This window comes from Hylobates moloch, unplaced genomic scaffold, assembly GCF_009828535.3.
Source record: "Hylobates moloch isolate HMO894 unplaced genomic scaffold, HMol_V3 SCAFFOLD_3, whole genome shotgun sequence".
Classification (NCBI taxonomy): Eukaryota; Metazoa; Chordata; class Mammalia; order Primates; family Hylobatidae; genus Hylobates; species Hylobates moloch.
Genome location: NW_026652278.1, coordinates 111,869,448 through 111,941,536, shown reverse-complemented (window position 1 = coordinate 111,941,536; position 72,089 = coordinate 111,869,448). Strand labels below are relative to the sequence as shown.

The window sequence follows — 72,089 nt, the reverse complement described above, 5'->3', positions numbered from 1 at the left end:
CAGGAGAAATCGCTTGAACCCATGAGGCGGAGGTTGCAGTGAGCCAAGACCGTGCCACTGTACTCTAGCCTGGGTGACAGAGCAAGGCTCCATCTCAAAAAATAATAAATAAAAAAGAAACACACATTTTGGAGCTGAGTGGGAGCCAAACTATGAGCTTTATCGAGGTGAAGCTAGACTGGAAAAGCTTTTCCCTGTAGCTCCAAGTGGACTGTCCCATCCTCTTTCTAGACCTTGAGGCTTACCTCAGGAGGATGACGTTTAAATCAACAGCTGAAAGACTTGTGAGTGGTTTCTACACCATATTAAAGAGAAGGTTCTAAGATAGCATGATGGGCCTCTAGGCCTGGCCTGGACTCTGGCTCAGTGTTGCTTACCATATGTAGAGGGATGAAGAGAGGTTAAGCCTATCAAGTCCTGAAGTAGAGCCCAGGAGGAACTGAACTGTGTCTGGCTTTCAGGATCCTTTTCCCAGTGTCATCAATCAGGGAAGTCAAACCTCTGTGAGAATGCTTATGCAGAGATATAACAGCCTCATGTATTGGTTGGCTTTTGCTGCACCTATCTCATTCTGTTGGAGGGACGTTGGTTAGTCAGGACTCTGAAGGCCAGCTTTTTCACACTGACCAAAGCAAGTGAAGGCCAAGCCTAACTTTAATGGGACCAGGAAGTATACCCCTCCCATGGAGGTGGTGGGAAGGGCACCGAGAAGTTTGATGACAGTTATCTAATGGACTAGAGGTTGGCAAACTTTATGTAAATGGCCAAGTAGTAAATAGTTATGCTTTTGAAAGCATATGGTCTCTTGCACCTACTCAAGAGGCTGAAAGCAGCCATAGACAATACATAAATGAATGAGCATGAGTGTGTTCCAATAAGGAAAAAACATGGCTGTTTGCTTTGGCCCCAGGGTTGTAGCTTACCAGTCCTGTAATAGATCACAGTTTGCTCTTTTGGTCACAAATGCTTGAACCCCTCCCTAGTTCAGAGCATTTGATACCGTAATATTTAAAGCTCACTTGTAAAACATCATTTGTTGCCTCCATCCATGGTATCTCAAACAGAATCTTTCTCCCAAATATACCTAAATTCCATATTCTCTGAAGCACAACTAGCTATTTTCTTGAAATACTTCCTAACACACCCCACAGTTCACAATTTGATCTGAAAACTTGTTAAGGGAGGTTCTTTGGCATGTGATGCCATAAAAAGAGAGGTATGGGCTCTCCTTTAAAAAAGAGACCCTTTTTATGAGACTCACAATAGGATAAAGAGCCCATGCCTATTTTTAATCATTTTTTCACTATATAGGCATGCATGCTGAAAAATGTTTTTATTAGTATAATGCTAATTATACTAATAAAAGCTAACTAATGTTTCATATGTTCATTAACTTCCTATATATTTTAGCATATAGATTCAAAGATTATTAGCACAATAAGGTAGATAACTTCATAGACCATTTCTTCATCTTGTTTTCATTTAGTATGTAAAATTTATCTAAAATTTACATGAAGGATCAGAATAGCTATGTAATGCTACATTGTAACTCTTGTATTTTCCACCAGATGTCACTAATGCTGTAATATTCAAATTAAGATGACTTTCTTTTCGTTCTAAAGGCTATAAGCTTATTGGAAAAGCAATGTTACTCATAGCATTGGAATTTCTGGCTACAAATATATAAATACATGAGGGGAATAAACACTTAGCATTTATTATTTACTAGTCACTTCACATGAATTTTTATTTAATTCTCATGCTTTTGTGCACAAGTAAAACTGGGGGTCAGTGGACATGCAAATTGTGTCGTGGTTTTTGAAGTTTAGTGGTCTCTTCTATCCCTGGCCAAGGAAGTATGCAAATTGTATTGTGGTTTTTGAAGTTTAGATGATCTCTTCCTTCTATCCCTAGCCAAGGAAGTTCATCCTGACTCCCCAACAAACATATCAAAAGGAGTGTTTCGTCACCTTTTTCCTCTTACCCTTTACATCCTTTTAGCAATAAAGTGTTCAGAACAAAGTGGTTTTCCTTTACTGTGCTTTACAAAACTTGTTCATGTTTTATTGGGTGACTTTGTATTTACACTTTCCTCAGATAGTCTTGTCAGATGACTTTGACCAATGATTGGGAGGAACCAAATACAGAGGATTTTGTCTTAAGCCTAATCTATATTGTCTACAGAATAAATCAGGTATGAATTTGTGAACAGTAATGAAACATAATTTTCCAACTATTCAGAAGAATTGTCTGTTAAGTAACCTTAATTACTCAGTTTTTGGTGAATTGTTTGCGGCTTAACTTGTAAATAATTTCTTATTCTTTTTTTAAATGTATGAAATATTTCTAGTTATTTTGTTCAATGTGACTGATAAAAGTTTATATTGGAATAGCTGTGAAATGGAAACCGTCTACTCAGTTTTAAATTTTATTAGTTATATATTTTTAAAAATAGATCTTTTAGAGATCTTTCCTTTCTTCATAATTATGACTTTTAAAGCCAGCAGTATTCACTGAGGCTAAAAAAAAAAAAAAAATGAAGAAAGGAAAAATGTCCCGGGGAAAGCTACTTAATCTTCACTAGAGTTGACAATTCTGTTCCAATCTGGCAAAAACATTGTAGCCCTAGCAACAAGACTATTAGAAAAGGCCTAGAGTGAAAAATGTCAGAGTTGACCCTCTGATTACACAAGTCAGTTTATGTTACCATGTCACCTATTTTTGTCCTCCACCATGTGATCTATTTTTATACCAGAGAAACATAGTTACATTTATTTGTACAAAGCCCATTTCATCTACATTTATCTGCACCATTTTGCTATGCAAGCTTGTTTGCACAAAGGAACTTACATGAGATCAAAATCTTATTGTCTTGGAATTTTATCTGCGGAAAAAGGCATCCCAAATATAAGCTGGACCACCCATAGTCCATTTCCTTGCAAAGGAAAGGTTCCAAACACTTTAAAAAACTTTCTAGATATGGACATATCTAGTGGATGCCTAGACATGGATATTAATTTCTTTCTGAAATGGCAGTCTCACTGACCAAGTACAGATGCTAGTGGTTTTAAAGATTGAGTCTGTGATGTGCAAAATATTTCATATCTAACATGCAGTTATTGGATCACTGTGTTCACACTCATAATAGTACAGCTCTGTAAAAACAGGCTGTAAAGCCTATAGCCTCCAAGTCTAGGAAAGGAAATTCATGGGTACTGATCATCTACTGTGTGCCAGGCACCACTGAAGTGCTTTACATCTGTTCAGCTGACTCCTAAATGAAAGGAGGTTGGGGTTAGTGGGGAAATGGAAGACTTGGGCCACAAGCTGTGGTCTTAGAAACTGGTGATGGGACATGGGGAGAGCCATGAGATAAAGGAAATGAAGTCTGAGTTCCATATGAGGAGTCTTCTGGAGCAAGGAACAGCCCCCAAACCTCAATTTAGGGCAGTGAGGGAGAAGAGGGTGGGTAGAGAAGGACTGCATCCAAAATGGAAGTTCTACAACTCCACTGATGCCTCCATCACCCCAGAGGAGACCCATAAAGCAAAACCATGAAGAAACACTGGGGAGTCCGTATCCTTTATAGAGCATGTCTAGCTCAGTTTGTGGGCAGGGAGGGGATCACGCTTCAAATTCATTCATTACATGCATTATCTCAATCCTCACAACAACCCTGTGAGAATTGATATCCCCACTTTATAGATTTAAGAACTAAGATTCAGCAAAGTTAAGTAATTTGCCCAACTGCAAACACCCAGAATCCATGTGCTGGCCCAATTCCCAAACCAATAGGAACCAAATCCTTTTATTATATCTTGTTTCCTCTCAGAGTCTAGGGGACAGAGGAGGGCTCTCCTGCTCCAGACTTAGCTACAAAGAGACTAGAATACCGTGTGAATCTCACTCCAAATTGAGGAAGTAAGAACTTGTAGTCAAAATATTTGAATATTGCATTAACTTTTCATAATACTGCCATTAAAAGTTTAGCAAAGCTTTAAGGAGATTCTAGATCTGATGGATTGAAATAGTCAAAAGTTAGTATTCCAAAGAATTAGGACCCTGTAAAGACAGAACACAGTAAATTGAAAGAAGACCCCAGAAACCCTGAACTTCAGGGCAGGTACTTTTTCTGTTGCCCTTTTATTTCTTCCTGTCTCACTTGGACCTGACCATGAGTATGAGGAGAGTGACTGCAGCTGGAGAAAGAAATCGTGCCAAGAGCTGCAGCTGTAGAAAGTTTTGTTTTCATTTTTTTAACTTTTATGGTGTAAAATTAATATACTCGTAAGTTAATAAAATCAAACAGTACAGAATGGTACAAATGAAGAGTAAATTATCCACCTGTCTCCATTCCCCCACTCCCCAATTCTCATCTAGCTCCTTATTTTCAAACATGTTTTGTTCTATTAGTGGTTGTGACCATACCTTTAAGCATATGTTAATATTCCTATTTTTTTGTTTGTTTGTTTTTCAACTTTAGGTCACATCTATTGAAAGATGAGAAAGTTAGTTCATATTTCTTTATCCATCTACTCCTGAGTTTTTCTAGTCATATTATTTTTGTTCTTCTGGTGGTTATCTTTATAATTTTAAACAATATGTTCAAACTCTATATTTTGTTACATCCATTTTAGTATGTTCATTCCTTGCTATAGAAGATACGAGAATTTGTGTCTGACATTGCTGGCCACATTTGTCTGCTACCTTAACATTGACTTGTTTTTTTCCATTATCAATTTTATTACTAGTTAGATTCTCTTTTATAGTTATTATTGTCTTCCAGTTTCGTTGATATGTTGACTCTACAAATTGAAATAGCATTTTCATTATCTTGATTATTAAATTACCCCTTATTGATGGATCAAATAGCATGAGTCTACCTATTAAGGAGAGAAAATGTAATCTAGTTCATTAATATTGAACGACAAATGTTCCAAATGACAAGATCAAAAAGGAGTCCATGAACTCAATCTTCAAGCCTTCTTATTAAATTATTTAGCCTATGATATCTTTAATATTCAAGAAATTAAACATAAAACATAAACATTTTTTATTGTGCTTGATTCTAGCCACCCATTCATTTGCTTCTTGCCTATGAAGATGTTAATATTTGTTAAAAGATCAATTTTTCTTCTGTTCTCTTTATTACCTACTTTCTTCAGGAGTCACCTAGTATATCTCCTCCACTTAGACCTTCTCATTTTTGCTGTTTATTTCTCCTAAATTTTGTGAGTTTTAAAAATCTGTATGAATGATGGAAAAAAGGTGATCAATACTGGTAGCATGGTTTTCTACTGTGATACTAGGACTTTCCCTTTAATAAAAAGACAGATGCCGTGGCTTGTGTACACAGAAGCTAGGAGTGTGATTTAGGGTACGTTTAGATATTTTGTTCATCATGTATTTTTTACAGTTATTTTGACTTTTAAAAATATTCCATTAAAATATTATTTATCTAATTTAGTTAGTTTGGGGGCTCACCCTCAAAATTTTGTGTTCCAGGCTTCGTTCTTCTCACTGTAGTTAGTACCTGCCTTGAGACAGGGCCTGAAAGAGTAACCATCATTTCCAGTTACGGTCAGCAGAGGGCAGCAAAGGGCAATGGAGTACGTGCTTGCTCTCAGGGCCTGGGCATCCTTTGTGGAGGCAAAAATCAGGAACTGGAAAGTAGAGGTCCAGATGGCCAGAATTAGAAGGGAAACTACTCACAGTGACACTGACCCAGGATGGAGACCAGGCTAAGCGGGGAGTGAGAAGGTTTAGTCAAAAGGGAGCTACAATTCGCAGCCCGGTACCTGCCATAGAGATGTGAGCAAGGTGACCTCAGGAGGTGAATCATCACTTGAGTTCTTTCGCAGTCCTGACTGCGACTCCCAGCGTCTCTCAAGCCCACGGTGTGGCTCCTTAAAGTCTCAGGCATCTACTATCCACTGTGGAAGAGAATGCAAACTTCCTGTCTGAGAGTAGGTAACATGCTGCCAAGTGCTTAGGGGTTCCAGAACCAGCCATTTTGGAGAGGAGAGATTGAGTGGAGTAAGAGCACCAAATACAAACGCTGAAGGATGATGACGATATTCGCATGTACATGCCAGCTAAATAATTTGGGAGCCTGCCTAAATGCGATGTACTTTAAAATATAGTCCTGCCCGCCGAGCCAACACACATCTGGGAGGAAACATTGTTTCGTTGCGGAAACACTATGTGACTTTGGAATCAGACACATTGGACTCTCTGAATTGTTCCGTATGTGGCTCTTGGTTACTAAACTGACCGAGCCTCAGTTTCTGCATCTGTAAAAATGAAAATACTGATTTTTATCTCATAAGGCTACTTCGAGGAAATGCAAATGATGTACATGAACTACCTGGCAAAGAGCTTGGCCAACTGTAGTTGCTCGGTTGACTTTACTACCTTTTCTGTCTTCCTTCCCTTTGGTCATGGAAGAATATCTGTAATATTGCTTGCTATTTTGAAATGTAAAGTCTTCCCATAAGCATAATTGACATTAACTGAGAGATTACTATGTTGGGTACCATAGGAAGTTTTCTATGGTATTATTTAAAATTCATAACAACCCTATGAGGTAACTTATCATCTCTGTCTTGCAGATGAGGACATGGAGGCTTTAATAGTATAACTGGTTTTCCCAGTGTCACATAGGTAGTAAGTAATGATCAGGGATTCAAAACCAGGTAGTAGTTTGATTCCAGAGCTCATTCTCTTAACAGTATACAACCTCCTTTTCTATACAGACATTTCATCATCGATTAAAAATTTTAAGAGAAAAATAGAATTAAGAAAATAGTGTTGTTTGTCAGCCATTGTGCCTCACGCCTGTAATCCCTGCACTTTTGGAAGCCGAGGTAAGAGGATACTTGAGCTCAGGCATGTGAAACCAGCCTGGGCAACACAATGAGACCCTGTCTCAAAAGAAAGAAAAGGAAAGAAAAGAGAGAGGGAGAAAGAGAGAGAGAGAGGGAGAGAGAGGGAGAAAGAATGAGAGAGAAAGAGGAAATAGTGTAGTTTTGTCTTTGTGATGTGCTTAAATGTTGGTATTATTAGCATAGCATCACCTTGTACTATCTCTTCTATTTGATTTTTAGGGTGAAAATTCAGTTTAAATAAATGAGAGACTGCTATGGACTGAATTGTGTCCCCCTAAATTCATATATTGAAGTCCTCACCTCTCTCTCTCCCTGCCATGTAAAAATATAGTGAAAAAGTGGCTGTCTACAAGCCAGAAAGAGAGCCCCTACCAGAAACTGAAAATGCCAGCACCTTGATCTTGGACTTCTAACCTCCTGTGAGAAATAATTTTTTCTGTGAGAAATTCATTTTCACTGTAAGAAGTAAACTTTTGTTTATTTCTGTGAGAAATAAATTGTTGTTGTTTAAGTAACCCAGTCTATGGGATTTGGTTATGGTGGCTTGAGCTGACTGAGACACAGACTCTGTCACTGTTATTCTATTAAGAGCTCATCTATCAAACTAAAATAACAAGAATAACTTTTATTGGCTTTTTTCTCATTTTTTCTAGTTTTTTAAATTGTTTTTAACATAACATAAATTTGCCATCATATTATTTTAAGTGTACAATCAGTAATATTAAATACATTCATAATGTTGGGCAACCATCACCACCATCCATCTCCATAACCTTTTTCATCTTGTAAAATGGAAATGCTATTACCATTAAACAATAACCCCTCATTCTCCCCTCCCTCCAGCCCCTGGTAACCACCATGCTTCTTTTTGTAATCATAATTTTGCCTGATAGATCTAGCTGATTCATGTGTTGTTTAAGTTCACTATTTCCTACCTATTTTTTGTCTGGTTGTCCTATTCGTTATTGTCAGTGGGATATTAAAATCTCCAACTATTATTGTAGAACTGATTATTTATCCATTCAATTTTCAGTTTTTGCTTTATATATTTTAATTGACTGTTTTTAGATGCATGCATGTTTATACTTGTTATAACTTCTTGCTGGGTTGAGCCCTCTAAGTGTGCAATGTCCTCCTTTGTCTCCTCCTTTGTCTCTTGTTCTTCTTGTCTTTTTTGATTTAAAGCTTTAAAAAAAAAAAAAAATTGTATAGCCATCTCTTCTCTCTTCTGGCTACTATTTGCATGGAACATCTTTTTTTCATTTTTTCACATTCCATCTATTTGTGCCTTTGGATCTAAAGTGAATCTCAATGTCAGGTGCAGTAGTATATGCCTGTAGTGATAGCAACCCGGGAGGCTGTGGCAGGAGGACCATTTGAGCCCAGGAGTTCGAGTCCAGCCTGGGCAACATAGTGAGATCCCATATCTCATAAAAAATTTAAAAAAAATTTTTTTTAAAAAATAAAGTGAGCCTCCTGCACAGAACATATATTTGGATTATGGTTTTTAATCCATTCGGCCAATCCTTTAATTGGAGTGTTTAATGCATTTACATTTAAAGTAATTACTAATAACAAAGGATTACTTCTAACAGTTTGCTACTTGTTTTCTATATGGTTTGTAGTTTTTTGTCAATTTTCTGCATTACTGCCTTCTTTTGTGTTCACTTGATATTTTATATTAAAATGTTTACATTTCTTTCTCATTTCCGTTTTTATATATTTTATAGCAATTTTTCTTTGTGGCTACCATGGGGATTATATCTGACATACTAAAGTTATGCCAATCTAATTGAAATTTTTATCAGCTTCACCTCAATAACGTCCACATCTGTGCTCCCTTACAGGTTCCTCCCTACTCCTTTTGATTGACGTCTTAAAATCATATTTGTATACATTGCGTGTCCCAAAACATAAACTAATACAGGCATACCTTGTTTTGTTGTGCATTTTGTCACACACACAGATACTGCATTTTTCACAAATTAAAAGTTTGTGGCAACCCTGCATAGAGCAAATCTATCAGTGTTTTTTTTCTAACAACACACAGTCACTTTGTGTCTCTGCCACATTTTGGCAATTCTCACAATATTTCACACTTCTTCATTATGATGATATTCATTTTTGTGATCTGTGATCAGTGATCTCTGATGTTACTATTGTGATTATTTTGGTGTCCCGTGAACTTAAGATGATGAACTTAATCACCTCTAAGTGTTCAAGTGAAAACAAGTGTTGCATGTCTTTCACTTTAAATCAAAAGGTACAAATGATTAAGTTTAGTGAGGAAAGCATGTCAAAGGCCAAGAAGACTGAAGAGTCTTGCAATAGTTAGCCAAGTTGTGAATGCAGAGTAAAGATTCTCAAAAGACAGTAAAAGTGCTAATCTAGTGAACACATGAGTGATAAGAAAGCGAAACAGCCTTATTCCAAATATGGAGAAAGTTTTAGGGGTCTGGATAGAAGATCAAACCAGCCACAGCATTCCCTTAAGCCAAAGCCTATTCCAAAGCAAGGCCTAACTCTCTTCAATTCTCTTAAACCTGAGAGAGGTGAAGAAGCTGAAGAAAAGAAGTTGGAAGCTAGCAGAGGTTGGTTGATGAGGTTAAAGGGAAGAAGCATCTCCATAACATGAAAGGGCAACATGAAGCAGCAAATGCTGACGTAAATAAAAGCTGCATCAAGTGATCCTGAAGATCTAAATAAGATCACTGAAGATGGTGGCCACACTAAACAACAAATTCTTCAATGTAGATGAAACAGCCTTTATATTGGAAGAACATGCCATCTGGGACTTTCATAGCTAGAGAGTAGCAGTCAATGCCTGACTTCCAATCTTCACAGGACAAGCTGACTTTCTTGTTAGGGTTTGATGCACCTGGTGGCTTTAAGTTGAAGCCAATGCTCATTTACCATTCAGAACATCCTAGGGCCCTCAAGAATGATGCTAAATCTACTCTGCACACTAGAAATGGAACAACAAAGTCTGAATGTCAGCACATCTGTTTACAGCATGGAATTTTAAGCCCACTGCTGAGAACTAATGCTCGGAAAAAAAAAAAAAAAAAAGATTGCTTTCAAAATATTACTGCTTACTGATAATATACCTGGTCACCCAAGAGCTCTAATGGAAATGTACAAGGAGATTAGAGTTGTCTTTTTGCCTGCTAACACAGCATACATACTGTGGCACGTGGATATTATTTAAGAATACATTTTTTGAGGATATAGCTGTCATAGATAGTGATCCTTCTGATGGATCTGAGCAAAGCAAACTGAAAACCTTCTGGAAAGGACCCACCATCCTAGATGCCATTAAGAACATTTATGATTTCTGGGAGGAGGTCAAAATAGAAACATTAACAGGAGTTTGTAAGAAGTTGATTCCATCTCTCATGCATGAGTGTGAAGTGTGCAAGACTTCAGTGGAGGAAGCAAGCACATATGTGGTGGAAATAGCAAGAGAACTAGAATTATAAGTAGAACCTAAAGATGAAACTGAATTGCTGTAATTCTATGACAAAACTTGAATGGCTGGGTGCAGTGGCTCATGCCTGTAATCCCGGCATTTCGGTAGGCCAAGGCGGGCAGATCACCTGAGGTCGGGAATTGGAGACCAGCCTGGCCAACATGGTGAAACCCTGTCTCTACTAAAAATTAGCCAGGTGTAGTGGCAGGTACCTGTAATCCCAGCTACTCGGGAGGCTGAGGCAGGAGAATCGCTTGAACCCAGGAGACGGAGGTTTCAGTGAGCCAAGATCGTGCCATTGCACTCCAGCCTGGGTGACAAGAGCAAGACTTTCTCTCAAAAAAATAAATAAATAAATAAAAATAAAAAAACTTGAACAGATGAGAAGTTGCTTCTTATGGATGAGCAAATAAAGTGGTTTATTGAGATGAAATCTACTCCTGGTGAAGATGCTGTGACTTGTTGAAATGACAGCAAAGGATTTAGAATATTTTATAAACTTACCTGATAAAGCAGTGGCAGAGTTTGAGAGGATTGACTCTAATTTTGAGAGAAGTTATAATGTGGGTAAAATGCTCTAAAGCACCATGAAATGCTACAAAGAAATCTATTGTGAAAGGAAGAGTCAATCAATATGGCAAACCTTATTGTTGTCTTAGTTTAATAAATTACCCCAGCAATTCCAATCTTCAACAGCCACTACCCTGATCAGTCAGCAGCTAACAACACTGAGGCAAGACCCTCCATCAGCAAAAAGTTCAGGACTCATTGAAGGCTCAGATGATTGTTAGCATTTTTCACCAATAAAGTATTTTTGTATAAGGTAAGTAAAAAGTAATGGCAAAATCTGCAATTACTTTTGCACCAACCTAATACATTGCGTTTTAGATATAATGCTATTGCACATTTAATAGACTACAGTATAGTGGTATAAACCTAACTTATGCACTGGGAAACCAGGCATTTTGTGTGAATTGTTTTATTGTGATATTCACTTCATTGCCACAGTCTGAAATCAAACCTGCAATACCTCCAGGATATGTCCATAATTATTTTCAATGCATTAGTGTCTTAAATTATGGAGAAAACAAAACGTAGAGTTACTAATTATAATAATGCTACCTTTTATACTAATAAGTGTTTTTTAAAAAAATCTATTGTTTTTTTTTTTTTTTTTTTTTTTTTGGAGACGGAGTCTCACACTGTTACCCAGGCTGGAGTGCAGTGGTGTGATTTTGGCTCACTGCAACCTCTGCCTTCCAGGTTCAAGCAATTCTCCTGCCTCAGCTTCCCAAGTAGCTGGGATTACAGGCACCCATGACCACACCTGGTTAATATTCTTGTATTTTTACTAGAGATGGGGTTTCACCATGTTGGCCAGGCTGGTCTCAAATTCCTGACCTCAGGTGATCCACCTGCCTTGGCCTCCCAAAGGGCTGGGATTGTAGGTGTGAGCCACCACGAGGAATGTTGCAGTTTTCGTCTCATTTTTCAAACACAGTTTTGCAACATATAGGATTCTTGGTTGACAGCTTTTTTTTCTCTTAAAACTTTGAATATATTGGCCTATTGCCTTCAGAGTCCAAAGTTTCTGTGGAGAAATATGTTGATAATCTTACTGAGGATCACCTACCTGTGATGAGTTGCTTCATTCTCACTGAGTTCAAGATTCTCTCTTTTTTTCAAAGCATGGTATAGGCTAGTTAAAAAAAATCTTTTTCTTTGACTTTTCAAAAATTGATTAAATATGTGTCTCAGTGTTGGTCTCTTTGAGTTCATCTTACTTGGAGTTTGCTGAGCTTCTTGCATGTTTTTAGTCATGACTTTCATCAAACTGGGATGTTTTCAGCCATTATTTCTTCAAATATTCTGTCTCTTTCTCTCCTTTTCTTCTATTTCCCACAATGTGTACATTGGTTCACTTGATGGTATTCCATGTCTCTTAGGCTCTGTTCACTTTTATTTAATCTCGTTTCTTTCTATTCCTTAGACTTGATGTTTTTCATTGTCTTTTCTTTACATTTGCTGATTCTTTCTTCTTCCTGCTCAAATCTGCCTCTGAACCCACCTAATGAACCTTTCCGTTCAGTTAGTGTACTTTTCAGCTCCAGAATTGTTAGTTTCTTTTTAGGTTTTCTATCTCTTTATTAATATTTCCATATTGTTCATACACTGTTTTCTTGGCTTTCTCCACATCCTCCTTTAGTTCTTTGAGCATCTTTTAGACAATTGCTTTAAAATCTTTTTCTAATAGATTTGCCATTAGGCCTACTTCAGAGGACAGGTTCTATTGAGTAATTTTTTTTCCTGTGAATGACAGTGCTTTCTTGTTTTCTTGTACACTTTTTTGGGGAAAACTGGACATTTGAATATAACATGAGAATCCTGGAAATCAGATTCTCTCCCTTCTTCAGGTTTTGTTGTTTTCTGTTATTGTTTTTGTGTATTTTTAAAAATTGTTTTAGGTTGTTTCTACAACAAGCATCAGCCTGAAGTATAAATTTAAGGTCTTCTGAGGTCTTTTCTGAGCCTGTATTTTTCGTGGGCTTAAGTGTTCACTTTCTCATTTTCCCCATTTTGCAGTTGCTTTTGAATGTCCTAGTCTATATTGTCCGGTTCCCAAAGGCGGAAAAAACAGAAAAATGAATGGGTGTGGGGAAAGACCAGTGGTACTTTATATCCCTCGGAATTAACTTCAGCCCGAGGGGCAGGGGCTTATAACAATTGTGGGGAGGTGCAGATTTTTGGTGGGAGACAAATTTCTGGTGCTTCCTAGTCTTCCCAGAATTCTCTGAACAATTATATTTTGGAAGAAATTGAACTTTAGCTATTACACATAAAAGTAATTATTACATGACTAAGGAAAGCTTCATCTTTTTTTTTTTTTTTCTGAGACCAAGTCTAACTTACTCTGCCACCCAAGCTGGAGTGCAGTGGCACAATCTCAGCTCACTGCAACCTCTACCTCCCAGGTTCAGGAGATTTTCCTGCCTCAGCCTCCTGAGTAGCTGGGATTACAGCTGTGCAACACCACACCCGGCTAATTTTTGTATATGTTTTGTGGAGACGTCTTTTCACCATGTTGGCCAGGCTGGTCTCGAACTCTTGACCACAAGTGATCCACCTGCCTCGGCCTCCCAAAGTGCTGGGATTACAGGTGTGAGCCACTGCACCCAGCAAGCTCCCTTCATCTGTCTAAGGAAATGTTTTCTCTCCTTTGCTTCACTATGAGAAGATGTTATCAGAACACCACATTTTTTTCAATATATGCCTAAAAACATCATTCACAATACTGGTTACATGGAAGAATCACCTGAAAAACTTTTTAAAAATACAGGGTTTTTTTCGTATTTGATAAATCAGTACCTCTGGAGTGCAGTCGGGGGCGGGTGCATAAAAACTCCCACAAGTAATTCTAATGCATGTAAGATTTGGTTGTCAGTGACTAGTTCTAGAAGGAGAGAGGTCTCTAACTCTGTGTAACGGAGGAGCAGGGAGAGGAAGAGTCACCCTGCCATAATTCGGGAATTAGGAAAGGTACAGAGGTAAGTCAGCCTACATTTCTTACCTTGAATGTGTTCTGACAGATGTTTCATGGGAGGCCAGAAAGTGTTACCAATGAAATTTCAAGATTCTAAAAGTCAGGCTGGTCCCAAACTAGTACTGTCCCTTTAAAAGCTGTTAGATGTCTGTTGAGGCTACTATTTAGAAGCCATTTCTATGCCAGTTTGTTTTTAGGATAAAAGGCCTTAACAAGGTCTAAACAGACTAATGGGATTTGCATTTTTGGCCCCTACCTACCTACCACTCTAGAATTGTTTCACTTTCCTGTACCTTCAGTTGGTGTCTCCAATTCAGCAAACTGGTTTATGTCTCTGAAACTTGATATAATCAAATTATATCCCTTCTTCATTAAATTATGAAATTTCTCCTCTCAATGCATTTTCCCCTCCCACCTGTCTTCTCTCTCTCTCTGTCTCTCTTTTCCCTCTCCACCACCCCACCCCAGTTAATTCCAAATTATTTTTTTAAAGCTTATTTCAAATGAGCTCTTCAAAGAGGCCTTCCTTGCCTGCCTCTCCATAATCTAAGTAAGGTATCACTCCCTCTTTATATCTTGTGCCTTACTCTTTCATTTTTCTTTGAAGTATTTACCAAAGTTTCATGTTAAACAGTTATTGATGTGAGTATTCGGTAAATGTTTACCTTTCTCATTTAAATCTAGTTTTTGTGAAAGTTGGACCTGGCTCCTTTTTGTTCTCTGCCACCCAGATCTAACCAAGTGCCTTTCTCCTGCTACACATTCAAACACTATTTGTTAAATGAATGAAGTAAACAAAATAGAGACTTTCTTGTCCCCATCCATGGAAGAAAACAATTTATTCATTCAACAAAGTTTTTCAGATGTCCCCAAAGTGCCAAAGTCTGTGAGAATTAAATAATAAATCTGATATAGCCTCTTTCCTTCAAGTTTTCAGAGTCTAGAGGGGAATGAAAAATACGTATTCAAATAAGTATTTAAGGAACTGTAAGGGAAACCATAAACTTTATTAGTAAGATCAAATTTCAGTCCTACAAGGATGCCAAAGGAAGGAGACTCTCCACATGAGAAGACTGAGGTGGCCTCACTGCCCTGGGCTTGTGACCTCCTACATTAGCTGGATTTGAGTCCCCGCATTATTTCATGGTTGCTTGGCTTCCAGGCATTTCACCTACTTGTGCAGTCACCCCCTCCTCTGTGAAAAATTCAGTCTTCTAGTGGAAAGGGAATGCTGTTTTTACATAAAATGTTTTTAGCAGAATACTGTAAGTTCTGTAATACTGAAGAAGATATACAGATGACAAATCAACACATGAAAAGAAGTTCAGCATAATTAACCATCAGGGAAATTCAAGTTAAGTCCACAATGAGATGTCACTACACACCTGTTAGCACAGCTAGCATGAACAGTGACACCAAATACTGGTGTGGACATGGGGAAAGTGGATCACTCATACAGTGCTGGTGGAATTGTGAAGTGACACAGACACTCTGGAAAACCGACCGTTTCTTTAAAAATTAAACATGAGACTACTACCCAGAAATCACATTCCTGGGCATTTATTCCAGAGAAATGAAGGCTTACGTTGATTTGAAAACCTGTACACAAACGTTTATAGAGGATTTATTTGTTATAACCTCAACCTGGAAACAAACCAGAAGTCCTTCAACAGGTGAGTGGTTAAACAAACTGAAGTACAACCATACCATAGAATACTACTAAGTGAGACAAACAGATGAGCTATAAATATCTGCAACAATCTGCATGAATCTCCAATTATGCTGAATGAAAAAAATATCTACAAATGTACCATGTGATTGTTTACATAACGTTAATGAAAAGACATAATTATAGAAATGGAGAATAGATTAGTGGTTGCCAAGGATTAAACATGGTGGAGATGGGAAGGAAGTTGGTGTGGCTGTAAAAAGGAAATATAGAAGATCCTTATGGTAATGGAAATGTCTATTATCTTGATTGCATCAATGTTAATATCCTGGTTATGTTATTGTACTGTAGATTCGGAAGATATTATCATTAAAGGAAACTGGATGAAAGGTTAATAGAATCTTTCTGTATTATTTCTTGCAACCACATGTGAATCTATTATACAATGATCTAACAATAAAAAGCTTAGGTTTAAAAAGTTAAAAGATGAGCGCAATCTGGGAAAGAAGTATGTCAGTTTGTCAGTTATCGGATGAGCCTTAGAACCTTGACATCATAATGGTGAGTGATCCTGACTACTGAGGAATCCTCGGGCTTCAAAGATTTGCCTGTAGTGCTCTGCGAGGTGCTGCAGACATGACTGATTTTCTGTACCAAGAATGGAAGAATGAAGGATGTTCACATCAGTCAAAAAGGTGGTCATTTAAAGCTTCATTGCACAAGATATTCTTTTAATGTATAATTTTTGATCATCAAAAAAGTTTTCTGTCTTGTTTCCTCTAAAACATATGAACTTATTCTTAACTTCAGAACTGGCTTTGTGGAGTTAGTCATGTTCATGAGATTTAGTGCTGCTGAGCTCAAGAGAGTTGTCTTTGTATTCTCAGGGAAGATACTTTCTTGCCTCTATAGGAGACAATTTTCTGTAGGTTTACAAAAATGTCTGCCCTATTTTTAAAAGAGTTTTTATGCTCTATTCAATCTAGCTAATATTACCTAGTATGACCACAGAGTACTGTTGGAGCTTGATTACAGCTCAGCCAAATAATATTTAAGCACTTTGTTCAGTTTAACAAGTTTTTGATGTTTCCAGTATTATTTGGTGTTGTTTAGCAATTTTTTTTACCAAAGTTTCAATATTTATTTCAGTAAGATGGGAGTCAATTTTCCAGGATCCTCAGTTACCTAAATTTTCATGCTGATGAGGAGCCAAATTTTAATTACTTGTTTGCAAGCCTCTATATAATTTTGTTTTGCGTATGTTGGGATGTCTTGTGTCTGTGTGCTTGTTTTTATTTGTATTAGTAAATGCTTGGTATGCAAAAAATATCAGATCCATCTGAGTCTTTTTTTGCACAGTGCAGCATAGTGGCTTAGGTAGAGTAAATGTTAGGTGATTCAGTGGAAAGATTCTTCTAAAAAATATAAATTGGTTTAAAACATTAGGGAAATATGATTATATTTTTTAAAATACAGTGAAACCCTATCTCTAAGGATGACATACCTGTGACTTTTATTCAGAATTGACTAGTAATAAATATTTATGGAGAGCTTTACAGTTTAAGAATGCTATTCATAGCTTACTTCATTTTAAGTCTCATTATAACCCTATGAAGATACTATTTTTCCAGATTATATGTTCTATTTTATTACTATCATTGACATTTTGCCAGATTAGAGATCTGGTAATTTAAATTGTTTTAATGGTCTTTTGATATATATTACATACGCAAGGCATAGTGTATATTATATTATTAACTTTAGAAGTCTCTCCAAGGACACTTTAAACATAATCCTCTGTGGCTCTTGGCTCCACTCTTTGGGTCCTTTGTTTTCCCTCCGGACTTTGGGCACTGCTTTCTGTGTCATGTTTACATGTTCATGAAAAGTAGCACTTGTTTGCAGCTGAGTAGTTTTGTCTGTCTGTTTTCTGCCAATAGAATTTGTGAGTCTGACAGCCTTCTGTTATGCTGTACTCTTTCTGTCTTTTTCAATCCAACCCGATGGTGTTTCTGCTAATATAAAATTCTCAAGAACTTTATGGGTCTCCATGGTTACCATTCCTACTCATCACTTCATTAGCTAGAAGTTAGGTGTACCAAGTTCTCTGACATAATCCCTTTGTGTTTTTGTCTGCTGCCTAGATGGCTGCAAGACAATGCCCCTAAGCTTTTTGAGTCCTTCTGGTTATATTGAGGGGATCTATGACCCACATCCTTAATCTCTTCAAAGAGCTTTTTCTGTGCCTGAGTACTATCATCATTTGATCTTTATGAAGGTTTAGTGACAGATTGTACAATCACACTCTGTATTTTCATGCCGCATTTTCTGAAGCATCTTCTTAATTTTGCTGTCTTTGGCATCTGTATAGGGTGAGAATCTCCCAACTCATCAAGTGTGGGTTCTCTTTCATTGAACAAGTTTGGGTTATCTTTTGTTTAACAATTTCTCTTTCAACTTATCTTTCTCTTCTCACATGTTACTATAAGTAGCAAGAAAAAACAAAAAGCCACTTCTTTCAACTATCTGCTTGAAAATCTCTTCACCTAAAGATTCAAGTTCATCATTTAAAAAGTCCACTTTCCACATAACTAGAGGGCACTATTTTACTAAGTATTTTGCCTGCTTATAACAAGGATCTCCCCTCTCCACTTTTCAATAACATGTTTCTTCTGAGCCTTCAGCAGCAGTGCCTTTACAATCCATATTTCCACCAACAGTTGTTTGTTTGGGGTGATGTAAGTAGTCTCTTAGGCAAGTTAGATTTTTCCCTATAATACTCCTCAGTGTCTTCTGAACTCTTACTGGCAGTCTTTAATGTCCATATTTTTGCTAGCAGTCTGTTCAAGACAATCTAGATAGTTTTTTCCATCATACTCCTCAAAATTCTTCCAACGTCCACTTACTGCTGATTCCAATATTGCTTCTGCATTTCAAGTGTTTATTACAGTAGCACCTCACTTTCAAATATCACAATCTATATTTGTTTTTTAGCCATTATAACAAATTACTATACATTTAGTTGCTTAAAGCAACAAGAATGTATTATGTTGCAGTTGTGTACATCAGAAGATTATGTGGGCTTGACTGGGTCCTTTGATTGGGGTCCTATAAGACTGATCAAGATGTTGTCAGGGCTGCATTTCTTATTGGAGGCTCTCCAGAAGAAATTGCTTCTGATGAGCTCAATCAAATTTTGGGGTAAATTCAGTTACTTGAGGTTGTGTACTGAGGTCTCCCTTCCTTGCGAGCTGTCACCCGGGACTGGGGTTTGTTCCTAGGGTGTGGTGGTATTTCTTTTCATGCTTTCCTTGTGGCTCCTGCCAGCAATGATAGATTGACCATAATTTTTAGCATTGTATCACCCTTGAAATTTGGCATAAAACTCTATCATATGTTTGACTACCGACTCTTTGTTTTGTTGTGTGCGATGTGTTGCAGGAAAAGCTCTTTTTCTGAGATGGACACCCACAGTGAGAAGGATGCCAATTGTACCCTGCTAATCCATGGCTCTGTAGAACTCAAAAGAGGCTAGAGGAGGCAGAAGTGGCACCTCTTTCTGTTTAACGATTTGTTGCTTGTGTCTAATAGCAAGTACCTATACACGACATGCTCTCCTGATTATCATAAAATGCATTTTTACTAACAAATTGCATTTTCACTAATCCTTACTATATGAAAATATAATTTTTTCTTCTGCTTTTGCAAATGCCTTGATCCTTCATTTACTCAACAGGTATTCTTGGAGGTCCTGTTGTGTGCAGCACCCCTGTAGAGAATATCATCAAGAATGTGACAGGCAGGGTCCCTTTTGCCTGGGACTTAATGGCAGGTGATAAAACTAAGAGAGGTGAAATTGCAGTTTGTGAATAGTGATTCTAAGAAGAAGATAGATAGGGTACCATGTGGAGAAGATGTCACAGGGTTAGAGAGGTGTCATCCAAGAGGGCCTCTGTGAGGTGATGACATTTAAACCTGAGCTCTGGGATAAGAAGCAGCAGCATTCCTAGACCAGGTGGCTGAACCTTCTAGGCTGAGGGGACAACAGGCTTATGGTGGGTGCAGCTTGGTCCTTTGGAGGGAGGGGCTCCAGGAAGGCTGATGTGACTGGAAACAAATGCCTGGAGACATGATGTCAGACACGAGAGTGGTCACACAGGTCTTCATAGTGAGGGGTTGGAATATTATTCTGAAGGGTCAGTAGGGGAATGACCAAATATGGTAAATATTTTTCATTTATTGTTCTGGCTGTTGGTAGATAATGGATTGGAGGGCAAGGAAAAGTGGAAGCAGGGAGACTAGTTAGGGAGGCAATAGTTCTGAAAAATGATGACAATGGCTCTATGTTGGGAGCAACAATAGAAACGAATGATGCAGAAGGCAGATTTAGAATCTACGTTTGAGGCAGAACCAACTGCATGTACTTTCCTCTCCACACAGAACACAAATGCAATACTAGAAAAATGGTGATTTCTTAATAAATATCTGACATCAGGGAGATGGAAAGAACTGAATGGATGGCATCTGTTTACCTGCTACATTTCTGTTTTCAATATTTATAAAATATCATGAAAGCAAATAATATTTCAACACATAAAATCTCATCACAAAGCTTTGTAATCACCAGGGTGGAAAAAAAGAAAGAAAGAAAAGAAACACCTTTTCTCTGCTGCCCTCATCCTGGTTTCCAATTAATCTATGTCATAGATAAGATACACAAGATCAAGTGATAATTTTTTTAAATGCCATATTTAACCAGGGTGACAGTAATGATAGGTATGATTTGTCAGGGGCAGATTATGTGTCAGGTCTTATGCTAAGGACTTTATGTGCCCAATCTTGTCTAATCCTTACAGCTGCTCTTGTAAGATTGAGATGGGGCTATTTTCTGTGTTTTACAGAGGGCCTTGAGGCTCAGAGGTCTAATGCTTCCCCCAGGTCACCACGTTATTAGTTAGTGGAGTTCACATTTGAAATTAGATCTGTTTATTTCAAAGCACAGGCTTTTACCCAACAGGTAGTGCTCCTGCCTCTATTCTTTATTTCTTTTCTTTTGGATTTTATAGAAGATTCCACAACTTTTTGGTTTTTCTCTTACCAGCAAAATCAACCTTTCCCTTGCGGTGAGTAAAAGACCAACTTGCATCTGCTTGGTATGTAATAAAAAATGGAGCAGATTGCACAGTGACTGGAGAAATGAATGAGAAGTCCAGCTATGAAAAAAACTCAGAGACAAAAATGAAGATAATAAAATGTATTTTGGATGAGTGCAATTGCCTAAATATGTAGCTGTCAAGCTGGTGAGGTCATAAAGAGAACAGAAGATTGTCTAGGTCTAGGCGTGAGGTCCAAGTGAAGTGCCCTGAAAGAGCTACAGATAGAGGATAAGTTACTATTGAGAAATATTTTTAGATTGGTTACCATTCTCTGTATTTAACCCAAGTAAGTACATATAGGAAACTAAAATTTACTGGAGAGATTCACAGGACCATACTAGAAACATCACCGAGGGCTCACCTAGTTTTCCAAAGTGCCTTCCAAGGCAGGTATTATCATCTCCAGGTTTTAGATATGAAAATGGAGGCTGAGAAGGGAACAGCAAGTGGCCCAAGGTCAAATACTGGGAAATTGCAGGAGAGACCGGAGTTCCTTGGACTGGAGTCCAAGGCTGTGCTCTTCCTGCTACCCCTCATTGTAACCAACCGTGCTCAGCCTGAGAGATAAACAAGCAACTGGAGTTCTCATTCTCTGCTTCTTAGGATCATGGTGACCACTCATGTTTGATTTTTAAGGGACACATGTTTTACTTTACTTCATTTTTCTTCACCTTTGTAATTATGATAGTATTCAGGGAGAGTAGACCTTAATTTTCTTACCAGAAGCCATTTATGTCCTAGACACTGATAACCCCTTAATGGGCTTTATAGAACCTGTAGTATTTTGCTAAAGACATTTCCTATAAAGACAACGTTCCCTTTCTGCTAGAAAATTTCATATATTTAAGAGCTGAATTTTTATTTTTCTTGGATCATTATTACACACGTGTGCAACATTTTTCATTTTTTGAATACTGCCTTGAGATAGTTATTTGTATCCACGCAAATGTTTTTGTGATGTGATGAAATATATATAAAGTTATTTAATAATATACTTGTTTAAGATATGCTGTTCCTGAAAGATCATTTTTATATACATTCTACATTCATTGGGATTATTAGAAAGTGTAAGTCATCTAAAACATCTGAAATTCGTTTGTAAGCCCAAGGTCTTTGAGATAGAGAAAACAGAATTTTTTGAGAAAGTGGCTGTCAGCACTGAATGCTATCACCTTGTACAAGTTTTTACCATAATTTTTACATTAGAAAATTCTGCTCTCAAGTATTAAAGTCAGATGAGGACTTCATGATTACTGTTTATATTCATTAGAATGATAAATAGAAAGTTGTTTTTCCAATAAAATTATGACTTTTATTTTTTAAGACAGAATTTGCTTTATAAATATTAAGATATTAATACTAGTGGAGGTCCATGAAGAATTTACAAAAAGAAAGAGGCTGTACTTAGCTCATACCCTCTTTAGCCACCACTGCCATCTTATTTAAAGAATAGAGAATGAAAAATGAATTTTGTTTAGGTCAAAAATGAAGATGACTATTGACTTATTATCAATGGAATTACAAACAGATACTTATGGAATATGCCACGACCCTTACTCAGAAGCATCTAAGGGAATATCTCTATCTTAGAACTGGGGAAATATCCTTAGAATCCTGTAAATTTTCATGGTTCACTGGGCTTCTACTCCAGTATAAAGACAAGTAGATCTCCTCCTCATCCTCCTCCTTCTCCTTTTTCTTCTTTCTCCTCTTTCATCCTACTTCTCCTTCTCTTCCTCCTCCTCCTCCTTTTTCTCCCTTTTCTCTTACTTCTTCTTCCTCTTTCCCTTCTTTTCCTGCTACTCCTACTCTTCCTCATCTTCCTCCTCCTATGAGCCAGTTTATGTTAGATTCATACTTTCTCATTTCTACTGAGATAGTATAACAGTGTCAGTGATTGAAGAAACAGAGGGACCCTATGAGAATCCATTTGAACACAAAGCTATGTTGTGATACATTTTAAACATTTCCAAGGTATCTAGCTTTGTTAATATAATGTCATAAGATTTATCCCCTCATTCTCAAAGAGCAATTCCCTCAGCAAACCTGATGACTCTGGGGAAAAGAAGGGTGAAAGTAAGAATGATGAAGGGACTATTCTTCCATGCAAGAGCTTTAGAAGGTGGGTCAACACCCGCAGATGTTAAGTAATTTTGAGGATAGGCTTGCAAGTTAGGTCGTCAGTATTATAATGTGGGCAATTTACTTAACCTCTCCACGAGTTTCTTCATCTATAAAATGGGGCTAATAGCGACTATTTGATGTAGCTATTTGAGGAGTAAATAAAATAATGTGCATAAAATATTTAGAAGAGCGATTAGCACATGGTAGATGCTTAATAAATATTGTAGGAGAATGGAAACTATGTTCTGGACTTTGATAACTCCTTGGTTTGGTTGAAGGAAGTGGATAATTTTAGTGCTTTATTGAACTAAAGGGAAAAGTACTCAAATAAGTTTTTCAGGTCAATATATATGGAAGTTTCCACACAGAATGTTAGGTATTTGTACAGATAGATACCTACATTAGAAAATTTAAAAATCTGTAAAAACAAGCAAGTGTGTGTCTGTATTCTGAGTAGAACATACATTTTTAGTTTGATTAATACCTTTAGAGCTGCTACCTAGAAAAATAATTTTATCTGATAATTTTTTGTTTCATAAAAATCTTCAATTACACAAACATAGGGTAAAAAATGTTGAAAAATATAGAAAGATGCCCCCTTTTATCACAAGACATTTTTCTAGCCTGTATTCTTATAATCAATGTGCCCTAAGCTTTGCATCTAGATTGTTCTTCATGTGTGCTTCCCACAAAGTTATTTCCATTTCCTAAATTCCATTGAAGAGTTTTAACGTTAAGTGTCCCATGAATGAATGAAGTCACAGGGAGATTTCCACATGAGATGTCTTTGATCTTGTTGTAGCTTAGTGTTTCCACAAGTACCTCTGCCTAGTGGAAAGTCCCCAAGTGCTGTGCCCACAGTGCCTGCGAATCCTTCATCAGGCTTATAACTATTTAAAATGCAAGTCCACCTGAGCATTAAATTTGTAAATTAACCCAGGAGATATGGTGGTTTCTATGTTAGAGGTCTAAGATGGATTAGGCAGAAATGGTCAAAAAGCAATTTCACTGCTGACAATGTCGATCACCTTCTTACTCTCCATAGATAAATGAGAAATGTGTCCATCACTTACATAGAAGATCTGCTGGCCTCTGGTTGGGATTTGTTTGGTTTTGTTTTCTAAGTTAGATTCCATCTGTAGGCTATAGTTTTTCAGTTTTAATCAGAATCTATAAAAAAGTGGTATGGATAAAATCTTAAGAAAGGAAATTTAAAATAACCTATGCTTTAAAGGCCAGAAAGTATTACAAAAATCAAAGTTAAAATGTATTTTACATCCCTCTAATCCAAGGTTATATTTTTTTAGTCTATCTAAGTACAACTTTTATAAGTATTTTTAAAAATCGTTTACTTTTAAATTTTTGTTGAGACCCTAAATTTTTTGAAGTAAGCAAGACATAGATAATAAATGAATCAATGGTTCTATAAAAAAGCAGTATCTTTATAAGATAAAGTATGGTCCACAGCTGTTTTCTACCCTCCATAAAGTGTGTGGCCAGGCTTCTCTCAGGACACACTTTGTAAATGCCAAACTGGCTATTCCATGTCATGTGTCCAGTAATAGAGATGAATGAGAGGCATGCTTTGCCCTGGAGCAGGGACAACTGGTGTCTTCCCATGAGCAGACCTGCTCCTACAACCTTTAAGAAACAAACAGAGATCTTGCTTGATTGTCTTTCTAGGTATAGAAATTTTTCTGATAAAAAATAAAATACCTCTGAACGAGCTGTGGACAGCTGACTGTGCAGACAAAGTCAGGAAAGGCCACACCTGTGCCAAGGGGTGCCTTCTCTTGGGCTGACCCATGGTGAATTTCATGGCCACCTTCCAGTAAGACCCCAGCTACCGGTAAGACTCCAGGTTGGCCCTGTGTTTATAGGAGTTAGCTATGAAAGAACACAGTCAACTTCACAGTGTCTAGGACAGGTAGAAAAATGTAATTAAAGTTTTCTCTGAACTTTCTTGAAATGCAAAACGTTATAATATGATGTCTATTAAGCCAGTAACTCACTTTTGACCTTCTCTATGACACTTATATGCTCTGTACTTTCCCCAAAGAGGTTTTTATGTGTAGATATGTGTAAATGGTCATTAAATTGTGGAAATATTGGAACAATTTTCTTTGGCTTTGATCAGTTGTTTTTCAACAGTGCTCTTTGAGTACTTGGGGAGTGAGTGTTCAGGGCTATGGAGAGTTGGGGGAACAAGGCTCTAGGCCTCCCTCTCCAACATCCTCCTTCCATTGTGCCCAGTGTTATCTGTGTTTTTAAACTTCTAGAATAGATCATTCTTCACCGAGTATTATTCAATAGTACATTTAAGTTTGAAAAAATGCTTTTATACTCCTAAATTGATTTCCCAAATAAATAGTATTTAATGATACAAATAGACCTGGCGCAGTGTCTTATGCCTGTAATCCTAGCATTTTGGGAGGCAAGGTGGGAGGATCACTTGAGGTTAGGAGTTTGAAACCAGTCTGGGCAACATAGCAAGACCCCATCTTAAAAAAAAGTATATACATACAAATAAAATTAATGACATCACCAAATACCGGGTTGCCTGAATTGTTGTGTAGCAGATTATCATATTTGGTATCCAGAGAGATAACAATCTAAAAGAATATTTTGATTAATAGAGCATAGGCTAGTTTTCCAATACACATTCTTAGTCTGGTATGAGGATGGGTAATGTGGCTTCCTACCCTGGATATCCTTTAGTTGACATAGGGTTTGGGTTCACAGGGATCACGCAACATGTATCTCCTGCTCTGAGCAACCACACACCAAGTGTCATACTTGTTTTACACAGCAAGGGTTCAACATATGCACTCAACACTCTTCTTTCCTCCTCACTCCACTCCACCAAAATCTCATGCATCATCATAAAGTTGAAACAACTAAAATGTTTCCAAGTTCTTAACTTACTAAATTCTATAATTCACCTATTTACTTAAGGAAAACATTTCCAAAGCTTACTGGGAACAAATACATGTTTGTATCATTCCCTGCATATCTTGTTTTCCATGACAGATTTCCGTAAAGGTGATTAGTTTCTATTGCTTAATGCCTTCTCCGTGTTGCAGGTAAAAGCAAGCAGTTTAAATACCTTTTAATCAAAGAGAAGCCTTTGATTAGAAGGTTTTCAAGAAACTTTTTTTAATGATGGAGGAAATGTGGAAACCAGGTTTACAAATGTCATATTGGCTATAAAGCCATATGGATATGTAAAAGGCAATTACAACAATGCCTGGCAACTAGTTCTTTTGCTATTTGCTGTTATTACTCTTCTACAGTTTGACCTGAGTAATAAGACACTGTATCCATGTAGGTATGCAGATTGGGGGCAGTGGGCAGTGGCAATTGGGAGTGGGAGGGCTGTTGCTAGTGGATATATAAAATGTGGCAGACCCTGCGGAAAAGTTTGATGGTTCCATAATAAGTTAAACACAGAAATTACCATTTGACTTGGCAATTTATTCCTAAGCATAGACCTAAGAAAAATAAAAAACATACATCTACACAAAACTTTGGCACAAATGTTTATAGTCGTATTGTATTAACATATAATTGCCAAGAAGTGGAAATAAACAAATGTTCATCAACTGATGGATAGATAAACAAAATGTGGTACACGTGCTGAGGGCAGTGGGGAATGAGCGGAGAGTGACTGCTTAACGGGCATAGGGTATGCTTTAGTGGTAATGAAAATGTTCTGAAACTAGAATGTGTAGCTGGTTTCAAAATATTGTGAATGTACTAAATGTCACTAATGGACAATTGTATGCTATATGCAATTTGCTATATTTTTTTTAAAAAAGCTAGAGGTTTTTAAGTCCTTACATGAATGAGCCTTAAAATATTCTCAATTTGGATATTGAACACTGCAGTGAAATAGTGGAGAAAATATTAATCATTAGTAAGCAATAGGTGAATTGATCTCAGTCAGAGAATTGTAGCAATGAAGAGTAATTTTTCTAGGAACCAATTAACCTAGTGCAATTTATTTATCTTGTAATGAAATAAACGATTGTGTTTTTTTCCTCTAAAAAATGTATTGTTTCTTGGCCGAGAGTGTTCCATCCAAATGCCAAATATCTTAAGTCTGATTTAACCTAAAAAATAATATTCTTTATATCTGAATAGCACTTCAAGCTATAAGAACACTTGGAGGTTTAATTAACCCGCTTTTCAGTTGTGGAAACCGGAGCTCAGAGCAGTTAAGTGACTTGCCTGTGATGACATAGCTTGCATCACATAGTTACAATTAAGTGTTTAACTTCCAAACCAACCTGTCTTCCACTCTGAGATCTACTTCCCATCACTGCAATACTGCGTGTGAAAGAGCAGGACCCATCAAGGCCCAGTTACGAGGAAGGTACAATTTACACAGGTACCCACATCATAACAACCAGCTGCTGACATTTTTATCTAGAATGACAGTCTTAATATGTTGTTATAAATATTTTATGTAGTTTAACTTTTTCTCCCATTTTTTAAAATTGTAGTTCTTCAGAACTAAAGGAATGCTGGTGCTCTTTCCTAGAAAGGCATTTTATTCTGTCAATATACGTATTTTAAATATTTAACTTGTGATAAAAATGCAAATCTCTATTCACATTCCCCTTTTTATAATAGAAATTTTTAGACTATCCTCAAACAATTTATCCTGGCTTCCTTGTAAATAATGTTCTCTCATTTACCTGCATGTTTTTTTAATTTTTATTTTTGAGGAAGTGCTGATTACCACTCTCATCTTTCTCTTCTCTCCCCACTATAGATGGGAGATAAGATTATTCTTTTATTTATTTTTGAGACAGGGTCTCATCCTGTTGCCCAAGTTGGAGGGCAGTGGCGGGATCATGGCTCACTGCAGCCTCAACCTCCCTGGGCTCAGGTGATCCTCTCACGTCAGCCTCTGGATTACAGGTGTACACCATTATGCCTAGCTAGTTTTTTGTATCTTTTTGTAGAGAAGAAGTTACACCATCTTGCCAAAGTTGATCCCAAACTCCTGGGCTCAAGCAACCCACCCACCTCGGCCTCCCAAAGTGCTGGGATTACAGATGTGAGCCACCATGCCCAGCCTATTCTTCAGACATATATTAAATTTCCAAGCCAAGAATGGTGGCTTGTGCCTGTAATCCCAGCTACTCCAGAGGCTGAGGCAGGATGATTGCTCTAGGCCAGGAGTTCAAGACCAGCCTGGCCAATAGTGAGACCCCCATCTCTACATTAAAATAAAAATTTAAAAATAATGAAAGAAAAAATTTTCGTAAACATAGGTTACTCTACTGAGTGATTCTCAAAGCAGCTGTTACGTTCTGCTCTTGAACCCAGAAAGATGGTAGGCCTTCCAATCCAGGCAGGAGTGCATGAGAATGAGATTGGTTCTGCTGCCCAAATCTTTTATTACAGAGCAACCTGTTATTTTCTGGGACATGTCTTATTTTCCTGAAACATTCTGTGTATTTTCCCAACCCACAATTTGATCTTGCTTAGTCTAGTCGTACATTTTAAAAAATGACATAAGGTATACTAAAAATATTAGCAACAAAGATTGATTCGATAATAAGCTCTTAGCTAATTTATGCTACTCTGTTTGGCGTTATTACTAAATCTAATTTATTATTAGATTTAATATTATTAGATTTAATTTATTATTATATTAGGTACATAAATCTAGCCAAAGAAAAGGACCACCTGAAGAACATTCCCCTTCAAATCTTCACTGAGGACATCAAGAAATATGCCTCTGTAAGTGTTTTTAAGACCAAAAATTAAATTCAAAATTCCTGACTTAGGCAGAATGAAAGGGAGATAGAGACAGAGCTGATAGAGCCAGAATGGAAAGGAAGGGAAGGAGAGATAAAGGGAGGAGAGAAAGAGTATTTTAAAAGTACCATATGGAAAACTGTATTTTTATGTATTCGTGTATGCTTTTGTATGTATAAAAAGGAAGTGCTAGGAAATATGAAGCAAGAGGATCCATTTTAACAACAGTGCTTAAGCTTGGAAGGAATATTGCATGTTAAATGTAGACTAGTGGTTTGTTGTAGTAAAGTGATTTTCGCAAGCAGGAATTTCTTGTTGGAATTAAACCCTTTTTTTTTCCAATTATCACTACTTACAGACAGAGTAGTTTTGGTTGTTTCCACATTTTTTAAAAATGTTTATTTTATTTTTAAAAGTTATTCACTTGGAAATAATTGTAAACATACAGAAAAAATACAAAATAATGCAAAGAACACCCATATGCTATTTACCCAGATTCACCTATGTCATAGCAGTTTACCACATTGATTTTCCATTTATTTTCATTCTCTGTCTCTGTCTCTCTCACTTTTTTCTCCATTTATGTGTATGTGTACACGTTTTTGAAGGACAGTTATGTACACCATGGCCCTTGATTCTTAAATACTTATGGATTTCCTAAGAATAAAGTTATTCTCTTCATAGCCATCATTCAGCTGTCAACTTTAGTAAATTTAACATTGGTCGCATATTTTAATCTCCTATTCATGTTCCGATTTTGTCAGTTGACTCAAATAATGTTCCCTTTTTAGCACAGGTAATGCAGTTAATTGCTATGGCAAATACACGGAGTTTTGAGTCTTTCATTCTGAAGAATGTCAGGATTGAACTGAGCTGAGAGGGACATCACTTTTAAGTGATCAGCATGTGTCTATCTCATTTCTGTTATGCTGTTGGTTTAAAAAAAATCAAACTTTTACCTTCAAATATTGTGTAAGTTTTTATATCTGAAGTTGTAGTGCAGTAGCAAAGTTGTTCATAATGATGACAAGATATTCTTCATTTATTTTTATATATATACTTTTTTTTTTTTTTTAGCAGGAGTCTTGCGCTGTTGCCCAGGCTGGAGTGCAGTGGCGTGATCTCAGCTCACTGCAAGCTCCGCCTCCTGGGTTCACGCCATTCTCCTGCCTCAGCCTCCCGAGTAGCTGAGACTACAGGTGCCCGCCACCAAGCCCAGCTAATTTTTTGTATTTTTAGTAGAGATGGGGTTTCACCGTGTTAGCCAGGGTGGTCTCGATCTCCTGACCTCGTGATCTGCCTGCCTCGGCCTCCTAAAGTGCTGGGATTACAGGCGTGAACCACCGCGCCCGGCCTCTTCATATATTTTTATGGCACCTTACTCTTTACAGCAGCTCTGATCATGCAAAATACTATTTGTAGAAGGAAAGAAGATATTTCAAAAAAGCTATTTCCTGGCCAATAGCAAAAGCCATGCGAATGTTCTGACCTATTTCCGAATACCAGATGCATTGCTTGAAGGAGCTGAGACTAGAGAGGCCTCCTGGGGAAAGGACACTCTTGTCTGCCTGCTTTGATTTCATTATGGCAAATGGTATCATTCAGCATTTTTCATGAAGAATTGACCTGAAATTTAAAAAAGTAAACTTTATTTAGTTATAATTTAGATGAAAGAAACATTTCTAATGCTCATCATTCATTTCTGAAGCTCCAAGTTTCCCTTTAATACTGTTTCATTTCATTTTATAGAAACTTTTCTTACCATTTCTTATAGTGTAGGTCTGGTGCCAACAAATTTTCTTAGTTAATTTTTAATTAAAAAAATGTCTTTATCTCACCTTCACTCTTGAAAGATATTCTCATTAGATATAGAATTTTCGTTGCCAATATTTTTCTTTCAACGCTTTAAAGCTGCTTTAAAACTGTTTTTTGGTCTCTTTGCTTTCTGGTGAGTAGTCTAACATCATTAAACATCGATCCTCTGTCTTTGATTTTTCATCTTATTTTTACTGCTTTCAATATTTTCTATTTATTTTTGGCCTTGAGTAGTTTGACTATGATGTGTCAAAGCCCAGTTTTCTTTGAATTTATTCTAGTTGGCATTTTCTGAAGTTATTGATTTTGTTAATTTTTGTGTTTTGCCAAATTTGGGAAATTTTTAGCCGTTATTACTGCAAGCATTGTTTTTTCTGTCCCATTTTCTTTCTTCTGTCATTTTGGGATTCCAGTTACATGTAAAACTTTTTTTTTTTCTTTTGAGGCAGGGTCTCACTCTGTCATCCAGGCTGGAGTGCAGTGGCATGATCTTGGCTCACTGCAACCTCTGCCACCTGAGTTCAAGTAATTCTCCTGCCTCAGCCTCCCAGGTAGCTGCAATTACAGGCACTCACCACCATGCCAAGCAATTTTTGTATTTTTAGTAGAAACAGGGTTTTACCATGTTGGCCAGGCTGGTCTTGAACTCCTGACCTCAAGTGATCCGCCCTCAGCCTCCCAAAGTTCTAGAATTACAGGCGTGAGCTACTGCACCCGTCACATGTAAAACTTTTTAAAATTTCATTTTTATTTTTAGACACACAATTATACACATTTATGGAGTAAATAGTGATTTTTCAATACATGCCATGTATAATGATCAGATCAAGGTAATTAGCATATTCATCATCTCAAACGTTTACCTTTTTTTGCGTTGTGATCATTCAATTTTCTTTCTTCTAAATATTTGAAAATGTGTATTATTGTTAACTATAATCCTCCTACAGTGTGATAAAACACTAGAAGTTATCCCTCCTATCTAGCTGTAATTTTGTGCCCTTTAACAAATCTCTTCTTATCCTTCCATTTCCCCTGCCCTTCCCAGCATCTAGTAGCCTCTATTCTCCTTTTTAATCTCTTAAGATCAAGTTTCTTTTAGCTTTCACATATGAGTTTCAGAATGCATTTATTGAACCTGTTGATATTGTTCACAGGTCCCTTAGGCCCTGTTCATTAATTTTTAATCCTTTTTTTTCTCCTTCTTCAGATTGGACACTTTCTATGGATTTATTTTCAATTTCACTGATTCTTTCATTTGTTATCTCAGTTATGCTATTTAGCACATCGAGTAAATATTTTCTTGTATTTGCCAGATTTAAAATGCCTGTTTTGAAATATATACTATGTCTATGATGAGACTGTCTTTATTTTGTTACTTGTGAAATTATTTTTCTTTACATAATTGAGTATAATTATAACAACTGCTTTTTGTTTCATAATTTGAACATCTAGATCATCTTAAAGTTGGCCTCAATTGGAATTGGCCACATTTTCCTAGATTTTCATATGTTAAGAAACACTTTAGCTCATATGAAGAAAATAGCCACATTTCAATTTTCTAGGAAATTATTTAATAGTTTATTTTTAAAAATACTTGTTTATAAACAGCACTACCTACTGGAATTTATCTGTTTTGTCTACAAGGAGAACAGCATTAGGAAGAAATACACATATCTTTGTAATTATTATTTTGGACTTAATATGTTCCTTATGCCATGAAAACCCATTATCCTACAAACCATATTAAGAGATGCATATTGTCATTTTAAAAGAGATTTTTACTTTACCAAAGATTTCATGGTAGAATTTTAAAATTATATGAAAGGATTTTCAGACATTTAAAAAAATAGCAGAACCTTTCCTTCTAATTAAATCCCACACTAGAGCCCAGAGCTTGCACCCTCCTAGACACTTTAGCGTAAGCAGCCCCTGATATCCCTGAGTTTGGGTGCTCTGAGCCCTGCTGTTGGATTCTGAGACACTTTTTCACAATCCTTAGATCTATAAGCAGCACAGTTTGAAATCGATGAATATAAGATGACTTTGTCCATAAAAAATCCAATTAATAACTTTCAGGACCATCTGTCCTGTCAAGCAGTTAGTCCATAAGAAAGAAAAATACAACGAAAAGAATAGTAATGAATTATAAAAGAGTTTCCTCTAATTTCATTTTTAACATCATCTTTAAGGAGCATGAGAGTCCACTTATGCTTTTTGTCTTCTTTAAGCACTGTTTATCAGAGAAAGGAACCCTCATTATGGATGCATATGCATAATAAATGTTCTTAGTTACATATCGCCTTATTTTAAAATAATGTCTTGAAATTCAGAGTGCAATAGTTGTCATCTCAGAATCCTATTAATCCTTTTGGGTTATTTTCTGCAAATTGTCTTCCTGTTTTTATGGAGCAGTTTCTCAATGTGAAGTGCAGTAGAGAGCTATTACAGATACCCTATTCGCTGGCAGAGTTGGAAATGGAACTTAAATTTCTAAAATTTTATTTAATTGTCTCAATAGATTTCAACAATGAAGTTCTTAGTAACCATGATATCTGGCACGGAGAAAATGCTTGCCACACAGGGGTTTAAAAAATGTCTTTTATAGCTGGTTCTTATTCTGATTTTACTAGAACTGCATTTGTGATGTGCAAAGATATAAGCCATATGATAAAAACACAACCCAGGAAGAGAGAAAGCTCCTCCTTTTTAAACTGTTCTCTCCATTGTGGAAGTAGCCTCCTGAGGCTGAGGGGCAGCCCCTGTTCCCTCTGTGAATTCTCAGTCTTTCTATTTCTTGACTATGCTGTTATGTCACAAGTGCCACAAGTCCTTTATTTTAAGAGAGGGATATATGTTTTACTGAAATTCTTTGTACTGGCTTCATGTTATATAAAGGAATGAAAATAAATTATAATTAAGGATTCAGGCTCTACATGTGCTTAACTTTGTCATTGCCTGGAAACAAGCTTTGTCTTTGGAATACAGCAAATAATTTGACAATAATTATTTAATCTTATGCATTAAAATTCCAAATTCATACTAATTTTTCTCATTTATTTTTTACGGTCTATAACCATAACAATAACAAATTCAGATGCAACAAATGATATAATCAACATATCACTACTAAAGCTAGGAATAACTGTAAGTTATCTATAAGTTATTTTTGTTAAAAACCAACTTTGATTTTTGAATGTATATATATTCAACTATTTATGTGTATATGTATATGAACACACATACACACATGTGTGTTTGTATAATGCACCTCCCATCATAAGACAGCTATTATAGATATCAAAGTCATATTTTGTACTCCCACATTTAGGAATGGAAAGCAACAAAGTTGTTTTTTTTTTGTTTTTTGTTTTTTTTTCTTTTTGAGACGGAGTCTCGCTCTGTCGCCCAGGCTGGAGTGCAGTGGCGCAATCTCGGCTCACTGCAAGCTCCGCCTCCCGGGTTCATGCCATTCTCCTGCCTCAGCCTCTCCGAGTAGCTGGGACTACAGGCGCCCGCCACCACGCCCAGCTAATTTTTTGTATTTTTAGTAGAGACGGGGTTTCACCGTGGTCTCGATCTCCTGACCTCGTGATCCGCCCACCTCGGCCTCCCAAAGTGATGGGATTACAAGCGTGAGCCACCGCGCCCGGCCTTTTTTTTTTTCTTTTTTTCTTTTTTGAGGTGGAGTATCACTCTGTTGCCAGGCTGGAGTGCAGCAGCACAATCTCGGCTCACTGCAACTTCCGCCTCCCAGGTTCAAGTGATTCTTCTGCCTCAGCCTCCCAAGTAGCTGGGACTACAGGCATCCGCCACCATGCCCGGCTAATTTTTGTATTTTTAGTAGAGACAGGGTTTCACCATATTGGCCAGGATGGTCTCCATCTCTTGACCTCGTGATGCACCCCCCTTGGCCTCCCAAAGTGCTGGGATTACAGGCGTGAGCCACCGCGCCTGGCCTAACAAAGGTATATTTTAAATTTGGTGTGAACTGAAAGTGAAAACATAATGAAATCAGGCTACAATTTTAGAGCACTAACATATATGTTTAAATGTATATGTTATTGGTGCTCTAAAATTGTAGCCTGATTTCAATATATGTTTGAGTATATATTGAAATTTGATATATAATCAAATATATATTGAAATTTGATCTATACATACAATTTTAGAGCACTAATATAATTATGCTAGTACTTTCAGTTCACACCAAATTTAAAATGGAAATACAAGAAGTGTACCCATATATAAACTAATATTATATTATACTTTTGTTGCCTTCAATTCCTAAGTGTGGGAGTACAAAATATGACTTTGATATCTATAATAATCAGCTGTCTTATCATGGGTACACATATACAATAAAATTTTGTAAAATTCTGGATAAAAAGTTCCAAACTCTTCGACTGCACTGTTCTTTCAATATCTTTTTTCCTGGTTCCTCTCCTCTCATACTTATTACTCACTCTGATTATCACCCAAGGGCTCAATCTCAGTATAATGAGTCCTAAGGGATATATTTTGTTGTCAGTTTGGCACAAAGAACACCTGGCTAGAACCACATCCCCTGGATGCTGATCCTGAGAATTCAATATCTGATGCCTCTCCTGAATTTATAAAGGAAGAGTGGTGTGTTCACCAGTGCCCACAAATCCATGGCCTCCAGGTTTGCATGACTGTTTTGTTTTCAAGTGTCTGTTTCTTTATGTTTTGATGGAGCTAGTAAAAGTTGCTGAGCTTTTTTAGTGGAAGAGGTTGACATATTTGAGGATGAAGATGAGGGTTGCATAAGAGGAAAGAGGTAAGTCCACATAATTGAGAACTTTTATTGAAGAGTGACATTCAGATGTTCAGAAACAAGAAAATACTTGTATAGCATGTCTCCTTATATAAAACTTCCTATAAACATGAAAACGTGTTGTTGTGGTGACATGATGTGAATATTTTAAGTTTTGTTTGAGTGTTATAATAAAGCCCCTTAAAAACTCACAACAACCAGAATTTCACATAAGAAATCAATTATTTCTGTACTAGAGGATTTGTGTAACACATTTAAAACAAAATTGAATTTGTATGTACTAAGTAAAGCAGACACTTCTGCACTGCTTTCTAACCTATATGATATGTGTGACCTATAAGAATGTAATCTTGGGCTGGGCACGATGGCTCACGCCTGTAATCCCAGCAGTTTGGGAGGCCGAGGTGGGTGGATCACCTGAGGTCAGGAGTTCGACACCAGCCTGGCCAACATGGTGAAACCCTGCCTCTACTAAAAATACAAAAAAAATTAGCCAGGCATGGTAGCCGGCACCTGTAATCCCAGCTACTGGGAAGGCTGAGGCAGGAGAATTGCTTGAACCTGGGAGGCAGAGGTTGCAGTGAGCCGAGACTGCACCATTGCACTCCAGCCTGGGCGACAGAGCAAGACTCTGTCTCAAAAAAAAAAAAAAGAACAAATAAAAGAATAAAAAAGAAGAATGTAATCTTGTGTTGAAGACAGCAAGTGGTTTTAGGTGTGGGATTGGGGAGATTAATTAAAAATAAAATACAGCTTAATTTATTTCGGGTTTGTGATTTTCCTTTTTAAAAAAATGACCATTCTCACTAGACAACAAAGGAATCCTACTGCAATCAAGAATTGAGGTTATGGCCGGGCACGTTGGCTCACGCCTGTAATCCCAGCACTTTGGGAGGCCAAGGCGGGCGGATCATGAGGTCAGGAGATCGAGACCATCCTGGCTAACACAGTGAAACCCTGTCTCTACTAAAAATACAAAAAATTAGCTGGGCGTGGTGGCGGGCACCTGTAGTCCCAGCTACTCAGGAGGCTGAGGCAGGAGAATGGCATGAACCCGGGAGGCAGAGGCTGCAGTGAGCTGAGATTGCACCACTGCACTCCAGCCTGGGTGACAGAGTGAGACTCTGTTTAAAAAAAAAAAAAAAAAAAAAAAAAAAAAAGGTTATTTGGCTAGATATATATACCTGACTTAAGGGATTTCAACAGAACGTTTCCAAACTTTACGTTAAAAGATTTTTATTAGATCTTACTCCCTATTTGCAATACAATTTTGAGCAAATATGCTCTCTCTCTCTCTGTGTGTATGTGTGTGTGCATGAGAGAGAGAGAGACAGAAAGGCAGAGAGCCTCCCTACCTAGGACACTCCATAAGGACAAGGCCATGATTTTTATTAAGGAATGAAGGGCAATCATAGTGCTTATCAAGAATAACTCCATTTGAAACATGCTTTTGCTTTAGCCTTTCTTGAAGGACTATTTACAATAATTCAGCGGTCTACATAATTTAGATATGTCTGTGGCAAGTTTGCCAGTATTGCTGGGCAATACTTCTGCTGTGGGTAATTGTTCTTTGCATCTGGCCTGGTCCCCAGGTCAGTGTTTGTCCCTTCTCTCCCCACAGTAGGGCTTATCTGAATGAAAGCCAGAGGCCTGACTTCACTCTCACATCTCCTGAAGACCTCTTGGGCATTTGTCTCTTTGTGCTCAGGGTTGATGAGCTTCTGATGCCTTCCATGTGGATATATGGTGGTCTGTGCAATAGGCTTGTCTGGGCGGGGAGATGTGAAGGCAAAGTTCAACATTCTCCGAAAAGTCTGGATAGCAGAAAGTATGACTCCCCAGCTAGCCTTTTCTTTCTTAGTGAGGGAGTGTATATGTGATTCTGTATTACATGGGTCGCTCAGAAAGTGAGGGGTTGATTGCACTGTGGTTTCACAGATCCATGGCCTTTCAAAAGGGACAAGGCAAGAATCTGGAATAGTTTATTAGAAGCTGGGGGGAAAACAGGGATTACTGAAATCAGCCCTGTTAACTCAAAAACTATGGCCAGCCCCATAGATAAAATTGCATTTTGACTGGTCCTGTTTCCTTTCCTTTCTGAAAATGTGGAAATCCTAAGGAAATGTGATCCTCTTCAAATATTTACTGTGAAAGATTTGTTGTAATGCTTTAGTAGTTCATTTTGTCTCCAAGGGCGCTGAGAAAGATTACCAGTTATGGGTCAGTTCGGGCAAGAAAGAGTCCCCAGGGCCACTTTCCTAAATGTCAAGGAAAATCTAAACTGAGATTGATTGGGTTCGAAATTGTAACTCTAAAGTCTCCAAGTATTGTTTGCTCGTTGCTCAGTCTTAAGGTTGAACAAGCTTAAAAGCAACAATCTTATGCAATATTCATTCATACATTCAACAACTAATGGCCAAACACTTACTTTATCCCAGGTACCTGATAACATCTATTTATTCAGTAACTTATGGTCTAATTGGGAAGAAAAATCTGATTTTTTTTTTTTTTTTACTGTCTGCTCTTTTACTTGACAAATAGCTTTCTTGAAAAAAAAATTTTTTGTCATGAAATTAATGTGTATTCGAATTTCTTTTTCCCCAGTGTGAAAACTCTCTGTTTCATTTCCTAACTACTAGGTAACTTCTACTTTGTAAGGAATTTCTAAAATCCAGTCATGCCTCTGAATCCAAGTACAAATATTTATTTAATACCTCCTTAATGCCCAGAACTTTTCTCAGGATAATGAAAACATGATTCAGACTTCTGAAGAGCTTTCCTGACTGACCAACTTGGACTTTGCCGTTTCTTAGGTTGAATTTTCTAGCATTTGTTCTTGAGGTTATTGATGAGTAGATTATGCCTATCCTAAAACAGTTATTAGGATAATTTATCTAATGAAAGATAATTCTTAGATTACCAACATTGTTAAATGTGATTAATAGAAACAGAGTGATTAAAACGAGGGAGGGGTTAGGATCTGTGGCTGACCTTGCAATAGCGTGATGGTGATGATTTCTGCTAAAAGTCATAGAGGATTCCCTCTTACCTGCATTCTTTCTCTCTTTTCCTTTATCCTTTCAAGAATCTTGTGAGGCCATTACTGTGTAATGCAGGATGTTTTCAAGGGATCCAAAAATCTAAACTACCAAGTTGTTTTCTATGTAATATACATTCTCATCTAGAAAACGGTGTCACCAAGTACATAGCTGAGAATAAAATTCACTCATCCATTTCATTTTTGAAATTAATGTTGACATCTTTGCAAAAGTATTAGCAATAAAGTAAGTTTAAAAAAGTAAACGAATACTGGAAATATATTTATTTAAATAAAATGCTTTAATTTAGTTAAAACAGTGTCTAAATGACAGATAACTCCTAGGCCTAGAGCAGCAACATTCATTATGGCGAGCACTAAGAAATCCAAAGAGTCTATCACTCATGATGGCTCCTGAGCAGCCATGCTGAATGCATATTTTAACATGTTCTCAATTATTGATTGTGGATTAACTGCTGGTTATCCTGAGGATTTGATTTTATTGTACAGCTATCATAGAAGCTTCTTTTGCCTTACAAAATGCAAATTGTAATTCCTGTTCTAAAAGTATTGACATACTATCAATGCCAGTTGAAAAAGAAAAAACAAAGGCTCACCAGGATAAATTCAGTGAAAAACGAAAAAAGGGAAGTTTATTCTTTAAAAAAAAAAAAAATCTTAAGAGCTGTGAGACAGAAACACCAGGTAACCTACATATAAAGGAAAACATATCAGATTAACAGCAGATTTCTCAGCAGAAACCCTACAAGCCAGAAGGATTGGGGCCCTATCTTCAGCCTCTTCAAACGAAACAATTATCAGCCAAGAATTTTGTATCCAGCGAAACTATGCATCATATATGAAGGAAAGATATAGTAGTTTTCAGACAAACAAGTGCTCAGAGAATTAACCATTACCAAGCCACCAATACAAGAATTGCTAAAAGGAGCTCTAAATCTTGAAAACAAATCCTGGAAACACATCAAAACAGAACCTCTTTAAACCATAAATCACACAAGACCTATAAAACAAAAATATGTGTTAAAAAGCAAAAGCAAAAAAAACAAAAGAAAAACAAAGTACACAGGCAACAAAAAACACAATGAATGCAACAGTACCTCACATTTCAATACTAATATTGAATTTAAATGGCTTAAATGCTCCACTTAAAAGATACAGAACCACAGAATGGATGAGAACTCACCAACCAACTATCTGCTGCCTTCAGGAGACTCACCTAACACATAAGGACTCACACAAACTTAAAGTAAAGAGGTGGAAAAAGGCATTTCATGCAAGTGGACACCAAAAGCAATCAGGGGTAGCTATTCTTATATCAGACAAAACAAATTTTAAAGCAACAGCAGTTAAAATCGACAAAGAGGGACATTATTTGCTAGTAGAAGGTGTTGTCCCACAGGAAAATATCACAATCCTAAACATATACACAACTAAAACTGGAGCTCCCAAATTTATAAAACAATTACTAATAGACCAAAAAAATGAGATCGACAGCAACACAATAATAGTGGGGGACTTCAGTACTCCACTGACAGCACTAGACAGGTCATCAAGACAGAAAGTCAACAAAGAAACAATGGATTTTAACTATACCTTGGTACAAATGGACTTAACAAATATATACAGAACATTTCATCCAACAACCATAGAATACACATTCTATTCAGCAGCATATGGAACTTTCTGTAAGATAGACCATATGATAGGCCATAAAATGAACCTCAATAAATTTCAGAAAATTGAAATTATATCAAGTGATCTCTCAGATCACAAGAGAATAAAACTGGAAGTCAACTCCAAAAGGAACCTTCAGAACCATGCAAATACATGGAAATTAAATAACCTGCTCCTGAATTAACATTGGGTCAAAAACAAAATCAAGATGGAAATTTAAAAATTCTTCTAACTTAATGACAATGACACAACCTATCTAAACCTCTGGGATACAGCTAAGGTGGTGCTAAGAGGAAAGTTCATAGCCCTAAATGCCTACATGCCTACATCAAAAAGACTGAAAGATCAGTAACTGACATTCTAAGGTCACACCTCAAGGAACTAGAGAATCATAAACAAACCAAACCCAAATCCAGCAGAAGAAAGGAAATTACCAAGATCAGAGCAGAACTGAATGAAATTGAAACAAACAAACAGACAAAAAATACAAAAGGTAAATAAAACAAAAAACTGATTCTTTGTAAAGAAAAATTAAATTGACAGAACATTAGCAAGATTAACCAAGAAAAGAAGAGAGAAAATGCAAACAACTTCACTAAGAAATGAAACAGGAGATATTACAACTGACACCACTGAAATACAAATGATCATTCAAGGCTACTATGAACACTTTTATGCACATAAACTAGAAAACCTAGAAGAGATGGACAAATTCCTAGAAAAATACAACCCTCCTAGCTTAATTCAGGAAGAATTAGATACCCTGAGCAGACCAATAACAAGCAGCAAGATTGAAATGGTAATTTAAAAATTACAAACAAAAAAAAAGTCCAGGACCAGATGGATTCACAGCAGATCTACCAGACATTCAAAAAAGAATTGGTACCAATCCTTTTGACACTATTGCACAAGATAGAGAAAGAAGGAATCCTCATTAATTCATTCTATGAAGCCAGCATCACCCTAATACCAAAACCAGGAAAGTACACAACCAAAAAAGAAAACTACAGACCAATATCCTTGATGAACATAGATGCTAAAATCATTAACAAAATACTAGCTAACTGAATCCAGCAACATATCAACCATGATCAAGTGGGTTTCACACCAGGGATGCAGGGATGGCTTAGCATATGCAAGTCAATAAATGTGACACAACACATAAACAGAATTAAAAACAAAAATCACATGATTAGATGCAGAAAAAGCAACAAAATCTAGCATCCCTTTATAATTAAACCCCTCAGCAAAATCAACATACAAGGGACATAACTTAATGTAATAAAAGCTGTTTATAACAAACCCACAGCCAAAATAATATTGAATGGCGAAAAAGTGAAAGCATTCCTTCTGAGAACTGGAATAAGACAAGGATGCCCACTCTTACCACTCCTCTTCAACATAGTAATAGAACTCCTAGCCAGAGCAATCAGACAAGAGAAAGAAATAAAGGCCATTCAAATTGGTAAAGAGGAAGTAAAACTGTCCCTGTTTGCTGATGATATGATCGTAAAGTTTATCTTCAAAACTGTAAGGACTCCTCTAGAAAGCTCCTAGAACTGATAAAAGAATTCAGCAAAGTTTCTGGACACAAGATTAATTAATGTACACAAATCAGTAGCTCTTCAATACACCAACAGCGACAAAGTGGAGAATAAAATAAAAAACCCGTTTTACAATAGCTGCAAAAAAAAAAAAAAAAAAATACTTAGGAATATACCTAACCAAGGAGTTGAAAGACTTCTACAAGGAAAACTACAAAACACTGCTGAAAGAAATCATAGATGACACAAACAAATGGAAATATATCCCATGCTCACAGATAGATAGAATCAATTTTGTGAAAGTGACCATATTACCAAAAGCAATCTACAAATTCAATGTAATCCCCATCAAAATACTACCATCATTCTTCACAGAATTAGAAAAAAAACAATTCTAAAATTCATATGGAACCAAAAAAGAGCCCACATAGCCAAAGCAAGACTAAGCAAAAAGAACAAATCTGGAGGCAACACACTACCTGATTTCAAACTGTACTATAAGGCCATAGTCACCAAAACAACATGGTACTGGTATAAAAATAAGCACATAGACCAATGGAACAGAATAGAGAACCCAGAAATAAACCCAAATACTTACAGCCAACTGATCTTCGACAAATCAAACAAAAACATAAAGTGGGGAGAGGACACTCTTTTCAACAAATGGTGCTGGGATAATTGGCTAGCCACATGTAGGAGAACAAAACTGGATCCTCATTTCTAACTGTATACAAAAAGCAACTTAATATGGATTAAGAACTTAAACCTAAGACCTGAAACTATAAAAATTCTAGAAGATAACGTTGGAAAAACCCTTCTAGATATTGGCTTAGGCAAGGATTTCATGACTAAGAACCCAAAAGCAAATGCAATAAAAACAGAGATAAATAACTGGGACCTAATTAAACTAAAGAGCTTTTGCATGGCGAAAGGAACAGTCAGCAGAATAACCAGACAACCCATAGAGTGGGGGAAAAATCTTCACAATCTATACATCTGACGAAGGCTAATACCCATAATCTACAACAAACTCAAACAAATCAGTTAGAAAAAAACAAACAATCCCATCAAAAAGTGAGCTAAGGACATGAATAGACAATTCTCAAAAGAAGATACACAAATGGCCAACAAACATATGAAAAAATGCTCAACATCACTAATGATCAGAGAAATGCAAATCAAAACCACAAGGCGATACCACCTTACTCCTGTGAGAATGGCCATAATCAAAAAATCAAAAAACATAGATGTTGGCGTGGATGTGGTGAACAGGGAACACTTCTACACTACTGGTGGGAATGTAAACTAATACAGCCACTGTGGAAAACAGTGTGGAGATTCCTTAAAGAACTAAAAGTAGAACTACCATTTGAGCCAGCAATCCCACTACTGGGTATCTACCCAGAGGAAAAGATACTTGCCCACACATGTTTATAGCAGCACAATTCACAATAGCAAAATTGTGGAACCAACCCAATTGTCCATCAGTCAATGAGTGGATAAAGAAACTATTTTACATACATATATATATATATATATATACATATATAAAAAACTATTATATATATAACTATTTTATATATATATATATATACACACACGTATATTTGTATATATATGTATATATGATGGAATATTATGCAGCCATAGAAAGGAATGAATTAACAGCATTTGCAGCGACCTGGATGAGATTGGCAGCTATTATTCTAAGTGAAGTAACTCAGGAATGGAAAACCAAGCATCGTATGTTCTCACTGACATGTGGGAGCTAAGCTATGTGGATGTAAAGGCATAAGAATGATACAATGAACTTTGGGGACTTTTGGGGAAGGGTGGGAGGGGGATGAGAGATGAAAGACTACAAATATGGTGCAGTTTATACTGCTAAGTTGAAGGGTGCACCAAAATCTCACAAATCACCACTGAAGAGCTTACTCATGTAACCAAATACCACCTGTACCCCAATAACTTATGGAAAAATAAAAATAAATAAATAAAATAAAAGAATGGATCATATAATTAAAAAAAACTACCTCACAGCACGTATTCTATGGAAAGGAAACTATTTAAAACATGAAAGAGGAAAACACATCCCTTGGCAGGGCAACTCCTGATGATTGCAGTGTGGTTTTCCATTCTGCAAAAACTGTTTTGCATGTTGTTTCTGGACTTCCAACACCCTGCAACATTCCCTCTGGCTGGTACCTATGAGGAGCTCCTTCCTCCAATTAGGGCAGAAGTGGGAGGAAAGGTCAGAGGCAAACACCCTGCTCCTCTGCTCTTGAGAAGGCCTGCCTACAAAACTGACTAAGGGAAGTAAAATCTCCATTAAACTGACATCATGTGTAAGAGAATAGCGATCATAGCTATTCTTGGCATGGAATTATTTAACACATATTGTATATATGGAGTTATTCAATAAATATTAACCACCAATGTGAAGGAATATATTTACTTTTATCTTCATAAGTCTGTATGATAGGAAGGGTAAGTATTTAAAATGATGACTGTAAGCGTAGAGGGGTCATCTGTCTAAGATGTAAATATCTAGATTTGTCGAGACAGAAACTAGAAGTTCTTAAATATCTTCAAATGGAAACAGAGCAAAAGTCACTATTGTGCGATGCACTGATGCATCTATGCATCCCAAGTGACACAACATGTTCCAACTTTATTTTTCTCTCTACTTTTAAAAACTCTTCTGTTTGCATGCCTGCTTTATGTGGGGACTCTCCAGAGAGAGTGCACATGATGCTTGCTCCGGAGATGCAGACTTCCTTATTCTAGAAGCTCCCAGATTACTACAGCAGGCAGCAGTGGGGTGCATTCACCCACAATAGGTAGGTTTGATCACACCCATCACCAACAGCCTGAACCCGTATTTAGATTTTGCTTCATGCAGGACAAGAGCATCCCTGTGGAACTGAAATGAGCCACCTTCAAGGCACTATGCTCCTGCCACAGGAACCAGGGAGCTCCACCTCTTCTTCCACACTCCAGGAGCCCTTCCCGGAGCAGCCATCCCCAGACATAGAAGGCGGGTTCCTTCTGAAGCCCAGGCAGCCAGCCAGAGGCCAGCAGGGGAGCAGTGAGTGCCTTGCCTTCCTGCGAGTGCCTTCTCTCAGATCAAGTCTCCACTCCTAAAACCAAGCCCATGACACAGACATGTTCTCCATGCAGAGGGAGGAGGACAGCATAGGCAGGAAGCCAATACCGGCCCAGAATCAGACTTAGAGAAACCTGAAATGTCTGAAGTCAAGGCCCAACTCACTCCTAGGAAGATTTCTTTCATATGTGTAAGTAGGTAGATACGCTCCTCTTTGTATCCTCAGAACAATGTACATATATAATTATGTGTGTGCAGTCTGTATGTCTGGTGAGAATATGGCTTTTGAAGGCCTGGAAACTCATACATTTTCTGTCCCAGGGTTTTGCTGATGAGCTGAGCCCAAAGCAGGAGGTGATCAAATGATGGCATGGTTTAAACACATCTGGAGTGGCACATCTAGAGAGAAGCAGAGTTATAGAACTGAACTGCGGTCTACTCTGGACTGGGGCTGAAGTGCCCCTTGGGTTCTATCCTGAATTAAACTCTCAATTCTACTCTCTCCCCACCACCACGCTTACTTTCCAAGTCGGCTTCAGATCCAGGTTCAGACTGGAACTGGCATGAACATTTACGATTGTGGGCTTTTTATCTCCCTTTTCGTCATTTTCCCCACTACCATTTCAGTATCCTGCCATTGATATTTCTTTCTCTGAAGAAAATGTGTTATTCATTTGGGAAATATTTTGGCAAGAATGGAAGTTCTAAATAAAGCATTTTTATTGTTGTGACTGTTAGCCTATAGGCAGAAAGTTTCAAAAGTTTTATATATATCCTAATTTGGGCCTGCAGAAACCACTATCCCAATTCTTCCAGGGCTATTTAAGAAAGGCTAGTTAGCTTGTTTAATCATCCTGCCTTTTTCATGGCAATAGCATATACTTTTATTGTTTAAAGAAGTGATAGGAACTCTTGCACCAAATAATGTGCATTACAAAAGGTGCAACTAAACCTGAAAACATTTTTGAGAAAGTACAGGATCCAATGTCTACTTGCCTCTTGGCCCTTATTCAGACAGTAGTTAGTTATATAGCTTTGCATCAAGGGCTAGAGAATTCTTCCTAAGAACATTCTCTTATTAAAGCTAAATAACTGAATACATTTGGATAGTTCTAGAAACAATAAACTCAAATTAAGAATAGGGAAACCAGGTTATGTACGACAACTTAACCTATATATTAATGTGTACTATAATAAACATTTGCACATGATGACATACAGATATATCCTTCTGGATTGAAGGATGGCTTTGCTTCTTCCTTACCTTCTTTTAAAATAATAGGCGCATGACTGTTAGGTAGAGTGGTGGCATGCCTTTGTGACTGCATACTTTGCTAAACCAAATGGAGAATGGTGGTGGGATCTGTTCCAGGGAGAGGAGACTAATGTCTAGTCTGCCTTAGGCCATCTGAGTGAGGGATAAAATTACTTTTATCAAGACTGCTCTGAACCATGGTTTGTCCTGAGCAGTCCATTCTATTACTCAGTCCAGTAAGCTGTAGATAGCATCATTCATGCTGAAGTTGAGCAAACTGAAGCTCAAAGACTTCTGAGGAAGTTGTCTGACTACATAGCAGAACCAGGAGCCCATCCTGACCTCTGTGAGTCAGCATGAGTATTGCCACTATGTGTGTGTACAGAGAGATGCACTCGATGTCCCAGGGAAGCCAAGTGGATGGGTGTTTAAGAAACATTGAAATGGTGAAATGTTGCTCATTTGTTTATCCTTCTACAACTTGCCTCCTCTGTTGACTTTTTCAGTATGTGGTATAAGGAGGTTATTTATAAAAATATTAAAGTACCTTGTTAGGAAAACACCCATAGTTGAGCAGTGGGAACGTTCAACTCAACCTTTTATTGCTGATCACTTTTCCTTGAGAAGTTCTTCTTCAGCATTTCTTTGGTAGGGTCGTTGGGTAGGTAAAAATTATTTCTGGATAGCTGGGCAGGGTGTCACAAGGGCCAGGGCCACCAGGGATCTTACCACGGAACCAAGGACTGACTAGAGAAAGTGGACTCAAGTCATCCATGGAGATGCCTAAGAGTTGCAGCCTCCAAAATCAAGAAGCCAGAGGCTGACTGAGAAGTGGGGTCAGGCAGGTTGTGTCATGAAGGGCAGGATCCTTTTGATGGAAGAGAGTTGACCATGGTTGAGCATTTGGAAAGTCCAACAGGAAATCTGAGTGGCAGGAGACATACTACGAAAGTAGATAATTACTGAACTCTATTTTATTTGAATATCCAGTATTTTTAACTTTTTATTTTCTCGTAGAGACTGGGTCTCCCTGTCACACTAGCAAAAGTGTCCTGGCGCCATCACAGCTTCCTGCAGACTCTAACTACTGGGCTCAAGCAATTCTCCTGACTCAGCCTTTTGAGTAACTGGGATTACAGGCATGAGCCACCATGCTGGCTATTTTTAGGTTTTAAAGTGGGATCTGACATGCGACTCCACTGATTACTATTAATATCAGTAAACTTGAGCAACTAGATCTTAAGTACCTTATGATAGAATGCAAGAGGTGATAACTAGCACTGTCTAGGAACTATTCCTACTGGAAGAATGGAACGTAAGTCTGATCAAGCCTCCAGGTTTAACTGCAGTCTATGGGATATAGGGAAGAATAACACATTACTGCCAAATATGCAGTAAGCCAATTTCAGAATGTGGGACAATCTACACAACAAATGATTGTTTCTCTCTCTTCTCAACATCACAACAAACATGTTGTAAAATGGAAATAGTCAAAATAAAGTTAAGTGGATTAAACTACTACATCAAATAATCTCACTTTTTACTTACGTATTCAGACCAGAAGGGAGTTAAAAGAAGATGTTCTATGATAAACTGGGCCTTTCGGTGGGCCTCTAGCACCTGCCAAGACGACCTGTGCATGGCTCCACCAGCCCCAAACCCAGGACAGCTGTTTGGAGCTTCTCTCATGGATGTTTGTGAGAATGACAAGCTGCCTGCCCCTCTGCTGGTAGGTCTCATTTTGTCTGGTCTTCTTTTTGGTAGCCCTCTTGAAGAGAGAGAACTCTGGGGGAGTCAAGTGTTCTCATCCAAATCTATCGCAAAGTGGAGACATCTTTAGACAATGACAAACCCTAGCTTTGATGGAGATGATTTGTCAATTTTACTTCAGTGACTAGAAATATGATTTAGATGCTGCAGGATCATAAGGCAAAGACAATAGGGAAAGATACTCTTTCGATGGTTTCAGCCAAGACCCATGTACACGGGCTTGGATGAATCAAAATGGGCTCTGTGTTATGAATCTCTGGGACTTCCCCTTCCCCTCGCATCCTCGTTTCAGCTTCTTCCTTCAACTCCACACTAGTCCCAAATCTCCTGTAATTATGTCTTCATCTTACACTACTCAGTCTTACAACTCAAAATATCTCCCATGAATTGATTTGTATTTCCAGTACTTAAGCATAAAAATTCATCCTTTGATATATAGTAATCCTTTAATCTTAACAGAGTGTGTCAACTTAAAGCCACAGAGTTTATCCTGTATTGTTTCAAATTGGTGTCTGAAATTGTCTGTGGTGACATTTGTTGAGTGTATAGAATCTTTCCAAGTATTCTACTAGATGTAGGGAATGTTAATGGGAAGAAACTAATCATTTTAAGTGTATGCTAGATACTACCCTAGACCTTGCATTTTTCACAGAGAATTCAGTGGGTGGCTATGATTATCATCACTCCCACTTCACAAATGAAAAATTTTCAAATGGCTTGGTAATACTGTGTCCAAGGTCACACAGTAAACAAGTGGAATAGTAGACACAAGTTCCTTGAGTCATTTTGCTGTGACATTATTTTCTTTTACGCTGCAAGGAGGGGACGTGAAGATAGAAAAAAAGGATGTGGAAACTGGTGAGAAGAAAATGTAATCAGAGAAGGCTTCAGGGAGGAGACAGGTTTTAAGCCTGATTTAACAGAGCCTAGAAAATACAGGAAGTAGGAATGGGGCATTTGGACCCTTAAAGGGGAGCAAACAAGTGGGAAATTGGTGTGCAAAAATATTTCCATAATTGGGGAACCCATATTAGGGAGAAATCAGAAAAGAATGGTGAAGGAGAAGATTCCACAGAGGCTTCAAGGTATAGGAGTTTGATTTTCTAGTGTAAATTCACTGAAAAGGAAAATCAGATTTAAAAGGTTTCAGTATATGAACACAGAATGGATTAATGGGTAGAAAATATGGAGACACACAAAAAATTCAAAATGTACTTCACTCCTTCCAGCTCCAGCACTGTAACCTCAGATCCCTTAGCTCTGGCTGCAGAAAGAAGGCAAGCTTGTCCTGTGGGCTTGTAAATATGAAACACCTTGTACCTTTCTTTCCTTTTCTCCCCATAGGATACGCTTTCCTTTATCAATCAAAAAGAGCAATGCACAGAGAAAATTGGGCAACATAAACTCATGTAGAGTCCTGAAGGAGAAACTCGATTCAGGAGATAAAGTAAACTTGGACAGCGAGTCTGTTGTCATGGTGGCCTCTGTCTTTAAGGTAGGTAAAGTTTTAACATTATCTATGCACAGGATATCTCTGAAGTTTTATGATTGGTTTCTCTCATCATGACTGCCTAAGAACAATAATAGGCATAGTCTTTCAAGAATCTGAAAAACTGAAAAACACTTGACAACGTCAAACTTTAAGAAGATTGATTTCCTCTGTTTTTCAAAACTTTATATGATAGATATGCTGTCCTTTCTCATCACACACCAACCTTTCCATCTTCACTCCTGAACACTCCGTGCCAAATAATAACAATAATTAGTAATCATAATACAATATGTGTTAAAATACACAATTACATATAGAGAATGTTTACCAAATTAAGCATCCTGCATTTGATGGCTTCCCACTGCCTAAGACATCTCCACAGCATGCTTTGACCATGATGTTGAAAGTGGTGTAGCAATGCCTCTACTATGGTGCCTTCTTTCACCTTTACCACCTGTGGCTCACTTTGGTAATATTTGTTATGCATTACCTACCACCCACAGTTATAGTTATGCAGTCACCAGCTCTTACCACAAGCCTCTTGTAAATCTGACTTTTAATGTAGGTGCAGCAGCCAGAATTAGTTTGGAATTCAGAAAATTCAATTTCTACAAAAATAGATACGTTTTGAATCGACACAGCAAAATCACAAGTGTCTAGGTACATTTCTACAAGGGAAAATAATAAGGAATTTAATCAGTCCATTTCGGTACATGTTAACAGCTCTGAAAAAAATTATGGTAATGTGGTAATGACTAAACAGGTTTTTTAAATTGTCTTAGAATCTCAGTTACCTTTGGTCGTTCCTTATCTCCATTAATGTTCAGCCATGTGATAAATAGCAACATTTCTGTAATGATGTATGGTGGACTGCTACTATGCTAGGACCATAATGATATACACTAGTATGCAAATCACTAGTTGAGTGCTGTCCTCTCTAAGGTACACACATGAAATTGGTTTAATATTTCACAAAGACTTAAGAGTTATTATCTGCAGATTTTGCAATCTTAGTCTTGATAATACTATGTCAAATAACTGGAGAGTTGGCTTAAGCCAGAAATGAATATATGACTTGGACAACATTGGGCCTGCCATTGTGCTGTCTATAGACAGAGATCAAACAGCAAACACCCTTGGCATAGTCTGCTTGGCTCCTGTTCTAGCTTCACCACTCATCCCTATCAGTGGACTCTGCAGCACAGAGTCCAGGAATCCAGAGAAGAGACACATGCTCTGAATGCATATAAGTGAGGTACACATCAGACAAAGATGTTCCTGAATTCAGCCTTCTAGAGTCAGCCAGAGCTGGAATGTTTCCTTCCTCCTAACATATTGGAACCCTTCCATGGGAAGTGAAGTGAACTGAACAGCCATAACTACCAGATACGGCTGTGTAACATAACCACAGTACATAGCGGTGGCGTAGGGGGACTGAGACTTCACATTTTTCACTTTTCTGTCCTCAGTCCTCCAAAGCATGCCTAGCACAAACCACAGCTCAATAAATATTAATATGAAGGAACAATTACTGGATTTTAATCACGATAGTTGCCTAAAGGTATTTCCTGAACTAGTTGCTATTAAGAGGATTGTTGGGCTATTCAGTGAGACCAGTGGAAGCAAGGTGTGCCTTTGAAGCTAGCAAGGTAATAAGACAACTTTCCCTTTCCCTCATTGTTACACACACACACACACACACGCACACACACACACATACATATACACACACATATACACACATGAATGAAAGCTTCACAAATTTTAATTGGCTCAATTGTATAGTATTAAGACTTGTTCAAGAGCCCAATAATGTGAGAAATTTTCATGCACCACTTAGGAAGCTTACTTTGGCATGCCTCTAGCACTAATACTTAGAGGACTGAAGTTATGATATATCTAAATGTTGATTAAGCTTCCTTTCTATGGAGGGAGTTTCTGTTCCAGCCCAGAGGTTTGAGGAGTAACATGTAGTTACTCATGGGAGATTTCTGTATATATCCAGCAACTTCCTACTCATAAGTAGAGAAGTGACGTATTATACAGTTAAAGGGAGAATGAAGCTATTGAGAGAGCTTTCTCCCCAAGAGCACAGATAGCCCAAGTCAGAAGGCCCAGTCCTCAACATGTGTGCATGAGCACATGGGTGTGGGACTTTAGTTCATTTGGTTCTGAAATTTTCTTGCTAGAAATTAAGAACACTGTGTCTAAATAAGCAACATTTTTATGTTTATTTCTTTTCAAGGAATTGATAGGATTTAGGGTGCTTTATCACCAGACCCTGTCAGTTTGTACAAGTTTGCTAAAATATGCATAAAGGAGTTTCAGACCATAGGAGAAGACTTTATCTTCTTTCCCACCACTGCCCACACTCTGCTTGTTTGTATGCTGCTGGCTTTTGTTGGAGAAAAATCCAAGCACTTGCTTCTGGGTGTGCAAGTCAGTGGAGAGTCAGAGCTATGAAGTTGAGTAGCTAGTAAGGAAGAGAGGACTAAGCTGAGTTTTTCAGTTAAATGTTTTCTTTGTAATTTCTCTGACATGTATTTGCCATGAGAATAATTTTTTAATTTATGTAAGGTTTTTCTTCGAAACATCTGAGAAAATATATTTTCATCCCAACTCTTTGATAAGTGGCATGGTGTTATGGATCAGGAGAACAAGGAAGAGACAATAACTGCAATCCAGAGCTAAGGAAGCAATAATTACTGGATTCTAGGCACATCTCAAAAAACCAGCTAACATATTCTTTAAAAAATATTGGTTTGTTGTATTTTTCAGTTTTATGCACTGAAAAAAATGACCAGTGCCAAAGGGGTTTATGGGGTCATGCACATAGGGTCTAGTTTAAAAATAAATGAATACCTTAGTACTGTCATTGAATTCTTGCTTTTCTCCTAATATTATTAATATAGAATCTTTGACCATCTGAATACATAACATTGACAGGAGATGAAATTCTTTGGTTCAAGAAAAATAACAGAGGACAAATCTACCAGTGGTATAATCTTAACTTAGTCAAATAGTCAAATAAACAGAGAAATCAATATCTGCTCCAGGAATTGAATTTAATAAAATATTTTTGTATGCATTCCTGCCTGGAATGAGTCTTAGATAACAGATAAGCTTTGGGTACTTATCGTGTCTTTGGGCAGGAGACAGCATTCCTGTATTGCTACTTTAAAAGTGAAGGGAGCCCTTTAAAATGAATTGTTGTTTCATATTATCAGTAAGTTTTTGTTGAGCATACTATGAAATGTTACAGGGGTTTTAAATATACTATTGGATTTTAGTAATGTTTTCCCAAGTTAAAACACACTGCAGTGGTTACAAGGAAATATTTTCTGATATATTTCCTAAGACACATTTTAAAATGCTGTCTTACTACATATGAAGGATATATTTCTCTATTCTTTCATATTTTCACTGAGTTGTGTAAATGCTATATGAAAAAAAGTACTTGTTTCATTTCTATGTATTTACAACTTCCTGAGTAAAATTCCTGGCTTTAAGAGTGTGTATTTTTGTGTTTAGGCTTTTAGACCAGCTGCCAAAAGCCAATGTTGTTCTCTTGTGATATCTTTTTGGAGTGTTACATAATATTGAGCAGCATTCCTTAGCCAATCAGATGACAGCTTATAATTTATCCATGTGTATAGCCTCAAGCATTATTTTCCTGCCAACTCCCTGCAGCTCAGAAGTGGTAAATGAGTTCACCAAAAAGGTAATGAGATCTCTCATTTTTATTCCCTGGGGAGCAGAGTCCCCACTTTGAACCTGAAATTCAGGATATTAACTCTAAAGACGCACACTTTAATTAAACTTCTGAAGCAGCAGTTTCATTAATACTATTCTAGGGGTTGTAGAAGGTAGAAGGTGTACGAAAAGGTAGATTGTTAAATAGGAAATTGAGAGCAGTGAGTCACTTCTCCTTTCCCATCTAGGAGACAAAACACTAGATTGACAATGCCACAGAGAGATAAGAGAGTGGTGTGACATAATAGAAAAAAAATCCGTTCTTTGGAGTTTGACAAGCCAAGATTCAACTCTCAGTCTCATCACTGAGTAACGTGTAACCTGGGGCAAAGATTCCAAGCCACGGTTTCCTCATCTCAACAATGGCAGTGATGATAAGGCCCAGCTCCTTGGCCATTACTGACACTTCATTGGCGGTTTGGAAAATATGAACACTCATGGCTCCACACATATTGCCTTTCTCTGTCAATCGGGGCTCACAATTGACATTCAGGGAACTACTTGGCTACTATTTTGTCTCTGCTGCTGGAATGAGAAAACTAGTAAAACATTCTAGAATATCCTAATGGAGCTACAATGTACCTAATAATAAGACCCCAGCTCTCTCCCAAGATCACCCAGAGAGCAATCCTGAGGCCGGGCAATGCATGGAGAGGGACTGCACTTAGACGAGCAGAGATTTTCTCTCCAGCTGCCTCCTTCCTTCACAAAAGACCCTCAGTGAATATCTGCTTCCCAAGTTTAAAATACTTAACAAGTGAATCTCACAAGTTTTTATCCATTGGGTGCTTTATAAATTTAGAGAATATATAGCCTTACCCCAAATATCGTATATGAGTTGCTTGAAAATTATCCTATTTTTAAGGATGTGACCATTGATATAAAATGTTAGCTATTAAGCTAAGCTATAAATTATAACTTTAGCTCACTGATTATAAGCATTTTAAGATACGTGCCCTAAATGCTGTTGAAAAGATCATAGTTGTTTCTCAGAGAAAACTGGTTCATATCTTTCTACATCTACTCTGATTTTTTCTTAGAATTCTGAATTTCATGCTTTTTTCACTCCAAGATTCATAGATGGAATATGATTTATAGCTATGCCAAATGAAAAGAGCACCCTATTTTTCCCTTTTGTGTTACAGGTTTCTACTGTACAATTTCTCATTGAAAACTGCCTCAGCATATTTGGAGAAGACATCACTTCCCTCTTGGAGAAGAGCTCAATGACTTGTGACAACAGTGATGCTTCAGGTACCTTGAAAAATTCAGCTGGTTTTAATGAGAAACAGTCAGTGGGGCTGCCAGGAGTCATGAGATATGCTTAGGCAGTGGCTGTCCTGGATTCCAGGGCAAGCCCCAAGCACAATGATGAAGGACTCAGGACTCCATCTGCTCATTCTTCATAAGGTTGGCTCACAGGTCATCTGCTGAGAAGGTCATCTGCTCCTCCCTCACTGTGCTCACTGAATGAGGACATTCCGAGATCCCACCTCCTCCCGTTTGAACTTTCCTTTTCCTAATCTCATGCATCTGTGTTTGAGAAAATCTTCCCACGTGATTTTCTATCTTCCCATTTTTTCCATGTTGTACTACGTTATTACTATTAATAATAAATGCACATATTGTGTATATGCATATTAGTCTGTTTTGTGTTGCTATAAAACAATACCTGAGGTGTGGTCATTTATAAATAAAAGAAGTTTATTTGGCTTAAGGTTGTGTAGATTTTACAAGAAGCATGGCATCAGCATTTGCTTCTGGTGAGGGACTCAGGACGCTCTTACACATGGCAGAAAGTGAAGGGGGAGCAGGTGGGTCACATGGCAAGAGAATAAGCAAGAGAAATGGGAGGAAATGCCAGTCACTTTAAGCCATCAGTTTTCCTGTGAACTAATAGAGCAAGCCCTCGCTCATTACCTTGGGGAGGGCACCAAGCCATTCATGAGGGATCCGCCCCCATGACCCAAACACCTCCCACTTAGCCACACCTACCACATTTCAGATCGGGTATCAAAAAGAGATTTGGAGTGAACAAATATTCAAACTAACTCATTATGTGATGATTTGATACATTCCTAAAATATAATCAAGGTAGTTGGGATATCCATCATCACTGGGGCTCGCAAGTGATATTCAGGGTGCCCTGATACTTCTCTCTTCAGGGATATTTTTCTCTTTCATATTGGCAAAGAGATTTTTTGTAATTTGGCTGTTGAATTTCTTACTTTTCCAAGTCATCGCTATTAGTCATCTTGTTCTCAAGCTCAGTTGTTTTTTTCTTTCAGCACTTCACAAATGTCTTCTCACTCCCTCCTGGCCTGTATGGATTCCATTGTCACCCTGTTGCCAGATAAATTGGAGCTCTTTTCTATGTTATTTGCTTCTTTTCTCTTGCTGCTTTTAACATCCTCCCTTTGACCTTGACTTTTGAGAGTTTAATTATTGTGTGTCTTGGGGTTGTCTTGTTTGGGTCAAATATGTTTGGTGTTCTCTCACTTTTCTGTACCTAATACTCAGATCTTTCTCAAGTTTGGGAAATTTTTTGTTGTTTCTTTGATTAAGGCTTTCTACACCTTACTTTTGCTTCACTCCTTCTTGGGCAGCAATATTTCTTAGATTTGGTCTTTTGAGGTAATTTTCTCCTGTAGGCGATTTTCATTCCTTTGTATTCTGTTTTGTTTTTTTTCTCCTCTGACTGCATAATTTCAAATCATCTGTCTTTGATCCCGCTGATTCTTTTCTTTGCTTGATTCGTTCCACTGTTGAGAGCCTGTGGTGAATTTTTCGGTTCAGCAAATGTAAATGTATTTCTCTGTTTCAGGATTTCTCTTTGATTTTTAAAAAATCAGTTCAATATCTTCGTTAAATTTATTGATAAGTTTTAAGTAGCTTTTCTGTGCTATCTTAGAGATTACTGAGTTTGCTTAAAATTGCTCTTTTGCATTCTTGATCAGAAAGCTCACATATCACCATCTCATTAGGGTCAGTCACTGGTTCCTTGCTTTGTTCATTTGGAGAGGTCATGATTCCCTGTTTGCTGCTGTTTCTTGTGGATGTATGTCTGTGCCTTTGCATTGATGGATTGATTATGTATTCTAATCTTCTCTGTCTCGCTTGTTTTGGCTTATATTAAGTATGCTTGCTTAGGGATTCTTTGTAATTTGACTGTTAAATTTCTCACTTTTTCCCCCACAAGATTGTTGCCTTCTTTTTGGCACTAGATGGCACCTTAAGCCCAGGTTTGTCTTGGCTCTAGCAAGCAATCAGAGCACTGCCTATCCTGAACATGGAAAGTCCTAAAGGGAATATTAAGGCAGCGTGGAAAGACTGGCTAAGGGTTCGTATCCAGGGCCCCTGTGCAACATACATCCTACAATGTGGTGCTGCTGAACCATGACTCTGGTTTAACATCTGCTTTGGTGGAGTCACAGAGCAGTTTCTAGGGCTGGGGATAGTAGTCCCACTTCCTCCTTTTGTCTGCAACTGTCCTCAGGGATATTTCTTTCCTCAGGCACCCTAATGCTTCCTGTGGGGTGAGGCAGAGACTGGCCTCCTGCCAGGGAACCCAAGATGGTGAGGAAGCTGGTGTCCACCTCAATCTCATGTTTTTTAGTGTAGAAACCATGATTCAGGGGAAATTTTCTGCATTTTGATGCCAGGTAGATTAGGGGTTGAGGAGGGTCATCACAAACATGAAAATCCAATATTCTTACCATTTGTTCAGATGTTTTTCACTTTTTTGTGGCTCTGAGAACTGATGCATTCTCATATTTGGTTTCTGAGAGTGAAGCCAGCTTGAATCTATCATGGCATTTTTAAACCAGGAGTCTCTTGTACTACAATTTATTGTATTGTATTGGGTATATATTTACTGATGCAATAAAAATTACTCTGCAACTCGATATCCTAGGCAACCATTTTATTTGTTTATGACTCACATTAGAGTTTTGGTGGAGGCTCAGCTGTGCAGTTCTTCCTCTGGTCTTACCTAGGTCCTCATGCATCTTCAGTCAGCTCACAGCTCCACTGAGGCTAACTTATGTGTCTCTTGGTTAGTGTTTGCTCTCATTTGGTCCTCATGTCTTTAATAAGCCATCTCAGCCTTATTTGTTTGGAGGAAGAAGTGTATACAGCAGCAAGAAAGGGTAAATGCTGTTCAAGCCTCTATTTGCCTCACATTTGCTAATGTCACATTGATCAATGTCCAGAATCACATGGTCAAGCTTAGAGTCAATGCAGGGGACGGCACAAGGGATGTAAAGACGAAATACCAAGCTATAAAACAAAGTGTCATTCATTGCTATTGAGAGTTATTAGTGTAATCTGCCACATATAATAATCACAACTCAAGGAAGCATCACTGCTACACACATCCTTTTACTGATCAGTTTATAACCCTCCATTCTTTAGCATTTCCTAAAGAGTATTCCCTGAGTGGAAGGAAATATCTTTAAAATAATAACAAACTCTTTTCTCAGGTATTTCTCGCCCCCATCCATCTTCCTTTATGGTAATTGGGCCCTTAGCGCAGAGAAGAGAAGTTACAGCAGAAATATGAGAAGAAAAGAGCTCTTGTGGCTTGTGAGTTTGAAAAATGTAGTCTCCTAAGAAAACAAAATCTATTTGTGGCATAAAGATTTAGGTAAAAACCTCATGGGAAAAGCCAAAAACCATTAGGTTTATGAGACATATGTCCACTTCCTCAATAGACTTCTAAAGGAAGCAAGAAGCCTTCATAGATTAAATAGCTAAATGACATGTCTAAGAAAGATGGAGCTCTGCACATTCACACAGAGTTTCTTGTACCTCATCATAGAACGAATCAGGACAATCGTTCCATCAGCCCAAGAATAGTATGGAAGTGAAGAGAGCCAGTGGATTTGAATGAGACATGTCTCAGCAACAGTTGTACAGACCAATTGTTCCGGACCAGATAGTAGTTAGACCATCTCACAGATGCCAACTTATGTAGATGACAGAGAGGACCAGATAAGTGCCACCCCACTATTCTACAGCTCTCTAATTCCTTGGCACAATTAGACTCCAGAACACACCCTCGTGGTGAAAAAAAAGAAATCTTGAGGTTCTACAATTTGAGAAGAGAGGATCAAAATAGAAATTAAATGAGCTACTTAAAATGTGGAACAGTACATTTCTTACATATCTCAGTTTGTAGACTTAGATTGGTACCACTACATATGGGATCCTTGTTCCATGCAGGTTTTTCTAGAAAGGGTTCCCTGGTCACATTGGCAAAATCCAGTACTTTTGTTTAGGAGAGTCAAAATGTCTATTAACATCTTAAAGTTGTAGAGAAAATTTGCAGTATTTTCTATTTTCACATGCATTTGACCTTGCAGACACTTTTGTAGTAACCCCATTAATTACTATTCCTGAGAACATACATAAATAAATATTGCTCTAAATTTATTTCTTAAATCAGAGATTTTACTGTTTCATTTACCAACTCAAAACCTCTAATGTATCTCTGCTTTTTGTTTTCCAGTAAAATGTCCTTTTTAAGATCCTCCGCAATGCAAACTGCTCTTTTAATCTAATTTTAAGTTTGCTATTTCCCAGTGTAGATCTTTTGCTTTAGTAAAGGTCAGACACTTTACTCTTCCCTAAACAAGACTTATTCTATTTTCTAACCGTAATCCTCTAGTCCGCTTGGTCTCTATATATCCACACACAGGGTAAGCTATTTGGGCTCTTCTCTTCACTATGTTTTCCCTGAGCATTCCAGCTCAAATTAATTGTTCCCATAGAACACATGAGCACCCTACCCCAGTAGGCAATGGCTTATATGCTGCTTTGTACCACTAGGAATATTTTAGTATGTTTACACATTGTCCAGCAAAATAAAGTTGTTGTGGTAAATGGCTATATCTTGTATTATTTTTATGTTATTTTTACTTTTTGTTCTAAGAATGTTACTTAAAATATATTACTTTTAAAGGCTTGCTCAATGTCTGCTAAAAATATATTAATAAATATGTGCACATTTCTAAGAACGTAGCGATTTTACATGGATTAGTAATGTCTGTATACTTTAAAATGGAAGAGGTAGAAGAGCATGTATAAAATTTCAATGAGTGGTAATACATTAATTTGACTAATTTAATATGTTTTAAAAATATGACTTAGCCTTTACTTATTCACAGGGACATACTGGAGTATAATATATGTATTCAGCCTCCAAAAAATTGAAATATTGTTGTGGTATATTTGGGGATAATTGCATTTTTGTGAAAATTCTTTTAAATATCTTTGCATTTGTGTGAAAAGAATTTTAGACTATCTTATCCACAATTGCAAAATACAACAGGCAAAAAATATGCTTTGCAAGCATCTGTGAGTTTTTTAGTTGGGAAGATATATAGAATTCTCTGAAATGTGAAAAGGAGATAGAAAAAAAGGAAGTAAAGAAAAGCTGAGATTCCATCGATTTGTCAGTTGCAACTCATAGAGGAGATTCTTGCCATATGGAAATACTGTGCTTAGTAAATGATAGTTTTCCCCTCAGGGTATTCAAGCACAGTATCTCCTCGAGAAAGGTAATTTAGTTGTTAATTTTAAAGAAAGATCCTAGGGACTAATAAACTATAAAAGGACCCGACAGTGTAATCTAGAGTGAGTCAAAGGCAATTAGACTGGCTGATAGTGGCCTTTACCACAGCAGGGAGTAAGATTGTGTAATCATTAATCAGTCTGTATGTACTGTTGTAATTAAGATTAAAGGTTTCCAAAAACAGGGGAAAGGTACATAAAATGGATATCTTATTTTATTCCAGAGGGAAAACACTCATAGGCTACCTGTGTCAGAAAACGAATTTTCATCGATGGTGGGGATTAATTACTATGATATATTTATTGAGTGGAATATATATGCACACACACTCAATTACATAAAAGCAGCATGTAAGCCTTTGGGGGATGGAGTATGTAATAATGCAAAAAGCCACCTTTTGTTCAGAAAGCACTGGGCACTGACTTTCTCTGAGCACTGCCTTTCTACGCTTCTTTCCACGTTGCCAAATGAGCCAGTACTCTCAAGATCTGTAGTGAATGGTGATTCCATTTTCCATTTCTGTTTCATACTTTACTTGTCCATAATATCATTGGTACTATGAAAACACTGATTTCATTTTGGCCTTGGGCCTCAATGCCAGCATTAATTTGCTGGCTTTTAGTCCTTTCAAAGAAGAAAATAGCTTCTTGGACAAGTAAAAGAAAATGCTGGAATACAAAATTGTCAAAAGAGAGTTATAATTTCCTAAAACAGAAAAAGAGAAACTATATTGTGAGTTATTTTCACAAACGTTAAGTTACAAATCCAGTTGGGAGGTAATACGTGATTATCAGTATCTTAATAAACATCACCCTATTAGTTCTGCAGCAAAGAGCAGAGCTCCATGGGAGTTCTGAAATAATTTGGATTGTCCACAGTGGGATTGGGGAATCTAGGAAGGACCAAAAAATGAGGAAAAGTATAGAAAATGAAGGTATATGGTCTAAATTACAAATTTACTCTATTTTCAATCTTTTTTCAGAAGACTAACGATAGCTGAGAATGTAAGGGAAGGATCTCCAAAAATTCTTGATTAAAAAGAATGAGGTTAAATCTCGGCCCTCTTGATCTTACTGTCCAATATCACACAACATAAAAGCACCAGCAGTGAAATGTTTGATTATTGCCCAGTATTTAATTAAATAATACCTAATACAAATGTACAATACTCCTTATTTTATATGTCATTTCTAGATACTGTGGCTTCTTTGTGAATAAGACTATTTAGTACTTAACTCTTTCAACTATTAGCAAGTTTTGTCCAGTTCCCCACCTTTCTCAAAAAGCTTGTATAATTGGATGCCTAAAAATAATCAACATGCTGTATTTTCTGCTTTGTGGTATCAAGATAAGGCCAAGATTAAACCGTGCTTTATGGTACTCCTAATGTGAAAAATAATTGCATATTAAATAATCTAGATAATTGCCCAATTTAAACATTCTATATTATACTGTGCCCTACAAAGGATAAATTAAAAACTTTCTAAAGGAGGTAAATCCCCACTTTTCTATGCTATTACTCAGTATTTTGCTTCAGATAACATTCAGAATAAAAGATTTTGTTTCCTCAAAATACAGAAAGAACTAGCTGGAAAAGAAAAATGAACAACAATAGTGACCTCAGTAAAATGGCTACTTCTGTTGGGAGGAAAAGGCAATATGACAGAAAAACTATGGAAAAAAAAACCTCAAGCATATTTGTATTATTTTCTTACTTCAAAAAATATTTTAAAATTCTAACATTATGCCATATGGTTCAATTACTAATAAAAAGTTATAGGCAATTTTATTACATGAATATCTACAGCATACATATGTATGCATGTATATGTATGTATGCACATATATATACATATAAACATATAAAACATTGTTCGGTTAGTAACTAAACAAGCAAACTACAGAAATTTTAATCACGACTTTGTTTCTTTTCTTAATACACGTTTTTGTGATTTCCCTATATTGCTACATATAAACAAAACATTGTTCATTTAGTAACTCAACAAGTAAACTACAGAAATTTTATTTGCAACTTTATTTCTTTTCTTAATACATGTTTTTGTGATTTCTCTATATTGCTACATGTAGATATGAGTCACTCAGTCTAGTTGATGTATAATAGTATTCCATTATATGAATAATGCATTAATCTTTGCATGTATATATATATATTTTTTAATAAAACTTCTTAGAGGCTTTCCTAGGTTAGTAGCTTTCAAAGGAATTGTTTTAAAAATCATTTTCATCAATGATTTTCTTGGTTATTAAGTTGTGTTTTGTTTTTATAATTATCTTCAACTTTCTTACTGTTCTTTTCATTGCATCTAGCTTCTTGCATTAAATGCTTAACTGCTTTATTTGTAATAAAGATATTGAAACTTTTAATAACGTCCAGATATTGTTTTAGCTGCATCTCACAAATTTTGATTTTGCTTTTTATGTTTTTAGTATTTTAGTATTTTTCAGTCATTCAATCATTGTATTTTATAGTTTTCTTTGGGATTGATTTTTTTAAGCCATTTATTGTTTGGACTTTGTTTTCTTAGGTTTTCTAAACTGTGATCCTTTTATTACTATTTGTAATAGTAATTGCCTAGTGATCAGATAATATGTTTTTAATAATTACGATTGTGACTGAGTATACAGTTAATTTTTTAGCATATATGTGATAATTTGATACATTCACATATTTGTAAAGATCAAATCAGTGTACTTGGGATATCTATCATGTTAAATATTTTTCCTTTCTTTATGCTACAAATATTCAAATTATTCTCTTCTACATATTTTGAAATGTACAATAATATTGTCAACGATAGTCACCCTACCGGTCTATCTAACACTAGCTCTTATTTCTTCTATCAAACCATATATTTGTACCCATTAATCAACTCTTCATCATCCCACCTATTACTCTGCTTTCCAGCTTCTGGTAACAATCTACTCCCTATCTTCAGAAGATTCACTTTTTGGCTCCCATTTATGAGTGAGAACATGTGATTTTTGTCTTTCTGTGCTTTGCTTATTTCAGTAAACGTAATGATCTCCAGTTCTATTCATGTTGCTGCAAATGACAGGATTTCATTATTTTACGGCTGAGTATTTTTTCTTGTGATATCCAACATTTTCTTTATGCATTCAATCCTTGATGGACATTTAGGTTGTTTCCATATTTTGGCTATTTTGAATAGTACTGCAGTCAACATGGGAAAATAGATATCTCATTGATATATTGATTTTTTTTCCTTTAGATGTATATTCCATAGTGGAATTGGTGGGTCATATTCTAGCTCTATTTTTAGTTTTCTGAGGAACCTCCATACTGTTCTCCACAGTGGCTGCAGTAATTCGTGTTCCCACCCACAGTGGACAATAATTCCCCTTTCTCTACATCCTCCCCAGAATCTGTTATTTTTGATCTTTTTAATAAAGACCATTCTAATTAGGGTAAGAGGATATCTCATTATGGTTTTTATTTGCATTACTCTGATGATTAGTGATGTTGGGCATTATGTCATACGCCTGTTGGCCATTGTATGTCTTTGTAAAAATGCATATTCAGATCTTTTGCCAAATTTTAAATCAGATTATTTGTTTTTGCTATGGAGTTGTTTGAACTCTGAATTTATTCTGGTTTTTAATACCCAGTCAGATGGGTAGTTTGCATATATTTTCTGTCATTCTGTAGCCCGTCTTTTATTTGTTGATTCCTTTACTGTGCCAAATTAGCTTGATATAATCCTATTTGTCTATTTTTACTTTGGTTTCCTGTGCTTTTGAGGTGTTAGAAAAAAAATCTTTGCACAGAGCAATGTCCTGGAGTGTTTCCCCAAAGATTCTTCCAGTAGTTTCAGAGTTTCAGGTCTTAGATTTAAGTCTGTAAACCATTTTGATTTGATTTTTGTGTATGGTGAGAGAAAAAGGTCTAGTTTCACTCTTCTACATATAGTTACCCAATTTTCCCAGCAGCATTTCTTGAAGAGACAGTTCTTTCCCTATTGTATTCTTTTTGGTGCCTTTGTCAAAGATGAGTTGGCTGAAAATGCATGGATTTATATCTGTGTCTTCTATTCTCTACTATTCATCTATGTGTTTGTTTTCATGCCAGTGCCATGCCAGTTTCGTTACTGCAGCTTTGTAGTAAACTTTCAAGTCAGGTAAAGTGATGCCTCCAGCTGTGTTGTTTTTACTCAGCCTGGCTTTAACTATTCAGGCTCTTTTGTGGTTCCATATAAATCTTAGGATAATTTCTTTTTCTATTTCTGTGAAAAAAGTAATTGGTATTTTGAATAGAGATTGCATTTCTGTAAATTTGGGGGAGTACTATTGTCATTTTAACACTATTCATTGTTTTAATCCACAAGCATGGAATATCTTTCCACTTTTTTGTATGTATTCTTCCATTTCTTTCATGAGTGTTTTATACTTTTCATTGTATAGATCTCTTACGTATCTGGTTAAATTGAATTGTAGGTATTTTATATTCTTTGCAGGTATTGTAAACATGATTGCTGTCTTCATTTCCTTTTCAGATTATTCGCTATTGTTGTATATAAATGCTACTGATTTTTATATGTTGATTTTGTAGCCTGCAACTTTATTAAATTAATTTGTCAGTTCTAATAGTTTTTTGTGTGTAGTCTTTAGGATTTTTGAAAATTTATATTCACTTAAAGTTCTGGGAGACATGGGCAGAACATGCAGGTTTGTTACATAAGTATACATGTGCATGGTGGTTTGCTGCACTTACCAACCCATCATCTAGGTTTAAGCCCTGCATGCATCAGGTATTTGTCCTAATGTTCTCCGTCCCCTTCCCCCCGACCCCTCTTGTCCATGTGTTTAGGATTTTTTAAGTATAAAATCATGTCATCTGTATACAAGGCTAATTTGATTTTTTCCTTCCCAATTTTTATGTCCTTTATTTCTTTCTCTTGTCTAAATGCTCTAGTAAGGACTTCCAGTCCTGTGTCAAATGAACATGGTGAAAGTGGGCACCTGTGTCTTGTTGCAGTCTTAAAGCAAAGTCTTTCAATTTTTTTTCTATTCACCATGATGTTAGCTGTGGTTTTGCCAAAATTGTCCCTATTATTTTGAGGTATGTTCCTTCTATACCCAGTTTGATGAGAATTTTTTCATAAAGGGATGTTGAATTTCATCAAATGCTTTTTCAGCATCTATTGAAACAATCATATGGTATTGTTCTTGATTCTATCAATGTGGTGTATTACATTTACTGATTTGGATATGTAGAGCAATCCTGACATTCCTGGGAAGAATTCCACTCGATCATAGTGAATTATAATTTTTAATGTGCTGTTGAATTACATTGGCTAGCATTTTTTGAGAAAATTTACATCAATATGCATCAGTGATATTTACCTATTTTTTTGTTTTATTCATGTCTGGTTTTGGTATCATGGTAATGCTTGCCTCATAGATTCAATTTGGAATCATTCCCTTTCCTTCTTTTTCTTTTTTTTCTTTTGAAGACTTTAAGTAGAATTGGTATTAGTTCTTCTTTAAGTGTGTAGTAGAATTCAGCAGTAATGCCATCAGGTCCTGGATTTTCCTTTAATAGAAGACTTTTTATTACTGTTATTATCTTGATACTCATCATTGGTTTGTTGAAGCTTTCTATTTCTTCACATTTCAGCCTTGGCAGGTTAATGAGTTCAGGACTGTATCTATTTCCTCTAGGTTTTCCAGTTTGTTGTCATATATTGTTTATAATAGTATCTAATTATTCTATTTTTATGGTCTCAGTTGTCTCCTTTTTTGTTTCTGATTTTATTTATTTGGACCATCTCTCTTTTATTCTTAGTCTGGATAAAGCTTTGTTAATTTGTGTAACTTTACAATGAACAACTTTTCATTTTGTCAATCTTCTATATTTTTGTATCAATTTTATTTATTTCTCCTTTGGCCTTTGTTATTATTATTATTTTGCATTAATTTGGGGTTTGGTTTGTTCTTGCTTTTCTACTTCCTTGAAGTACATCATCTGATTGTTTATTTGAAGTATTTCTACCTTTTTATATTGGTGTTTATTGCCATAAATTTCTTTCTTAGTACTGCTTTTACAGTATCTCATAAATTTTGGTATCTTGTATTCCCATTTTTGTTTGTTTCACGAAATTGTTAAACTTCCTTCTCAATTTATTTATTAACCCATTGGCCATTCAGAAGCATGTTGCCTAATTTCCTTGTGTTTGTAAAGTTTCCAAACTTCTTCTTTTTATTGACTTATAGTTTTATCCCATTATGGTCAAGAATAAACAATACAATTTCTACTTTTAAAAACTTATTCAGATTTGTTTTGTGGCCTCAGATACAGTCTGTTCTGGAGACTGTTCCACGTGCTGATGAAAAGAATGTGTATTTTGCAGCAGTTGGGTGGATTAATCTGAAAACGTCAGTTAGGCCTATTTGGTCTAGTGTGTAGTTTAATTCTAATGTTGCTTTGCTGATTTTCTGTCTATGATCTGTCCATTACTGAGATTGTGGTGTTAACGTCTTCAACAGGTACTATATCACAGTCTACTCTCACTTTAGGTCTATTTGTATATTTGGGAGCTCTAATGTTGGGTGTATAGATATTTAAAATTGTTATATCTTCTTGTAAAAGTAGCCCCTTCATCATAAATAGATCATATATTGAACTATAAATATAGTGACCTTTATCTCATTTTTACAACTTTAAATTGTAATCTGCTTTACTAAGTATACCTATTCCTGTTCTGCTTTTACTTCCAATCGCACAGAATGTCTTTTCCCACTCCTTCACTTTCAGTCTATGTGTATTTTTTTTAAGTGAAGTAGGTTTCTTGTAGGCAGCATCTAGTTGGGCCTTCTTTTTTTTTTAATTCTTATTTTACTTTAAGTTCTGGGATACATGTGCAGAATGTGCAGGTTTGTTACATAGGTATACCTGTGCCATGGTGGTTTGCTGCACCTATCAACCTGTCATCTAGGTTTTAAGCCACACATGCATTAGCTATTTGTCCTGATTTTCTCCCTCCCCTCCTCCCCATGACCCCTCAGAGGCCCCAGTGTGTGTTGTTCCCCTCCCTCTTTCCATGTGTTCTCATTGTTCAGCTTCTGCTTATGAGTGAGAATATGCGGTGTTTGGGTTTCTGTTTCTGTGTTAGTTGGGTCGTCTTTGTTTATCCATTTAGGCACTCTATGTCTTTTTATTGACAAATTGAGTCAATTTATATTCAAGGCTTTGATAAGTAAAGACTTAATATTGCCATTTTGTTGCTTGTTTTCTGCTTGCTTTGTAACTCCTCTTTTCCTTTTTTCTTTCTTTTTTTTTTTTTTTTTTTTTTTTTGAGACGGAGTCTGGCTCTGTCACCCAGGCTGGAGTGCAGTGGCGCAATCTCGACTCACTGCAAGCTCCGCCTCCCGGGTTCACGCCATTCTCCTGCCTCAGCCTCTCCGAGTAGCTGGGACTACAGGCGCCCGCCACCACGCCCGGCTAATTTTTTGTATTTTTAGTAGAGACGGGGTTTCATCATGGTCTTGATCTCCTGACCTCGTGATCCGCCCGCCTTGGCCTCCTAAAGTGCTGGGATTACAAGTGTGAGCCACCGCACCCGGCCCCCTTTTTTCTTTCTTACTGCCTTTTTTGTGGTTAAGTGATTTTCTTTGGTAGTATGTTTCCCTCTTTTTTTTTTTTTTGAGATGGAGTCTCACTCTGTTGCCCAGGCTGGGGTGTAGTGGCATGATCTCAGCTCACTGCAACTCTGCCTTCCTGGTTCAAGCAATTCACCTGCCTCAGCCTCCCCAAGTAGCTGGGACTACAGGCGTGCACCACCACACCTGGCTAATTTTTTGTATTTTTAATAGAGATGGGGTTTCACCATGTTGGCCAGGCTGGTCTTGAACTTCTGACCTCAGGTGATCTGTCAGCCTTGGCCTCCCAAAGTGCTGTGATTACAGGCATGAACCCCTGCGCCTGACCTCACTTTTTTACTTATTATTTTTGGTGTATCTATTATAGATTTTTTGCATTGTGGTTACCATAAGGCTTACAGAAACATCTTATAGATAGAGAAAGTTATCTTAAAGAGATAACGTATCTTAGATCACAAAAAAAATAGAACCAACAAAGGAAAAACTAAAAAAAATTAATAACTTTAATGTTATTCCCCTCACACACACATTTTGACATTTAGTTGTCTCAACTGACATATTTTTATATTACCAATTTTCCTTTTGCTTTATATTTGGTTTTTGGCTCTCTGTCTAGGAGTGTGAAGCCAGTTTGCTTCTATTCCCCCATTTTGGAACCCAAAGTCCTATGGTTAATTTTATAAATATTTGAAAATGTTGCAATCATGATTTAGAATATATATTCTTCTTAGATTCTCTGTTGGTTGCAGGAAAATATCTATGTTACAGATAGTTGGATAGGCACGAGGAGGGCAGGAGAGGGCTCTCCCCTACCATCCCCCACCTCCCACTAGGAATATCATCAGGTGAGGGTTCATCAATGATCACACTGCCTCTCTAATAATGATAACTGACGGGCACCAGGGTGTCAGGGAGGGATCATCTCCTGATGATCCACAGCTACTAACATTAAAGTGTTAATTGAATACAGTTACCAGGAAAAAGAAACTTCCTGGGCATGTGCACTAAGAGACAAAATGGTGAAGTATGATGTTCTGCGTGCATTCCACTGGAAAAGGGAAGAAAGCCTCACATCCCCAGACACTGGGGGTGTGAAGCCAGTTTGCTTCTATTTCGCCACTTTGAAACCCAAAGACCTATGGTTTAATTTTATAAATATTTGAAAATGTTGCATGCATGATTTAGAATATGCATTCTTCTTAGGTTCTCTGTTGCAGGAAAATATGTACATATATATGTACTACATATATATTACATATATATAGTACATATATTACATATATACTACATATATATTACATATATACTACATATATATTACATATATACTACATATATATTACATATATATACTACATATATATTACATATATACTATACATACTATACATATATAATCTTTATATACAAATGTTTATATTAAATATACATATTTAGTACATATATGCATATATATATACGTATGTATATATAGGTACTATATATGTATGTATTAACTATATATGTGTGTATTAACTATATATATGTACTATATAGTATATAGGTACTATATATGTATTCATTAATAATATATAGTACATACGCATATAATACTAATACATACATATATAGTACCTATGTACATATATGTACTATATATGTACATTATAATATATATGTAGCCCAAGCATGTTATATGTGTTACTCAAATCTGCTACATATTCTCCAAATATATGGTTTCTGAGAGAGGTGTTAAATTCTTTCATTATAATTGTGAGTTTGTCCATTTATTTTTTAATCTGAGTTTTACGGTTTTTTGATGTTTTAAAGTTCATTTTGTTTAAAGATATAGAAATTTATAATTCTTATAGTCTTTTCAAGGATTTTGGTTTATATGCTTTATTCATATTAATGCTTTTCCTTCATTTCCTATTTTGACTGATACTGCTATATCAAGTTTTTTGTTTCATATATGCCAGCATATTTCTTAGTCTTTTTAATTTTGAAATTTTCTGGTGTGTGTGTGTGTGTGTGCATGTACGTACAATTGTCTATCATAAGCAGCTCATAACTGATGTTTTTATACCTAAGCCAATGATTTCAGATTTTTAATAAGGTCATTTAACCCATTTACATTATTGTTACTATAATGTATTTGGAGTTACATGAATCATCTTTGTTCATGTTTTTGTTTCATCAAAGACTTTTCCTGGCTTCTTTTTTCCCCTCTAATTTTTGTTAGATTGGTAAACTAAGGGTTGCTCTTTTCCTTATCAATTTTTATTTATATATATTATAATTTCTTTGTCATTATCTTTTTGAATATGCTGTTCCAACATTCCTCTATTATCCTTTGCTGGTATCCTATTAAACTATTAAATAAGTTTCTCAAGGACTCTCCAGATCTCAGTTCTTTCTTCCAGTTTCTTAATTCTTTCCTTACTTTTGTTGATTCTATAGTTATCCTTTCAGTTTTGAGTGTTTTTAGATGCCTATATATTTTCTAGGATTAGTAACTATTTTTCTATCCATATAATTGGTTTTTTAATAGAGGACATTCCTTCCTTTGCCTCTATGAGGACTTTAAACACTTACTTTAAACTCATTTTAGGGTTGCTCCATTTTAAAATTTTATCTGGAATTAATTCATCTCCTGAGTAATTATTTTTTGGCCAGCTATCTTCACATCTCTCATTTTGTTATTTTCATTTGTTGGCTTTTCTCAAGTGGGAAATTTTTTAAAGCTCCCCCTCCCTGTGCTCTTACCCTTTCCGTCTAATGTTTTTCAGCTGCTCCCATCTGCCCCGCTGAAGCTACTATTCTCAAGAAAGGTTTTTATATAAAGAGTAGCTTAGAGTTTCATTCAGCACAGATGTTGGGATGTCACGGAGTCAGTCCCAGTGCTTCAAGGCTTAGTCCGCTTCTTGCCTCATAATTCGTTCCCTAGGTAGCATTTTGGTGTTTTTGGCCTCCTTTCACATTTGTTGATAACATCTTAGGATATTCTGGGCTATATTTAGTAGACCAGACCTATGTGCCGGGTAGCCACAGCTTCTGAATTGAAGTTATTGCATCTATGTGATTGAACCATGTAGTTTTATGTTCTGTATTATGATGATTTGACACGCAGGGTTTGCTGAGCTTGGAGGGACTGCTCCTCCCAGGATTAGCCAATTCTTAGAGATAATATGCAACTCTCCCTTGAGCACAACTTTCAAATGCAAACCAACCAATCCAGAGCCTATAACTCAGCCACCTCCTTTATCAGGCCCTTGTACTTCAGGTCACTATTCCCCTGTCCTAATAACCCTAGGGCCAGATACCAGACAACTAGAGAAAGTGCCTAAGCCCCAGAGTCTGCTAAAAAGTATTCAAATTAGCCAATTCTAAACCATTTACACTACCTGGCCCATACTTTCCCAAGGAAACCACAGTAAAGACTTCTACCCCCATGTTCTGCCACTCCCTCTGCCTTCTGACCAATCCCCTTGCATGGTCGCCAGCCCCCTGTTTCTAGGGAGCTATGAGTATAACAAACTTCTTCCTTCATGGCAGTCGTTTCTGAGCATGTGTGTCTTACTATACCTAATTAAGGCAAATCCCAGGTATCATTAAAACAGTGATGTACTACTTGAATGACAGCAAAATAAAGTGATTCGTAGTACTGGAAAACATGTCTCTGTGCTTGCTTAGTTCTAGTCAATGTAACATCATAATTGTTACAAAGTTTTGAATTTGGGGGAATATGTGATTTTATAATATTATGAACGCAATAGTTTGAATCAGTATGGGATTGTTTAAAAATGTAATTGCATGAACGGTTTAAATATGAGGCCTACGGGAGAAAATAACCCAAGGTAATTTTCAGATTTTTTTAAAAAAAGAAATTGCCCTCCCACTACCTCCTGTATCTAGCAAAATTTCACTTTATATTTAATTGTAAACGCCCAATGTATCAAGGACAGTTCTAAATGCTGGATGTACAGAGATGATCAAACTCTTCAGATATTCTGCCCATAATAGTGCTTCTCGAGAAATCTAAATTTATCTCAGCTACTCACAACACAGGCTCTTCATTCTACACTGCTCAGTACCCAGGTTCTTCATTCTACACTGGTCAATTTCCCAAAATCAATATCAGTCATTTCTGCTCCAGCACTTCTGCTCATACTGTTGCCGCTCCCAAACGATTCCCCCTCTTGTCCTCTTTTCCTGTCACCTTCCCTTTGAAATCCATCTCCATTTGTTCAGTCACATTGTTGCCATTCTCTTTTGCATCTCTATAGTCTTAGGACCTTTTACACATAATATCTATGAAATTTGGTTTTTAAAGCATGCATTTTTTAAAAATTAAAAATTTCTGAAATTGAAGTACATCTCCCTCTCTCTTTCCATATACATGTGTTTGTATGTGTGTGTGTATACACACATATGTATTCACACACACACAGGTTTTTTAGTGATTCTCTGTGCTCCAAATGTTTTTAAATAAATAACACACCTATAATCCATGCATTCTAGGAATTGAGGAAATAGGGAATCTTGACTTTTCGATGGTTTTTGGATGGTTTTCGTGGACCTCTGGGAGCAGGGCTTCAGCAGTGGAAAACTGAGATAAACTAGTGGGGGCCCGCTCTGGCCATTCCTATAAGCTTGAACAATCAGCTTAACTTTTTGGGTAATTTTTGTTTTATTATTTTATTTCCAGATCTAAACAAAAGGTTTGGGAACCTGAAAATATTGACATAAATGCTTAATATTTTAGCTTTGTCTCTCTCATTAGATTACAGCTTCCGCACCCAAAGGGCCTGGCACAGTTATGACTAGATAATTGAGTCAGCTTGTTCCTGATCGGTTTGTGTGCAAACATGCAGACTACATCTACAGTGATCATTTCTCTTAATTTTTCAAACAACTATTTGCTACTCTCTAAATGTTAGTTCCTTTCTGTGTTCTATTTTCTTTAAAAATGAGGTATTGGGCCTCCCAGAATGAATGTGAATTACAGCTCTATTATG

The 72,089-nt window shown here is 36.8% G+C and overlaps 2 protein-coding genes across 11 annotated transcripts in view; both read left to right on the top strand.

Moving 5' to 3' along the window:
• MAD2L1 (mitotic arrest deficient 2 like 1) overlaps positions 1 to 2,552 on the top strand; it is an 11,346-nt gene extending 8,794 nt beyond the window's left edge. The window contains exon 5 of the mRNA XM_032146545.2: positions 1 to 2,552. This exon is cut by the window's left edge and continues 2,316 nt beyond it. The gene's annotated coding sequence lies outside the window, so the exon portion shown is untranslated.
• A 13,593-nt stretch (positions 2,553 to 16,145) lies between these two features.
• Positions 16,146 to 54,494, top strand: LOC131382968 (rho GTPase-activating protein 20-like). Of its 10 annotated transcripts, none has more exons than XM_058435809.1 (6): positions 16,239 to 16,261; positions 24,530 to 24,695; positions 34,962 to 35,096; positions 47,422 to 47,594; positions 48,980 to 49,130; positions 54,026 to 54,490. In XM_058435809.1, exons 4-6 carry the CDS (start codon positions 47,557 to 47,559, stop codon positions 54,206 to 54,208), a joined length of 372 nt encoding a protein of 123 aa, XP_058291792.1. In that variant the 5' UTR covers positions 16,239 to 16,261; positions 24,530 to 24,695; positions 34,962 to 35,096; positions 47,422 to 47,556; the 3' UTR covers positions 54,209 to 54,490. The 10 variants fall into 10 exon arrangements, 8 of the variants coding, with proteins under 8 accessions (XP_058291798.1, XP_058291792.1, XP_058291795.1 ...); XM_058435812.1 differs by lacking the exon at positions 34,962 to 35,096 and adding an exon at positions 28,516 to 28,600; XM_058435808.1 differs by lacking the exons at positions 16,239 to 16,261; positions 24,530 to 24,695 and adding exons at positions 27,163 to 27,221; positions 28,516 to 28,600.
• The last annotated feature ends 17,595 nt before the right edge of the window (positions 54,495 to 72,089 follow it).

Excerpts from the sequence above, each read along its gene's own strand:
- LOC131382968 (XM_058435815.1), top strand. The coding sequence starts at position 47,557 with ATGTTTGTGAGAATGACAAGCTGCCTGCCCCTCTGCTG. Across the intron at positions 47,595-48,979 it reads AGCTGCCTGCCCCTCTGCTG|GATACGCTTTCCTTTATCAA; the intron begins GTAGGTCTCATT and ends TTCTCCCCATAG. Across the intron at positions 49,131-54,025 it reads TGGTGGCCTCTGTCTTTAAG|GTTTCTACTGTACAATTTCT; the intron begins GTAGGTAAAGTT and ends TTTGTGTTACAG.